This window comes from Musca vetustissima, unplaced genomic scaffold, assembly GCF_032173495.1.
Source record: "Musca vetustissima isolate MV318-11 ecotype Yass unplaced genomic scaffold, APGP_CSIRO_Mvet_v1 utg31357, whole genome shotgun sequence".
NCBI lineage: Eukaryota > Metazoa > Arthropoda > Insecta > Diptera > Muscidae > Musca > Musca vetustissima.
In genome coordinates, this window is record NW_026888830.1 from 279 (window position 1) to 72367 (window position 72089).

Sequence of the window (72089 nt, forward strand, 5' to 3'; positions counted from 1 at the left end):
GGGAAGCCTCCAAGACTCCAGCCTTCATAAAATTCGCTTGTTAATCGTCGTTCTGCCAGGACTCAAGCGACGTCGTACGCAAACCTTCGCCAACAAATGGTCTGTTCCAGTACTTTTTATACCCTCCACCATTATATGGAGGGTATATTAATTTTGTCATTCCGTTTGTAACTCATCGAAATATTCATTTCCGACCCTATAAAGTACATATATTATTGATCAGGGTAAAATTCTAAGACGATCTAGCCATGTCCGTCCGTCTGTTGTAATCACGCTATCTTCTGAAGGAATTGAGATAGGGTGCTGAAATTTTGCATAGGGTTGTATTTTGTCTGCAGGCAGGTCAAGTTCGAAGATGGGATATATCGGTCCACGTTTAGGCATAGCTCCCATATAAGGGTACCCCCCAATTTTCGGTATTTTGGGGTTCTTGAGCGCGTTTTTCAAGCGAATTTGTAGTAAATGTATCCACAAAAAATTATAAATATAGGTCCACTGTTTCTTGTAGCCCCCATATAACGGTACCTCCTAATTTTCAGTATTTTTTGGGTTTTTATCGTATTTTTCACCGAATTGGCTGTAATTTAGTATTTTGAGTTCTTAGCAGGTACCAAATCTCTCCACAAAAAAATTTAAATATAGGTCAATTTTTTCGGATATCCCCCATATAAGGGTACCCCCCAATTTCGGTATTTTGGGGTTCTTGAGCGCGCTTTTCAACCGAATTCGCTGTAATTTTGTACATTGGGTTCATATTACGTATCTCTACTAAAAATTATAAATATCGGCCCACTTTTTCTGGTAGCCCCCATATAAGGGCACCCCAAATTTTCGGTATTTTGAGGTTCTTAAGCGCGATTTTCAACCGAATTCGCTGAAATTTGGTACAGTGGGTTCATATTGGGTACCAAATATCTCTATTTAAAATTATAAATATCGGTCCACTTTTTCATTTCAAATACCTGTCAGTATACCTGTGGTGGAGGGTATCCAAAGTTCGGCCCGGCCGAACTTAACGCTTTTTCACTTGTTTAATAGTAAAGCTAGTAAAAGGGAAACATTTCAAGTCTCAGAGTACAAAATAATTTGAAAAGTTCAAAATCAACATAACAAAAAGTTTACAAAGAGAAAGCCATTTTGTTTTGTGCTCTCTTAAATTTGATTCAATGCTTTACCAGTTTTATGGGTTCAGGAACGGTTTTCGAGTAAAAAGTTATTCGTGGTTCGACTCTTAATTATGAAGTAATTACATAGTTCAAAGGAACTACATTAAGGAACTAGTTCCTTTTTAAAAAAGAAACGAGAATGATCGATCCGCTACGTGAACTAGATTGCCCAACTCTACCAAAGACAGGAATTTGTTTGCTGTCGTCTCTAAAGTAGTGTTGTGAAGTTCCCCGAGTTCAATTGAGCGATTCACTGAGAAGAACTACTGTAAAATACGAATAAACACAATCAAACCAACACGCCTAGACATGTTTTGATATGTAAATAACGTAACGTGAACGCATGGTGTACGTAATGACAACACTAACTAATCAAATTCTCTACACATTGCATAACGGTCACACAGATACGTTAATTAAGGACTACTACTTTACTCTATTACAATGATGAGTAACTGAAAGTTCGCTCTTTGAGAGTTTGATGGGGCATGCAACAGCCAGACATCTTTTGTCAGTCAGACGCCATCAAATTGGCGCGTTAACAGCATTAAATTATTCATCAGTTCTTTTTGTTATTAATTTGTGAATAAAATAAATCTAAAATGGAAAAAAATATAGCAAACCGTGGCAGAGTAATTGGAAAGATCCTGATATCCAATCAAGTTCATCAGGGCAAGGTTTTTTCCGGTAATAAATTCATTGTTAAAAAAGTGAGTTTGTGTGGCAGCAACAGCAGACCAACAATTGTGGTTTCATGAAATGGTGTTTGCCTGAGCTATAACATATTGGAATACAGCGGTGTAGGAAAAATTGAATCAATCTTCGGTGGAACGTATTTATTTTCTATACTGTTATGGGCGCAAAGTGACTCCTCTAAAATGTGGGGCAAATATCGGGGATAGACAACACAAACTATGTAAGTAACAGTTTTTGGAACAAATGCACTTTACGGACACCTCTCAGATCATTTTGAAATTTTTAACTTCTGATGCTAATTTAGGTTTTAGTTTTTAGGGGGAATCTGTATTTTCCGAGGTATGGGAATTCAAAGTTTCCAAAATACCCCTACTTTTTGTTAAATATCTTTAACGTTTGAAATTTTTACTGTAGATACTCCTGTAACAATTGTGTTGTTGATATCAACTACAGGAGACTTCCGGAAATATGAGGTATTAAAATTGATACCCAGGGGTTTAAAGCTTTCACCTGTGGACAGATGGAAAATTGGGCTACGCGAGCAGAATTTTTTTTAATTTGAAATTTGTTTTCTGGGTAGCCTGCCTTTGATCTGGGATTTAAGACTTTTGTCCTATGGAAGGTGGAAAATTGGGCTACGCGAGCAGGAAATTTGGAACCCCATATTTCAGAAAGTACGAAGTTCTCCCCAAAGAGGTTGTTATCAGTATTAAAGAGACAATATGCAGTAAAAATATCAAAAGTTTCGGAGTCATATTCTTAAATATATTTAGATAAAATAAATATCTTTAAGCAGTTATGAACTTTGAAATTCCATATATCGGGAAGTACCGATTTCCTCCAGATGGACAACCAAAGGTAAACATTTTAAAATGATCTGAGAGGTGTCCCTAAAGTGCATTTTTTAAAAATGTGTATATTATTCACAGTTATTTACATTTTAGGTTCAAAAACATAATTTCAAAATAATATCCTAAAGTCAATAACATAGGATTGACTGTCTACGGGGAGAACTTCTCGATGTGAGTTATCTTTAAAACAGTGTAAGACATCCATCACAAATCATTTGCCAAATGATAAACTCTGGTGTTATTAGTGCGTGTATCTGTTATGGATGAAATGATATGGGCCCTAGAACCCTACAATTACACGGAAATTCTTTCGTACTGTTCTTGTAGCATCCCTATTGCTTTAACACAATGGACTGAGATGGCAGACGTTGGTCGAGTAAGATTTGGGTCGTTTGGGATCGTACACCCCTCTGTCGTGGAAACGAAATTGTTTCGTGTATCCAATGTTGGTATTGTCTATAGGAGAAAGTCTCAAATAATTAACAGAAAGCCGTCGACCCAAAAAGTATTATCTTTAAAAGGAGATTCTGTCGCGTAGTCCGAGTTGCCATCTGTCCATAGGAGAAAGTCTAAAATATACGGCCGAAGACCGACTACCCACAAATAGGAGTTGCTATTTGTCCATAAGAAAAATTATTAAATCCCTGGACGAGGATCCACCATCCACATGTACTATAAAAAGATATTATGTCGCTTAGGCGGAGTTGCCATATATCCAAAGGAGAAAGTTTAAAGAAGTATGAACTCTTTTGTTAAGATATTGTCTGTTACAGATCGGACCCTTAACTAGGCTTGTTCCTCAACGTAGAACATAGACCAAGTAAGTAACAGATTTATATATATTTTTATAATATTCATAGATATTTACATTTTAGGTTAAATCAAATTGAGATCCAACGATGAATGTATTAGAACCGGAAAATATTTTTCTTAAATTGAACAGCGCCCAAGAAATGTATACGTAATTATGTCAAAAAGCCGGGAGGCTGTAAATTTACCACTTGTTCGAAATACTACAAACACTTTCAAAATGTACATCGAAGTGCGTACGGACATAAATTTCGATCATTTCTCCGAACTGAAAAAAAAATATTAAAAATATGGAATAACGTCCAAAATTCTTTGGAAATTTCAAAACAAATTTTACAAAAATGGTTCTCGTCCTTGTGTAATATTTCGAGTGTTTTACTTCGGTATTTGATAATACACGAATCTTGAATGTTGAAGGGATCCCAGTTTGCGATATCATAGAATCAAATACATAAGTAAGTCGCACAATGAGTAATTTCTATTAATTCAAAAAATATGTAATTGATTTTTATTTATAGATAATGGTGAACAACTTGGAGTTTTAATGTGCCAGAAAATACTACAGATACATGATAATATTTTATTCAAGAAATTTTTGACCGGTTAATCGTATTGGTAAGTGCATAATATATTTCATTTTAGAAGTATAACGTACGTCTCTGATCAGAAAAAATCTACATTTGTAAAATTGAGAAGAACACGGTTTCAAATTTAACGACATTCAGACATCAATACTATGTGGTGGTTGAGATAGTGGTTTATTCGTTCCAAACTCCTTCTATATTTAAACTCCTTCCATTCCTCAACTAACAAATCAATATAAATAAAAACTTTTCCGGACAATGTGAGGAACTCACAGATAAATTTCAATAACTCGGCACAATTTGGAATAAATCCATACAAAGTTTCCGCCTCAGGCCAATTTTCACAGGTTAAAGGACAATTTTCAATATATGTCAATACTTTTTCATTTCCCTCATATATGGATCATAACGATTTTTGTATTTTGAAGGACCGTCACATTACGGAGATGAATGGTGGTGGATAAAATGATCCACTATACTTACATAGCTGGCTTGTGACAGAACATTTGTTTCATAAGCCGAGCATAAAAAAGATTTTCAAGCCCGTCGGTTTTTTGCGCAGTTTTTCGGGACGTTGTTGTGGTTTTAACGTTGTTAAAGGCTCCCTCTATATCTAGGAAGACGGCCAGCGCAAACATTGAATTTTCCATATTCCTATCAATGTAACTTACCACCTCGTGCAGTGCAGATTCTACAGACTTGTCCTTTATGTATGCGTGTGTGAATTGCAAAGAGAGGTGGTGTCTATACGACTCCTAATCTCCAGGTCGATCAGTCCTTCGAGAGTCTTGAGGAGAAAGGATGATAGGCTAATGGGTCTTTAGTCCTTTGGTGCAGAGTGGCTTGGTTTCCCCACTTTAGGAATGTAAGTAATCTTTACATTTTTCCATAGACCCGGAACGCACGAGAGTCAAAGACGGGGGGTAAATTTATCCGCTATGGATGATCAAATTATCCACCCAGAGTATAAATTTATCCCTTATGGCGCGTATACAATTATCTGTTATGGTGGATGCAATTATCCATATTTAGTGGTTATCCTCTCTCTCTACTCACTAGTTCTTTTAATTTCATTGTTCAGTTTGAGAGGTTTCAGTGCGGACCTCACTAAGCTGGTTGTTGCGATGTTGGAATAAATTCCCTTTTCTCTAGAAAATAAAACACAATTTTCAATTTTTTCTTGTTAAATTTTATTTTGTTTTTTTCGGATTTTGTTTTCGAAGTTTTATTTTGAATTATAACTTAAATATTAAATTTGTCTTAAAATTTAATTAGTGTAAAAAAATATCATTATTAATTGTATTTGTGAGAAAAAAAGAAGAAGACGACAAAAATATTAATATAAATATTCTCAAAGATCTATCACTACAACAACGTATGGTCTTTTGTCTTTTTAAATGAAATGAACAGCGGATGTAAATGGAAATTTGTAATTTCCAAATAGATTAATACTTAAGAACAAAAAAATTATATATTCAGATAAAATAATATTTCTATTTTGTTTCCTAAAGACCATCTTGATCCTCATGTTGAGACGTTGACTCTGTGTGTGTGTTTTAGAATATAAAAGAAAATTACTAAGTATATATTTTCTATATAGTAAGGCTATATATTTGTTTTTTGAAGTGAGCATATTTTGAAAAAATATTAATCAATTTTGTCTTTTTTTCTTATAGAGGCTTTAAGCTAAGTTTTTGTTAATTATTTTTTTTTTCAATTTTTATGAAAATTTGAATTTGATTTGCTGTCTGTCTTTTTATGTTTTGATATCTTTGTTATCGAGACTATAAGCTGTAATTTTAGGCATTTATAAATAATTGTTTATATACAAAAAATAACACTAACATACCCGTACATGTTTTTTTCATTAAGTACGTATTAATACATACGTAACCATTATCAAGTTTATGAATTGAAATAATTTACAATACATGGAACTGCAAGCAATAATAAAAATAATGCTAGGAAGGTGACCCAGTGAATGGGTCAGATATGGGATACGAAATATTGAAAGGCAGTTTTAATACCGAAAAAACAGATTTTATACCTAACATGGGATTTATAGATTACGAAATTTTATACATCTTGAATTCTTAAAAAAATCGGAATTATAGATCTCAACCTTATTTATAAAAAGGGTCACATATGCAAATTTAATTAATTTGTAAACAATTTCATTGTAGCACAAAAAAAAAAAAAACATCACTTGTATCACACGGCATGCAAGCAGCAATTTTCAACCATTTTCATTCACTCTCTCCACATCCACACCCTGTCCTCCTATCCTCATCTCCTCCTTAAACAAACGTATGTCATTCATTATTGTCATCGTTATTTTTCGTCGTTGAATTTGTCACCGGCTCCGATATTGATAGCAAATCCATAATTGAGCTAGCCGGTGGCAATGTATTTACCGGTGTAACATCTGAACTATTATTTGTTGTTGGCTGCGAGGACGATGTGGCTGTGTTGGCAGTTGTTGCCGCTGTCGCAGCTGGTATTATGGCTGCTGCCACCACGGGCACTATCTCAGCACCCGGTGCTGTACTCATTGATCGAGCAAATTTTTGCTTTTGTCTTTCCAGCCGTTCCTTTTCACGTTCAGCTTTGAGCTTTTCAAAATCATCCGCTTCACCATCAGCATCGGCGGCAGCGAGTAGATCGGCAGTGGATTTCATTTCCATATCTTCAACTGAGGTGTTGTGGTAGGGGAGAAGACAAAAAAAAAATGATGTTATTAAGGGTATTTATTAGGTTTCAAAATGTTCGCTAAAGGAGATTTAGTACAAAAGAAATTTGAACGACTTACAACAATGGTTATATTTAATAGGAGCAACAACTAGAGATTTTCCAAAAAGGTTTAACTAATATAAGTTGTTTTGTGTGCAGTTAAAATGTAGATTGATATTTATACTTCTCATGTTTAGCTAGCAGAAAGGGAGTTTGTGTTTTAAGAGATTTTCCCAGGAATCGTATGATTTTATTTTTTATGTTGAGCTAAACTATCTATTTACTATTTATCATTGTTAATGTTGGACCCAGTTCTGATCTAGAATGTCATAACTAGTGACGAATGAAGTCTTATGCGCTAACGAATTTATGAAGTGAAAGCCCAATGATCAGTCATCTCAATAGACCCTGTTGTATGAACCAATACCAAAAAACGACTACAAGTTTGATCGAATGGGAAGGTTTTACTCACAGTTTTCATTGATTGCGGCGAAAAAGAAATAGTTTGGCTCATGTGGCGTAATTTTTCAAAAAATAAAATTCCTTAAAATTTTCTGAAACTTACAATGAACAATTTTTCGGATGAAGTTACAAATTCGTGATTGAGATAATAAATGCTGTAATACTAAAAATATTATTTCTGCAATGCACGTCAAAGTTCGGTACCAATATATATGTAGGTATTTGTAAATTTTATTACCTCTACCAAGAAATATTCGACCAAGACTCCATAAAGTAAATATTCATTCATTAGTGGTATTAAATTGTAAGTCGATTAGGTAGTTCAATATTTAAGATATTTATTGTTATTAATTCAAAATAGAGTATAACGTTCCACGTTTTAATATAGCACCTATATAACCTTTACACCTAATTTTTTGTCCTTCGAACTTAGCATTTGGAGATCATGGAAGATAAAAACATCTTTGCAGAACATTTCAATCTTTATTGCATAACTTCAATATATAGGCCCAACCTCTTTTAATGTAGCCGCATTTAAACCGACTGTTGTCATTCCAGGTTCTTGGTCGAAGAAAAAATTATCGCTATATAAAAAGGTCCCGCCCAGTTTAGGTATCTTGATGATTGGTTTTTTCAAACGAAGTGGCAGTGATTTGGAATTCCGTGTTTTTGGAGGGTGAAATAGTTCTTCGCAGAACATTTTAAGGATAGATACTTGTTTTGACATAGTTGGTAGTCCTATTAGTCCGAATTTCAACCAAACGATGTGGCTTTATTGGTAGGTAAAAAATGTCTTCACAGAAATTCCCATTCATAATTTACAATATATGTAAGTCCTTGTTTTCATATACCCCACATACAGAGGTCCCAACCCACATTAAACTATCGGAGGACGAACGGAGGAGCTATGTAACGAGAGGTGGCAATACAGATCAATTGATAATAATTCAGATTGTAGTATTAATGCTTAGTTTTAGTTCGGACACAAACATTACAGAATCAAGGCTTGGTAAAAATAATAGCAAATTTGGACCAAATGTGATAAATATTGATCATTAAGAAAGAGAGGACCAATAGAACCCTTCTCTGGTCTTGGTAAAATATTTGAATCTACTAATTCGGACCAAAATTGACACTTTTTTATATTCTCAGCCTTATGGCTAATGCGGGTATATACACGTTGATACGGCAAAACTGTGTCTCATCGAAATATTTCTTTGAACCAAATCCGTTTCAGACAATTTGATTTACAAATGTCCATCCATCACAATAACTCTCGAGCAACCAATTTCATCCAAACTTTGCACATCCTAATATTTCTTCCAAACTTAGTTCAAGATGGGGAATATCGGTCCACTCCTACTGGCAACCCCCGAAAAGTGCATGGTCTGGTTAACGGCCGGACCAAACGTCTGAAGCTGGAGATGAAAAGTACTACGTTTAGAAATCTGAGAAGTGAATCTATGAAATTTGAATTATGTTTGAATTTAAATAAAAGTAGAATAAAAAAATGCCCGATAATTCAATCAAATGGCCTCAATTAGCGACGACCACCTGAACGGACCATTGTAGCAGCCTTAGATCTATCCCCGACGTTCGACACGGTCGATCATTCTGGGCTGATATCCGTCAGTACATATTCCGCGCTTCAACACGGTCAATTATTTCAGACTGATATCCGTCATCACAAATTCCACGCTTCCGAGTGATATAAAGCGGTGGCTTGCTAATTAACTTAATGGTCGGCAAGCCTTCGTTGAGTTCCGTGGTCAATAATTCAAATATCCGTCGATGAAACAGTTTTTCGATCTTGCTACCCAATAACATAGTTTCTGCGACTACGGTTTGCAAGAAATTACTTCCAAGATTGCGAATTACCTCAATCAGCGACGACTACCTGAACGGTCCATTGTGACAGATGATATCCGTCATCACAAAGTCACCACTTCGAGACGGTCGATCATTTCGGGCTGATATCCGTCATCACAAATTCCACGTTTCCGTATGATATAAAGCGGTGGCTTGCTAATTACCTTAGTGGCCAGCAAGCCTTCATTGAGTTCGGTGGTCAGTAATTCAAATATCCGCACATGAAACAGTTTTTGACTTGAGTGCAAACATTTTCCAAATATTTTACCACCAGAACTAACCTCTTCCGGGAATGCAATATTAGATTATCCACTGCAAAGTCTACTGTGTCACTATTCACTTCCTGAACGCGAGAAATCAATGTAGAACTTGAAATTTCCATTGGCCATAATTCGACAATCCTTGAAGTGGTTCTCGACAACCCCTTTCATTTCTCATCGCATTTCAACTACGTCAACCAGAAGGCGAAAGCTAGGAATAAAGTTCTGATAGCTTTGGCTGGCGTCTCCTGGGTCAAGGATAAAGAAACGTTGGTAACGACATACAAGGCCATCGGTCGTTTCATCCTGAACTATGCTGTCCCGGTCTGGACCTCCTTCCTTAGTGACACACAGTGGATATCCTTGCAAACTACTCAAAATAATGGACTCCGAATTGCAATCGAATGTGTCCAGATGGCGAGCGTCGATCACATCAGTCAATTAACATAATGTGTTGTTGACTAGACCGTGATGGCTGATCCACCTCCGAGGCACAACCGTCAGAGAAAGATATGTGTGATATATGTAAGGACTCTACAAGCCTCACCGATATTTCCGATTATTGAAAGTACCAAAGCCAATGTAGTAATGGCAAAAAGCCTTATAGGAGAGCAATGGCTTATTCCAATTAAGCGGACTGACAACAATCCAAAGGTATTTCCAGTAAGGATATAGGAAAACTTACAATTTGCAAGGACATTTTAAAGAAACTTTTTTTCTAAGGTGAAGGAGAATACGTATTATTCCCACAATACGTATTATTCCTGTTGAAAAGTCAATGTGAACTCACTAAGGTGCAATTGAATTAAATACCAGTAAAAAGTTTACTTCAATTGAAACCTTCTCAACGGAAACGACAATGGAATCCATTGTACAATTGGAAAATCGTGCCACTTTGGCTGCGTGTGTGTGAATAATTATAAGCCAAGCCAAGTGAAGCTTTTTTTAGCAATTGTACATTAGTAGCTTTTTGGTGAGTCTTCAAATTTGGCATACATAATAATTAAACATATTTTACAGTAATTTTGTGTAAGGTTTACAATAACATATGTTTGTATGTACTTAGGTGTACGTGATAGCTGGACTAAGTGAAAATTTCAATACAAAAGTAAGGTTAGGTTAGAAAAATAGTTTTTTACATCTAAATTTGTAAGATTATAGAATTTTCCAAGTGTACATCAAATGGAACAACATGCCAAAAAACGATAACAGAAAAACAACAACATAACAAATACACTTCAGACTTCAAAACGATAGAGAGAACGCAACAAAATTTAATATAATGGATATAAGAAACAAAATTGGCTTATATAGAAAATAGGAACATAGGAGATAATTGCAATTTTTATTTTGGTCCCATCAAAAAATTTTGTTTTTTATATCCATTATCTACATTTCTAATTAAAAAATACATTACAACGAAACTTTGTTAAATTTTTCTTGAGAGTGTTGTTAGAAAACTCAACGTTACCGGTTGATAAAAACCACCTGAACTGGGGCGTTGTGATTTCATGACGTCCTAATAATTGTGCTTTAAGAAAATTTTCAAATGTGAGGTGAGCGTCATTATTGAAAACAAAATGAAAAATGATTTTTATATGAAATTTAAAAAATATGATAAAAAACATTGCCACCAATTTTTACATTTCAAAATTGAAAATAGTGGCAATATTTTTAGTATCTTTTTAATATCTATTTTATATTCACCTGTTTCACGACTACCCCTCTCCCGTTGATCCCGGTTAATTTGATCGAACAGCGATTTGGTACTCTCACCTACCGGTGAACTTGGCACTGTCCTCGCCATACTGGGACTCTCTGCAGCCGGTGCTGAGGTACTTAATAATGCCTCCACACCACCTGGCGGAAACAGATGTGGATCTCCTGATGATTGTGTGCGCATATAAATTTTATTATTACTTGGTATATCCATAGGTTCTGTTGGATTTGATGTCGGTTGTTGTCCTTGATAGAAAATATCTCGTACATTTGGACGATTATGATCGATGCCGCGATGTGATGTTATTGTTGTCTGTTCATCGACTTCTTCTATAACTTGATCTGTGATACGCATGCTGCCCACAGGTTTCGTGTTAGCTGTTGCTGCCAAACTAGCTGCACTGGCACTGCCAGGGAATTTATATTTTTGTGTTTCATCATTTGGTGTAATCGAGCCGGGGCGGCTATCATCACGACTGAGGAAACGTTTAAGGGCCGATGCGACAGTGTTGACACGTGACAGTGTGCCGCTCAGACTAACCAAACTGGGTGAGGAACCGGGGCGTGTTTTACCATTACCAGCGGTAAAGTGTATGCCACTGGCATCGTCAGCCTGAATTTTTGCAAGGAGGGGAAGAGAGAGGGATAAAATGGGGATTTAATAATATTAAGAAATAATGCATTTTAAGTAAAACTTGTTAGGTTCTGTTTTAATTTTTTAATAGAGGCAGAAGAAAGTTTTTTTTTGCGAAAATAAAATTATGTGAAATTAGTGTATAAATTATTATGTGAAGATGATCGGCATGAAATAATTATAAAAAAATATTGGGTGAAAGTGGTAACTAAATTTCTAAAATATTTACAGAATTTACTTGAATAAAATAAATCTTCAATATAATGAATACTTGAAGACTATAATGAATCTTGATAACAATAGTCAATTGAGTTCTTGAAATTAAATAGTTTGAATGGTGCAGGTCCATAAATGTCTAGTATCAAATAAAGCAATACAATTTCATTAAAGCGTATCCAAATACATTTCGAAACTAATTTACAATGTTACTAAAATTCCAATATTTTTAAAAAATCTGGTAATTTAGAATTTTATACTATAGATTCAAATCCATTTATATAAATTGAGAATAAAATAGTACCTAATAAGGTAACATAAGGTGTAATGCTTATTGAATTTTTCATTTATTCTTTAGAAGAAATTCTAAACTCCTAGAATGTTTGGTCCACCGTTTGGTATAATCGTTATGGACATTTTGAAGGATTTTTGCCGCATATCCCAAGCCATGTCGTCATTTGGTTTTTTAGGCTATATTCAATAGTCTTTTACCTTCCTATAGCATAATATGCCAAATGACTACAACTTGGCCATGATGGTCCTGACCCGTTTTGCGAATTTTTATGGCATTTTACAATTGATGTTGGTATAATTATTTATTTATCGGACTCTCAGAGATTTCTCTTTCTTTCTGATATTTTTTTCCCATTAAAATGTCCAGCCCGTTTTTAAGTATTTTATCTTCCTAGTCGCATTTTCCAACCTAAGTTTGTGAAATTTTCTAGTTTTCTTTCTCAAAGGTTAACAAGACTCATGCAGAACATTTTTTAATGGTCTCGACCGATAAAAAATGGAGACCCTTGTTAAAGGATGCTATCGCATATGAATCCCAATTGGGGTTAGATTTTTCAAAGGGCCTATCTTTATGTTCCAATCGAAAAGGCTATCATTTGGAATTTTGTGATCTAAGAAAATAAGGCGATTGTTTTTACAACCTTTAATACAACGTCCTCGTCCCATTTTCGGCATTTTTATGGTCTTATGGGAAAATAAGATTCTGTAATTTGACATTTTTATTTCATGATGGATAAAAAATATAGTTTTTGCTTAACCTCTATGTAAAGGTCCCGACAGACTTTACGTTTTTTAGCGTCATAGTTTCATTTCCCAACTGAAGTGGCTGGAATTTAAACGGTTATCACAAGTTGGTACCTAAAGGGTTTGTGCATAAGGAACATATATCAAAACGACATAATCGATCGCAAATCTATCGATCGTATTATGGAGGTTTCATTTTCTCCACCCAATTAAAAAAACTAATTAACTAGAAATCTAGCTATTGATCGAAGATCAAATGCTAACTTATGGACGGAATTGTTCGACGGTCGATCAGTCTGAGTCATTTTCATCTTCTAATCCACTAACGGTAAAAGTGAATTTTTCTGCACTATCTACCATTGCTGGTATCCTAAAAAGATTTTAAAAGAAGAACATTAATTGACATAAAGTTGTTGTTGTTTTTCTAGTTAAAGAAAAATCCTTCTTTTCAAAGGCAGGAATGATTTTCGACCACTGGAACGTCCGAATTCAAAAATTCCTCCGGCATTTTTTTATGACTAGTAAAATCCAGCATATAAATTAATGAAGTGTTATCTAGTTTAATGGGGTTTATGATATGATTTTTGATTGCTTTTAAACGTAGTATGAAATGTATGAATAAAAAGAATTTAGTTAGTTACAAAATGTTTAAAACTTTCTTCTGCCCTGAAAAAGTAATAATATTAACCAAAACCGAAATATAAAAAAATAAACCAATTTTCACCATGTTCATTTTTAATTGAGATTTATCGTAATATACTCCTTAATAATATATCCTTCAAATAAATATTTTTAAAAGTTCGCATCTCTATTTATTTCTAAAATATTTTAAGAAAAATAGTAAATCCTTTCTAAAAAAATCATCGTCATGGCTTTTATAAAAAAGTTCTTCCAAAATATTATTAAAACTTTATCGACAAGGGCTACAGCAGTTCTTGAAATGTATTATCCACCTCCCAAGGGTCTAATAGCACTTGAAAAAATATTCTTAGAAAATCAAACACTCTTTGAAAAAAAAAATGACTTAAAAACCTTAAAAGCCCTCCCCAAAGCCTATCTAAAAAATATCCGCTAAAACCAGAACAGTCCTACTAATCAATATTCATAAAATTTTTCCCCATGCGCTTTAGTTCAAAATATTATTCTTTTAAATCTTGGCCAACGGTTCTTGAAATATATTAACTCGAAAATATTAAAAAAAATATATCATCGTCATTTACTTTAGGAGGGCTTCCAGTACATTCCCAAAAAATTCCAGTCAAAGGTTCTATTTGTTAATTCAAAAAATAGTCTTAATAAAAACCCCAATCATGGTTTCTAATATTCTTTAATTCACTGACCAGGGCTCTAGATGACCTTGAAAAAAATTGTTCACTATGGCATTTAATAGTTCCTAAAATATATTCCTAAAACCACCCCCCACACAAAAAGGCTCTGAAAGATATTCCTAAAAAATTCTAGTCAATAATTCATCAAAAATTATTCGCCCTCTCTAAGAGCTTTGGATATAATATTTTCTCTTAAAAAAATCAACTTCCAAATCTTTATTAGTTCTTTAAACATATATTTGTAAATATTTCAGCCAAGTTATTTTAAAAATAGGCAATGATATAGTCCTCCAAAAATATTAACAAAAATCTTTGCCAAGGCTTTAAAGTAGTTCCAAAAATATATTCTTTAACAAAAAGGCTCTTAGAATATTCTTAACAATTCCTGTCAATAGTCCAACCAAAATTATTCGCCCTCTCTTAATGTTAATATATATATTCTCATAAAAAGTCAACTTCCAAGTCTTTATTAGTCCTTTGAAATATATTTGTGAATATTCCAGCCAAATCATTCCAAAAAAAGTAATGAAATAGTCCTCCAAAATTTTTCACAAAAATATTCGCCAAGGCTTTGAGTAGTGCTTTAAATTTATTCTAAAAAAAAAAAAAAAAATCCATGCCACCACCTACAGTAGTTCATGAAAATTTTAATTATTAAAATATCTAAATTAAAGATCTTTGATAAATATACTTAAAAATGTTCCCCAAGGCTCCTAGTAATTTTTGAAATATATTACCATAAATATATTATCATCAAAAAAATATATTGAAAATAAAAATCACCATCGAAATTTATTATTAAATACATTACCAAAAAAAACTCATCCTAAGGTTCTATTATGCATTAAAAAATATTGTTAAAAATTCCTGTCGATATTTATTTCGTAAATATTCGTTCTATTAAAATATATTGGTATTGTATGCCAGCTAATGGCTAGCTGAAGAAGTCCTTTAAAAAATTAATATTTAAAACATTAAACAAGTCATTGAGTAGTGCTTAAAGCTCCATTAGTCAATGTATAGCTTATTGAAATGTCTAGTCAAAAGTCCTGTAAAAATATCCTTAAATGTATTTATCGAGGCCGAAACTAGTCCCTAAAAAATATTTCGTCATATATTCTCTAAACAAATTACCGTCGAAGGCTATAAAAGTCCTTTAAAATAATTTTCAAAAACATAACTAAGAACTCTAAGTGTCCCTGAAAAACTTTGTAAAAAATCTCCGTGAGAGTATAAATAAGTCATTTTTTAAATACATTTTTTCATTTTTTAAATGAAAGATGTTTTTAGTTGTTACATTTAAAATGTGTTTCGTTTGGACCTTGTTTTAAGGTCTAACCGAATGATGAAAATTGGTTTACATACAAAAAATAAATACAGAAAATTTACAATCGTGCAGTAGTGTCTTGGATGTGTATAGAATTGTTTTTGGTGCAAGTGAGGTTAGATACAGCGTGTCTGTGAAAGGAATCTGAAAAAAGAGGTGGGGGGCTAGAGCAGGAAGGATATAAAAGCGTGCATAGCATTAAAGCATTCGGATTTTTGTTGTTGGTGCATATGTAAAGAGGTAATAATTAGAATCAAATGTTAGTTTTTTGTTTCAAAGTTTTCGGGGAGATTTTTTTTTAAAATACAACAATTTCACCAAAATAAACCCATTTTTTTAAAGCCCATTTTGTGTTAGTAACAAAAGGGGGGAAAATTAGAGATTTTTGTACCCACCAGCCAATTTTCCTAATTTTTTTTATAAAATTTCGAAAGCTTTAGGAAAGATTGTTATACTTAAACAAAATATATGTGTACAAATACCAGTTAGATGGCTTGTTTGTTTTTTGTTTGTATATGGTGGAAGGAGGGTACAAAAATAATTTGAGTTTGTTTTTTGGGAAAGCACATAAATATGTCTCTGTTATGTATAAAAAATTTGTTGGTCAATTCCAGTTTTATTTTGAAATTTCCAATGGACATTGCCAATTTGATTCTAACCTCCTCATCTTGATTTGGAAATTTATAGTGAACTGCCTGCACAGTTGTTGGGGAACCGGGATTTGATTCTTGATTTTGATTACCAACCATGTCATCAATGCGAACACTGGACATAACCGTGGGCATTGCTGCCGTTTTGGAGACTTCAATTTTGGCCGTTGATGGCTCGGGATGTTCTTCACGGAAACGTTCCGAGGCAATGGTATAGGGTAGCTCATTGGGAAAGACTTCATCCCAATATTGATCTTTCAACAGCTCAGGATGTTCATGATGCATTTCGTCAACAATTAAATAGGAGACTTGCAAATTGCGATCAACCATCCAGTTGACCTGCAACAGAGAAACACGTTAGTAATTTATTAGAGTTAGAGCAGTCAGGTCACTTACCTCAAAATCATCATCATCTTCGCCAAAGGGATTTATCAATGACTCAGCCACTTTCAACCATCCCATATAGAAGAAAAATTGCAGGGTGGTAAAGACCGGAAAATACAAATCAACCTTATTCAAATAATTACTATTGGCCACAACCTTATTCTCAGTCCACTGCTGGCCCATGACCGAGCACAAAAAGAACGAATACACTGCCAATGTTACCACCTGGGTATAGACCAATGGCACACTTATTGTATCGTACGATATCAACAGACCACACTGTCCCCGGAATTTATTCAGCTCATCGATTATCGTCTTTACCGCAAAATCATCACGTATGCGACCTTCTTTGCGGGCCCGTGTTACAATACTGGCGGCCCATACGATTGGTAACCAATGCTTTGAATGACGGGGAAAGCCTTTATTCATACTCTCAATAATGTTCTTTTCGTTCTCGATCAATAGACCAGCTTCGACAAAATTCGACAAATTGGGAAAACGTTTTTTGACGCGTGGCGATATGTTCGTCATAACCATTGTCAAACACAAGCAAACATAGCGCATAATGGTACGACGAACCATACGGCCACGTTCATCCTGTCCATGTATGTTTGCGCTAACAAACACCGCAATGGGATCAGGCCAGGGTATACTGGTGTATTGATTCCACCATCGGGTCATCACAATTGATACATAGAAGCCCAATACAAAGGACAGGGGTATGAGATCACTGTAGTTGTAGCAATACTGTGCTATCGCTTCGAACATTCTGCAAATGGGAGAGGGAGAGAGGGATGGGAAAAGAGAGCAATTATTAAGAGATCACAGATGTTTACATCTCACACACACACTTACACTTTTTGTTCGGCATTTAGGACGAATCGATATATTATATTTAATAAATAATAGAGAAATAGAAAGGCCACCAAGTCCAGCCATACTAGTTTGTAAATACTGCCTCGCCACCTGGAATTGAAAAAAATTAAACAAATCAATTCAATTAAAAAAAATCAAATATTAATGAAATATTTTTCAGTTCAGAAAAAAATAAATAAATAAATAATAATTTTTTTATAAATATTTCTTCAACGTGGATTTTTAAAACTAATTTTTCAACGACTAATACAAGGCGAATATCGATTCGGACCACTCCGATGTGGCGGCCAAGGTTCGCACCCGTGTTAATGCAGCAGCAAAGGTGCGATCTAATGTAACACGGAAACTCAACGTCGAAAAGCTGCAAACACAACAGATACCAGAAGCATACTCCGCTTAACTTACACACCTGCTTGACGAAAGCACTTCTTATCCCGATAATAATATAGAAACACAATGGCAGAGAATTGCCCTCTCCCTACAAACTGCAGCAAAAGCAACACTTGGGTACCAAAAGCCACCATCAAGAAATCCATGGTACGATCGTCGTAATGCTACTGATCTGAAAAACGGAGCGTATAGGGCAACCCTGCAGACAGTAGCAACACGTAATGTGATGGAGAATTATCGGGAGACAAGGAGAGAGGAGAAACGTGTTTTCAGAAAAAAGAGAAAGGACAAGAAAAACGTGGTCGTGAGCAAATCGATATGAATAAGAGACAGAATGAAGTCCGAAAATGTTACCAACGCGTTAAACACCAGACCGAAGGTTATAATGCAGGCACATCCTCCTGTAGAGATGAAGAAGGAAACCAGGTGACAGATACAGACAGGGTGTTGAGGATCTGGAAGGAGCATTTTGAAAAGCTTCCGGTATCAAATAGTGGCGGTGAAGAGGATACCCCAGAACCAATAATAGATGACGGTATAGAGTGTATACCACCTAGCCAAGATGAGGTCAGAATAGCAATCAATCGGCTGAAGAATAATAAAGCAGCAGGTGCCGATGGTTTACAAGCCGAACTATTCAATGCTGGGGGTCAGATCCTGTGTCCCGTGCACAAAAAATGAGACAAAACGATATGTGCCAACTATAGAGGAATAAGTCCCATCGCATATAAAGTGCTATCCAGCGTTCTGTCAATGGCCAATGGTCAATGACATTATTGAACCATACCAATGCGTCTTCAGACCTGGCAAGTCCACCATTGACCAGATTTTCACTCTGCGCCAAATCCTGGAAAAACCCACGAAAAACACATCGACAGATTCCACTTTTTCGTCGACTATAAAGTCGCATTCGACAGCCCTATCCATTCAGATAGGCTATGTAGGATAACTTTAACTGGTACAAGATCAGCAGTTAAAGTCGAAAAGGACCTCTCGGAGCCCTTGAATACCGAATGAGGATTCAGACAAGGTGAGAGTTTGTCGTGTGACCTTTTTTACATATTGCTGGAAAAGGTCATACGAGAGGCAAAGGTGAACAGAAATGGCACTCTGTACACCAAACAACACCAGTTACTCGCCTACGCCGATTAAATCGATATATGGGTCGAACATTGCGAGCGGTAACAGCCACCTTTGAACAAATTGAGAAGGAGTCTGTCAAAGTGGGTCTGGCGGTAAATGGCGAGAAAACCAAGCTGAACTACAGCTTTGAGGTAGTTAAAGATTATATATACCTTGGTACCGCCATAAATAAAACGAATGACACCAGTTTTGAAATTCGTAGAAGGATAGTGTTGGCCAACAGATGCTACTATGGTCTTAGTATGCAACTCATAAGCACGGCCACCTCACGCCAGACCAAACTCACACTCTACAAGACGCTGATACACAAGCAGATGAAGTAGCTCTTGGAGTGTTTGAGAGAAAAAATTCGATTTGCGTTGACGGCGAATATCGCCGTCGAATGAACCATGAGCTGCACCAGGTATTCTCGGACATCGGCGTTGTTAGATGTATTGAGCTGCAGCTACCACGTTGGCTAGGTCATGTTGTGAGAATGGATAGAGATGCCCCAGCTTCAAAGGCATATAAAAGCGGATCGGCTGATGGTTCACGCAGAAGGGGAAGGATTTCTTAAAAATAATTAGCTTAGGTCTAATTTAAGGCGTGGAATCTCTGCCCTTCAACTTGCCTATAGAGACTCCCAGTTCATCAACTTGCCAGACTCCTTGGCCTTCAGCTCGTCTATATAGACTCCTTGGCATTCAGCTCGTCTATATAGACACCCTGGCCTTCAGCTCGTCTATATAGACTCCTTGGCCTTCAGCTTGTCTATATAGATACCCTGGCCTTCAGCTCCTCTATATAGACTCCCTGGCCTTCAGCTTGTCTATATAGACTCCCTGACCTTCAGCTCGTCTTTATAGACTCCTTGGCTTTCAGCTCGTCCATGTAGACTCCCAGCCCTTCAGCTCGTCTATATAGACTCCCAGTCCTTCAGCTCGTCTATAAAGACTCTCTGCCCTTCAGCTCGTCTATTTAGATTCTCTTTTCTTCAGCTCGCCTATGGAGATACCCTGACCTTAAGCTCGTCTATTTAGACTCCCTGGCCTTCAGCTCGTCTATATAGACTCACTAGCCTTCAGCTCGTCTATTTAGACTTTCTGCCCTTCATCTCGTATATATAGACATTCTGACCTTCAGCTCGTCTATATAGACTCCCTGGCCTTCAGCTCGTCTATATAGACTCCCTGGCCTTCAGCTCGTCTATATAGACTCCCTGGCCTTCAGCTCGTCTATATAGACTCCCTGGCCTTCAGCTCGTCTATATAGACTCCCTGCCCTTCAGCTCGTCTATATAGACTCCCTGCCCTTCAGCTCGTCTATATAGACTCCCTGGCCTTCAGCTCGTCTATATAGACTCCCTGGCCTTCAGCTCGTCTATATAGACTCCCTGGCCTTCAGCTCGTCTATATAGACTCCCTGGCCTTCAGCTCGTCTATATAGACTCCCTGGCCTTCAGCTCGTTTATATAGACTCCCTGGCCTTCAGCTCGTCTATATAGACTCCCTGGCCTTCAGCTCGTCTATATAGACTCCCTGGCCTTCAGCTCGTCTATATAGACTCCCTGGCCTTCAGCTCGTCTATATAGACTCCCTGGCCTTCAGCTCGTCTATAAAGACTCCCTGGCCTTCAGCTCGTCTATATAGACTCCCTGGCCTTCAGCTCGTCTATATAGACTCCCTGGCCTTCAGCTCGTCTATATAGACTCCCTGGCCTTCAGCTCGTCTATATAGACTCCCTGGCCTTCAGCTCGTCTATATAGACTCCCTGGCCTTCAGCTCGTCTCTTTAGACTCCCTGGCCTTCAGCTCGTCTATATAGACTCCCTGGCCTTCAGCTCGTCTATATAGACTCCCTGGCCTTCAGCTCGTCTATATAGACTCCCTGGCCTTCAGCTCGTCTATATAGACTCCCTGGCCTTCAGCTCGTCTATATAGACTCCCTGGCCTTCAGCTCGTCTATATAGACTCCCTGGCCTTCAGCTCGTCTATATAGACTCCCTGGCCTTCAGCTCGTCTATATAGACTCCCTGGCCTTCAGCTCGTCTATATAGACTCCCTGGCCTTCAGCTCGTCTATATAGACTCCCTGGCCTTCAGCTCGTCTATATAGACTCCCTGGCCTTCAGCTCGTCTATAAAGACTCCCTGGCCTTCAGCTCGTCTATATAGACTCCCTGGCCTTCAGCTCGTCTATATAGACTCCCTGCCCTTTACCTCGTCTATATAGACTCCCTGCCCTTTACCTCGTCTATATAGACTCCCTGGCCTTCAGCTCGTCTATATAGACTCCCTGGCCTTCAGCTCGTCTATATAGACTCCCTGGCCTTCAGCTCGTCTATATAGACTCCCTGCCCTTCAGCTCGTCTATAAAGACTCCCTGGCCTTCAGCTCGTCTATAAAGACTCCCTGGCCTTCACCTCGTCTATAAAGACTCCCTGGCCTTCAGCTCGTCTATATAGACTCCCTGCCCTTCGGCTCGTCTATATAGACTCCCTGCCCTTCAGCTCGCATATAGAGATTCCTTGCCCTTCATCTCGTCTTGTGGCCGTTAGTCGGATTGCGCTTCAATTTTCTTGATTTATATTTTCATGTAATGATGTTATTGTTCTCGCATGCTAATTATTCTGATCCGCCATATAATGTTTACTTTTTGAATTATTACATACATTGTTACAGAGATATTAATGTATGTGTGTACTTCGAAAGTTTGTAATTTTACAGCTTGCAATTTTGTTTGTTGTAAAGTGTGTCATTAATGACAGCAACTTTGGAGATGACAAATGAATGTCTCGACATGATGTAAATGACGATGATGATGATATCAACAACCATATCTATGGACAAAAAATGCTATTATTAAATTAAATTACCCTATGTATGTAAGTGTGTGTGTGTGTGCTGTGAGAGATGTTTTCGTCTCAAGGGCAATTTTTGTTTTTTTTGCAAAACTTTGTAGTCCCTTTGGCACTGAAAGTTTTCCTTATTTTTTATTACTATTATCACCTACAATGTAGGAGAACTTGACATTGTAGTTGGATGTGGGTAAGGATTTGTTAGTGGATGGAAATTTGTATATTATTTGGTATAATATGGACGACATTTATGGAAACAATACATAGTTTATTTTTGAAATGAGGTTAGGTTAATCTCCTTCACGTCACACATCTCCCCTAAAACCTCTCTTAAATTGAAAAGTTAACTCCACTAAAAATTGATGATTAACCCCAATTGTATTTTCGCACAATTGAAAAATTAGTGCCATCAGGTGATGTCATTAACACTTGTTTTTTGTTTTTGTAAAAAACTTGTAGTTATTTTTTTGAATTTATGTTTTTTGCGGCGATGATCTGATCACTTTATCAAAGGTTCTAATTGCGTTAAATATTTGACATATTCATACAATATGTATATGTATGTAGATGCGGATGTGTTAATTGCAAAATCATACACGTATAAATGAAATGCATATATAATTACACATATATATATATATATATATAGGTACATTAATGTTTGAAAGTAATGACCGCCCCAACAAACACGAGGCGATTTCAATTAGATATTGTATTGGGGTTATTTATTACACTTATGTTGTCATTAATATCATGCTGAGAATAAAGACTTAAATGCCGATGAGCTTAAGGGAGTTCTTACGAGATGAAAAGAGCCTTTATGGTGTAACAGAATAGGAAAATTCTGTTACATCATAAAGTGAAAATTTTCACTATAGACGAGCTGAAGCAAATTGTTTTCTATAGACGAATTGAAGCGAGGAGTACTCTGTAGAAGACTTAACTCCAAAAGTCTTTCAACGAACAGAAGCAGGAACTGGAGCAGGATTCTCTAAGACGAGCTGAATGCAGGGAGTCTTCTATAGACGAGATGAAGCCGGGAGTCTGCTATAGACGATCTGAAGCCGGTCGTTGTCTGTAGTCAATATGAAGGGAGTCTTCTATAGACGAACTGAAGCAGGAAATCCTTTATAGGCGAGCTGAAAGGCAGGGATCCTTTATAAATATACTGGAGGGGATTTCCATAGACGAGCTGTAGTGAGTCTCTATAGACGAACTGAAGTGAGTCTCTATAGACGAACTGAAGTGAGTCTCTATAGACGAACTGAAGTGAGTCTCTATAGACGAGCTGAAGTGAGTCTCTATAGACGAGCTGAAGTGAGTCTCTATAGACGAACTGAAGTGAGTCTCTATAGACGAACTGAAGTGAGTCTCTATAGACGAACTGAAGTGAGTCTCTATAGACGAACTGAAGTGAGTCTCTATAGACGAACTGAAGTGAGTCTCTATAGACGAACTGAAGTGAGTCTCTATAGACGAACTGAAGTGAGTCTCTATAGACGAACTGAAGTGAGTCTCTATAGACGAACTGAAGCAGGGAGTCTCTATAGACGAACTGAAGCAGGGAGTCTTTATAGACAAATTGATGTGAGGTTCAATAGAATTGGGAGACTATACACTATAGATGAGGTGATGCATGGAGTATTTATATATAACTTCAAGCCGGGCGTCTTGAACTATAGTCATGTTGAAGCAGGGAATATTCTATAGATGTGCCGAAACTGGGAGTCTTTCTTTGATGAACGGAAGCAGGGAGCCCTTTTGACGAACCGTAAGTCTTAACATACGAACTGAGGGGATTTTTTATAGAATAGAGGAATTAAAAAAATCTGGTAAAACAAAATATTATTGAAGAAGCAAAAAAGTGTCAGTCGGTGTTGTCGACAGATGCATACCCTCAACCTATTATTCGTTTTATACAAAGTATATGTTTTTCTCAAAGAGTTCACCATCTTTGGAGAAGTTCCAGATGAGGTTGCCCTGTAGACCCCATCTTAGAATTTAAAGTGGCTTTGGAAAAATAATAGGATTTGCAAAGTTTGGATAAACCCAGAAATTCCATTATCTTGTAGCACCTCTTGTATATATGTACCCAAAGTGGTGAAGGGTATAGTCGGCCCCGTCTGACTTTTGAACTTTCCTTACTTTTATACCCTCAGCCCTTAGGCTAATGTGGGTATATACACTTTGATACGGTGAAAATGTGCCTCATCGAAATATTGGTTGTAGACCCCATGTTTCTTTGGACCAAATCCGTTTCAGAAAATTTGGAGTATTTTTACAGATGGGGAATATCGGTCCACTCCTTCTGGTACCTCCCCCACAAAGTGGTTAAAATTGTGCTAAAATAACGGTTTTAACGAAACTTTGTACAACCTATTATCTTTACTAAGCCTAGATACAGCAGGAAGATGGGACCCATTGGTCCTATCCCTCTGGTACCTCTAACACAAATGGTCAAAATTTGACATATTTATGAATCCAATATCAAGCGAATGGAATGTTTGATTTGAATCAAGCTTGTACAACCTATTATCTTAACCATAAATAGATAACGTTTGAAGATGGGACCCATTGGTCCACTCCTTCTGGTACCTCCCCCACAAAGGGTCATCATTTTCAATATTTATAAATCCAATATCAGGCGAATGGAATGTCCGATTTGAACCAAGCTTTGCAAAACCTGTTATCTTTACCAATCATTGATCAAGTCCGAAGGTGGACCTGTCTGCCCTCTCCCCTAGTACATCCTACAAAAAGCTTCAATATTATATATTTTATCAACATAAAATACAAAACATTTTTAATTAAACATAAACCTTATATAAAACGAATAATAAAAGCTGTTTATAACTCCGAAGACCTCGAAGATATATATGTCGGCAATACCGATGGACAATTTTTTACTTGTTTTTTGACAATTCCCTTTATCTGTAGAAACCTCGAATTTAAAATCACGTTGGGCCTAATATGGAACGGGATCTATGAGACTATGCCAAAACATGTACTAGAAGGTTTTTTACGCTTGTCTATAGGGAGATGGCTTTATATGGGGGCCTTTTTCAGTACCAAAGAGTCGAAGAGTAGTCGAAGTACAGGTACAAATTTACAAATCCCTTTTTTTAAATAAGTCGAGCACTGAAGTGATTTCAGAAGACAGACAGGCAGACAGGCGGAAATTGCTAATTCGAGAATATATACTATATTTGGGGTCTTCGGCGAATCTAACGGGGGTTTGAAACATCCCGATTTAAATATTAATATACAGTAAAACCTTTTTATACCCTTCACCACACTGTGTTACAGGGTATTATGTCTTTGTGCATATTTTGAGAATATGCATAGAATCAGTTCCTGAGTCGATTTACGCATGTCCGTCTGTCCGTCCATGTGTTTTTGTGAACAAAGTACAGGTCGCATTTATAATCCGATTTGGATTTAGATATAGCTCCCATATATATTTTCCTCCGATTTAATGTAAATGGTGCACCAAAGTCCCTTAATATCTTTCGATTTGCACGAAATTTGGCATAGCGTAATGAATTAGGTATAGAATGATGAGTGTTAAGTTTCGCGAAAATCGATTCAGATTTATATATATATATATATATATATATCTGACCAAATGAAAAATTTAGTATCGGTTGCAGAATGACCTTTAAAAAAGCGACGTCTGTTAGGATTCATCTGTTGAAAATACCGAAAGTGGTGAAGGGTATCATATAGTCGGCCCAGTCCGACTTTACTACTTTCGTTAATGTTTTTTTTATTAATTTAGTGATCATATAAATAGTTTTTTGTTAGCAAAGAACACACAATGAGTTGAGAAAAGCAATCCGGATTAGCGAGGTCCGGATTATCAAGATTTTACTGTACCCTACACGTTTCAACCGTCATTAAGTTCATCTACATGTTTTGGAGATATTGGAAAATGTGGCCAGGGTCTTCGAAATACAAAACAGGGAACGATATAAATATATATGAGAACTATATCGGAACATATATTTCTGTCAAAATTTTGACAATGGTTTGATATGTACAAACATTCCCTGAAAGAATTAAAAAAATGTTTCGATCCACCCTGATGTGTCAGTTAATTATAATTACAGAAGAAAATCGAAAGTATTTAATTTTCAAAATAAATCACTCTTATCTTCTTCCTTCCTCAACATTTGAACGGAACCACGATCAAGCTTATCAATATAATTATTTTGTATTATTTCATCATAAAATATCAATAAAAAAATATGATACGTTTCTCTTATATAAATAAAATAAAAAACAGCAACAACAACGTGAACTAAAATACAATAAATTACACAAAGAAAATTAACCCACATAATGAGTGTGGCCCCGGGATATGAGTGTGTGGCCCAAATCAATATCATTTTTTTGACATATTCAAGTGGCAATTTATTTTTAATTGGGTATCATTATCAGCGAAAAAATACTCCCAACTCCCCTCTCAATCAGACAGTCAGATAGTCAGTCGATGACCAAAAATTCAACGAAAAAAAAAATTGCACTCGATATGTCAGAGCCATCAGATGGTGGTTACAGTCAATTGACATCAAGTTGAGTGTGGTGTGGGGTGACACTATCGAAAACAACATATGTATAAATAGTGATAGAACCATATCGCCCCTACTTCCTTTCTCCCTTCCCTGCAATTTGTAGCAATCAGACCACCAACTTTTTTTTGTCAGTATATCTCTCTCGTATGATAATAAACCGCATTTTTTGCCATGTCGAACAAATCTCAATAATTATATTTGGATTTGTGATACACGCAGGGAAATGGAGAGGAAGGGGGGAGCAGGACTTAGAGGATAGACAAAGAGGTGGAATTCTTTTTTGGGTTATTCATACATATGTTTTGAAGCATGGAGATGGGTGCCATTGCTTACTTTGGGGGTGTTAATTTGGTTTTTTGTCATTCCCAGACTGTCCCAGCCCGTCAGTCTGTCGAATTGTCTGATTATTAACTCAAATATTAGATTTATTATTTGTCAACTCTCAACAATGTCAACAATTAGATTTTAATTTCATATCATAATCATATTGTCATAAAGTTTGTATGAGTGTGTGTGCGGTTGAGTGCCAATAAATGTCACGAGTTCTCCTTTATGTAGCAGAATTGGGACGCTATTCCGTTGGACCCAATAAAAATCCATATCATAATAAAAACCAGTAAGGAAAGTAGTAAAGTCGGACGGGGCCGACTATATGATACCCTTCACCACTACGGCTGTATTAAAAAGATGAATCCTAACTGAAGGGCCATTAACATGAAATTGGATGAACTAAAATATGTGACCTTTATCTAAATGTGTATCGACTTAGATCATAAACTAATTTAGACTAATTTATGCACGTTTGGTTCTTAATGGACATATTTTGGTTCTTAGTGGACATCGGACGAAACTATATGGAACTATATCTAAATTTAGACGAATTTCAACAAAACCTGACACACCCTTGGCTAAACTATTTTAAGTACGTTGTGCAAAATAAATCCGAACTGGATGTGTGGCAAGCTGCCTAACTTTAGGACTTAAAATAGGGCAATTTTCAGGAAACTTTAAACACATCATTCTAGACTCAATGCAGTATACTATGTCAAATTTCGTGCAAAATTAAAATTAAATCTGGCAAATATATATGGGAGCTATATTTAAATCTGAACCGATTTTCACGAAACTTAATACACACATCGTTCTACGGTTTATTCAGTACGCTATGCCACATTTCGTGAAAATCGAAATATATACAGGGACTTTGGTACACCATTTACATTAAATCGGTCGAACATATATATGGGAGCTATATCTAAATCTTAACCGATTTTCAAGAAATTTTATACACATCATTCTAGACTCAATTCAGTACGCTCTGCCAATTTTCGTGCAAATCGAAGGATATATAGGGACTTTGGTACACCATTAACATTAAATCGGCCGAACATATATATGGGAGCTATATCTAAATCTGAACCGATTTTCAAGAAATTTTATACACATGATTCTAGACTCAATTCAGTACGCTATGCCAAATTTAGTGCAAATCAAAATATATACAGGGACTTTTGTACACCATTAACATTAAATCGGCCGAACATATATATGGGAGCTATATCTAAATCGGAACTGATTTTCACGAAATTTTGTACACATCATTCTGGACTTAAGTCAGTACGCTATGACAAATTTCGTGCAAATCGGAATAATGTAGGGACTTTGGTACACCTTTAACATTAAATCGGCCGAACATATATATGGGAGCTATATCTTAATCGGAACTGATTTTCACGAAATTTTGCACACATCATTCTGGACTCAAGTCAGTACGTTATGCCAATTTTCGTGCAAATCGGAAGTTATATAGGGACTTTTGTACACCATTTACATGAAATCGAACGAATATATATATGGGAGCTATATCTACATCTTATTTCAATAGGGTTCGTCCTTGGGCCAAATAGACTAGCTGTGCCAAATTTCATCCAATTCGGATCTGCGACCTGTACTTTGTTTACAATTTAACATGGACAGACATACAGACAGACAGACGGACGGACATGCATAAATAGACTTAGAACGTGATTCTATGCATATTCTTAAAAGGAACCATGTGTCTATCTCGTTTCCTTTTGGCTGTTACAAACATATGCACAAAGGCATAATACCCTGTACCACAGTGTGGTGAAGGGTATAAAAATCCAACAACAGTAATTGTTCAAGCAAATCTCACGCTAATTTGTTTCTTTTTCAAAATTATTTAACACATATCCATAGCTTTGTACACAATTGAACTACACTGTAGTAGTTTTGTTTACAGCCCTTGTGACGACATGACGACGACAACGATGGCGATTGTGATGATGATGACAACATTCATTGATACCCACAACTCTAGCCATATCATGCGGGTGGTGGGGAAACTTCTACGCGTTCTGTGTAGTTAAAAAAAGCAACAGCGTTCGTTCAATGTTGTTATCGCTGATAAGTGTGTCTGACTGAGATTATGTGAGGGCATGGATGGAGAGGAGGAGGGTAGAAGTATGCAGGGTCATGATTTAAACTAACCTAACAATAAATATAGTGGATAGTTTGTCTGAATTTTGACAACTGCTGTTAAATGGTCGATTATTTTCTTTTTCTATAATTGTTTACATAACAATGGACCTATTGTTGTAAATCTTCAAAGTTCCAGATTCTAAATATCACAGTGAACATAATTGTAAACAATTGAAGACTTGTAGCTTTGCATATATGTATTTCACCAAATTTGTGCATATTTTGAGAATATGCATAGAATCAGTTCCTGAGTCGATTTACGCATGTCCGTCTGTCCGTCCATGTGTTTTTGTGAACAAAGTACAGGTCGCATTTATAATCCGATTTGGATTTAGATATAGCTCCCATATATATTTTCCTCCGATTTAATGTAAATGGTGCACCAAAGTCCCTTAATATCTTTCGATTTGCACGAAATTTGGCATAGCGTAATGAATTAGGTATAGAATGATGAGTGTTAAGTTTCGCGAAAATCGATTCAGATTTATATATATATATATATATATCTGATCAAATGAAAAATTTAGTATCGGTTGCAGAATGACCTTTAAAAAAGCGACGTCTGTTAGGATTCATCTGTTGAAAATACCGAAAGTGGTGAAGGGTATCATATAGTCGGCCCAGTCCGACTTTACTACTTTCGTTAATGTTTTTTTTTTATTAATTTAGTGATCATATAAATAGTTTTTTGTTAGTAAAGAACACACAATTAGTTGAGAAAAACAATCCGGATTAGCGAGGTCCGGATTATCAAGATTTTACTGTACCCTATACGTTTCAACCGTCATTAAGTACATCTACGTGTTTTGGAGATATTGGAAAATGTGGCCAGGGTCTTGGAAATACAAAACAGCGAACGATATAAATATATGTGGGAACTATGTCGAAACATATATTTCTGTCAAAATTTTGAAAATGGTTTGATATGTATAAACATTCTCTGGTAGAATTAAAAAAGGGTTCGATCCACCCTGATGTTTCTTCTATAGTATAATTACAGTAGAAAATCGAAAGTATTTAATTTTCAAAATAAATCACTCTTATCTTCTTCTTCCTTCCTCAACATTTGAACGGAACACGATCAAGGTTATCAATATAATTATTTTGTATTATTACATCATAAAACATCAATAAAAATGTGATACGCTTCTCTTATATAAATAAAATAAAAAAACGCAACAACAACATGAAATAAAATACAATAAATTACACAAAGAAGATTAACCCACATAATGAGTGTGGCCCGGGATATGAGTGTGTGGCCCAAATCAATATCATTTTTTTGACATATTCAAGTGGCAATTTATTTTTAATTGGGTATCATTATCAGCGAAAAAAAAAATTCTCCCAACTCCCTCCCCTCTCAATCAGGCAGTCAGATAGTCAGTCGATGACCAAAAATTCAACGAAAAAAAAAAAATTGCACTCGATATGTCAGAGCCATCAGATGGTGGTTACAGTCAATTGACATCAAGTTGAGTGTGGGGTGGGGTGACACTATCAAAAATCGTCCGTCCCTCCTCTTTCCCACCCTTCCTTGCAATTTGTAGACAATCAGACCACCAACAGTTTGTTTGTCAGTATATCTCTCTAGTATGATAATAAACCGCTTTTTTGCCATGACGAACAAATCTCAATAATTATATTTGGATTTGTGATACAAATCCACGCAGGGAAATGGAGAGGAAGAGGGAGGAGGACTTAGAGGTCTTAGACAAAGAGATGGAATTTTTTGTTGGCCATTCATACATATGTTTTGAAGCATGGAGATGGGTGCCATTGCTTACTTTGGGGGTGTTAATTTGGTTTTTTGCCATTCCGAGACTGTCCCAGTCCGTCAGTCTGTCTGTCGAACTGTCTGATTATTAACTCAAATATTAGATTTATTATTTGTCAACTCTCAACAATGTCAACAATTAGAATTTAATTTCATATCATAATCATATTGTCATAAAGTTTTTGTGAGTGTATTGGTGAGTGTCAATAAATGTCACGAGTTCTCTTTTATGTATCAGAATTGGGACGCTATTCCGTTGGACCCAATAAAAAAAAAAAAACAGTAAGGAAAGTAGTAAAGTCGGACGGGGCCGACTATATGATACCCTTCACCACTACGGCTGTATTAAAAAGATGAATCCTAACTGAAGGGCCATTAACATGAAATTGGATGAACTAAAATATGTGACCTTTATCTAAATGTGTATCGACTTAGATCATAAACTAATTTAGACTAATTTATGCACGTTTGGTTCTTAATGGACATATTTTGGGTCCTACTTAAAATCGGACGAAACTATATGGGAGCTATATCTAAATTTAGACGAATTTCAACAAAACTTGACACACCCTTGGCTAAACTATTTTAAGTACGTTGTGCAAAATCAATCCGAACTGGATGTGTGGCAATCTGCCTAACTTTGGGTCTTAAAATAGGACAGTTTTCAGGAAACTTTAAACACATCATTCTAGACTCAATTCAGTATGTCAAATTTCGTGCAAAATTAAAATTAAATCTGGCAAATATATATGGGAGCTATATTTAAATCTGAACCGATTTTCACGAAACTTAATACACACATCGGTCTAGGGTTTATTCAGTACGCTATGCCACATTTCGTGCAAATCGAAGGATATATAGGGACTTTGGTACACCATTTACATTAAATCGGTCGAACATATATATGGGAGCTATATCTAAATCTTAACCGATTTTCAAGAAATTTTATACACATCATTCTAGACTCAATTCAGTACGCTATGCCAAATTTCGTGAAAATCGAAATATATATAGGGACTTTGGTACACCATTAACATTAAATCGGCCGAACATATATATGGGAGCTATATCTAAATCGGAACTGATTTTCACGAAATTTTGTACACATCATTCTGGACTCAAGTCAGTACGTTATGCCAATTTTCGTGCAAATCGGAAGTTATATAGGGACTTTTGTACACCATTTACATGAAATCGGACGAAAATATATATGGGAGCTATATATAAATCTGATCCGATTTCATACAATTGGGATCATAAATGCGACCTGTACTTTGTTTACAATTTAACATGGACAGACAGACGGACGGACATGCATAAATCGACTTAGAAAGTGATTCTATGCATATTCTCAAAAGGAACCATGTGTCTATCTCGTTTCCTTTTGCCTGTTACAAACATATGCACAAAGCCATAATACCCTGTACCACAGTGTGGTGAAGGGTATAAAAATCCGACAACAATAATTGTTCAAGCAAATCTCACGCTAATTTGTTTCTTTTTCAAAATTATTTAACACATACCCATAGCTTTGTACACAATTGAACTACACTGTGGTAGTTTTGTTTACAGCCCTTGTGACGACATGACGACGACAACGATGGCGATTGTGATGATGATGACAACATTCATTGATACCCACAACTCTAGCCATATCATGCGGGTGGTGGGGAAACTTCTACGCGTTCTGTGTAGTTAAAAAAAGCAACAGCGTTCGTTCAATGTTGTTATCGCTGATAAGGGTGTTCGACTGAGATTATGTGAGGGCATGGATGCGATGGAAAGGAGGAGGGGAGGGAGTACGCAGGGTCATGATTTAAACTAACCTAACAATAAATATAGTGGATAGTTTGTCTGAATTTTGACAACTGCTGTTAAATGGTCGATTATTTTCTTTTTCTATTATTGTTTACATAACAATGGACCCATTGTAGTAAAACTTCAAGGTTCCAGATTCAGAATATCACAGTGAACATAATTGTAAACAATTGAAATGTCCGTGAAGATAAATTTAAAATGTAACTAGCAAAGACACAAATCGCCAAACTTTTTCGCTGGTGCACATAGGGTTAAGACAGAGAGAGTGAGAGAATGCGAAATTTGCAGAACTAAATCGAGAGAGAGAGAGAGTGTGAGCGAACTGAGAATTTGCCACAATTTGCAGGACAGAATTGTGCGCAGTATGTGAGCGTATGCGTATTTGACAGTGCGTCACCTAAGGTCTAAGAGTGTACTTTCAGAATATGTGGACCATATAGGCAAAAAGAGTTTAGGAGGTGGGAATTTTTCCGATTTTCTGACAATTTTTAGGGTGACTTTAGGAAAATTTTCGATAAAATGGGCCACTGTAAAAAAATTAAGAAGGGTTCGGGATTAAGGGGGGTCTCAAACGAAAGGTCTAAAAGTGTACTTGGATGCAAAAAAATTTCAAATTTGTACAATGGGGTATTTTTTTTTTTTTTTGGCCGGCTGCAATTTAGTTCTGCAAATTGGTGACGCATTGTCAAATACGCATACGCTCACATACTGCGCACAATTCTGTTCTGCAAACAGGGCTGCCATATTTGCCGATTTATCGGCATTTTGACGATTTTTCACTCTAAAAATGGAAAATGCCGATTTTCCGATTTTTGCCTCAGAATTGCCGATATTTCAACAATCGACACAAATTGTCTAACTTTTTAATTTAATACGGCGTTACCATACAAACATATAAAATTGGCAGCTTTAAATCATAACTATCGGCGACTCGCCGCAGCCGTTTTCAATGGCTTAGATATCTGCATTTTTTTGTCAGCATTGTACTCTGTCTAGTTTACATTTTACATCGAATAAGGCAAATCTTTAGACTCCGAGTTTAGGGAGTTAGTTAGAAGTTTTGAAGAAATTTTTGAAAATGCAGAATATAATTTAAAAATTTTTCGGAAAAAAATTTCCGAAATTAAACGTGGGGCTCCAATTTAGCTTTTCCAGTTTTGTCTAAATTTGTACAAAGAATTATGGTTCTTCCACATTCCACAGCAAATGTGGAACGAATTTTAACAAAACTAAAATTAGAAGCTCACTTGAGAATGATTCATTGGAAGGGATTCTTTATTCTTAATATTACCTCAAACTAAATAATTCAAATTGTTTTAACACTAGAACGCCGAAGGCGGTCATTTTGACCGCTTTCCAATTTCAAGTACAAAAGCAACTGTGCATTTAATGACACTTTTATTTTAAATTTGGTGATTTTTTTATAATAAACGTAATGCTGTGAGATACAAAAAGTCACCAAATTTAAAAAAAAAGTGTCATTAAATGCACAGTTGCTTTTTTACTTGAAATTGGAAAGCGGTCAAAATGACTGCCTTCGGCGTTCTAGTGTTAATATCAAAATTGATAATGAAATACTAAAAATTTGTAATAAAAATATGTACTAGTTTCTAATTTTTTTATGACCTTAATACCACACTGTGTTATACGTAAATCTGAAAGATCTCACTAGTGTACATAATAATTACTATATTTTAGAAAAATCTACATTTTTTGTAGAAAAATTAATCTTTTATGTTATTTTTTTATACAGAATTGAATTTGTTATCTTTTTTTAATGTAATAAACAATATTGAATGTAATAAAAATATGAATTTATTTATAAATTATATGCTGCCGATTTTTTGCCGATTTTTAAAAATACAAATGCCGATTATGCCGATTTTTTTCTGAAAAATTGACGATTTTTCATGAAATTTAACTGGCAGCACTGTCTGCAAATTGTGGCACATTCTCAGTTACGCTCACACACTCTCTCTCTCTCGATTTAGTTCTGCAATTTCGCATTCTCTCACTCTCTCTGTCTTAACCCTATGTGAACCAGCGAAAAAGTTTGGTGGTTTGTGTCTTTGCTAGTAAAATTTTAAATGTATCTTCACGGACATATACAATACCATTCTGAAGTTTGTTAAAAATTGAATGTCAATCATTTGTATGACATGGAGCAAAATATGTATCCATTTGATACGTTGTGCACTAATCCGTCCTATTCGGATAAAACTTAGTTATTGATACACCAATTAGATGAAATATATATGGAACTATATCTCAACCTGAAACGACTTCAAACCAATACGCTATGAAATATTTCGTGTAAATTGATCCGATAAAGACTCTTTCATTTGCACCACTTGCATAAAATCGGATAAAAATATATGTGGGAGCTATATTAAAATCTGAACCTGAACTTCAATATGCAATGCAAAATATTTTCTCAATATTGGCATTCTGGTCCTCCATTTACATAAAATCGGACGCAACTATATATGGGAGCTATATCTAAATCTGAAACATTTTTTTCCAATTTCAATAGGGTTCGTTCTTGGGCCAAATAAGACCTGTGCAAAATTTCATCCAAGTCGGATCATAAATGCGACCTGTACATGAATGGATGGGCAGACGGACATGCAAAAACTAACTCAGAAAGTGATTCTATGCATATTCTCAAAAGGAACCATGGGTCTATCTTGATTCCTTTTGCCTGTTACAAACATCTGCACAATACCCTTTACCACAGTGTGGAAGTGTGAAGGGTATAAAAACGTGTTTAAAGTTTCAGAAGCACCCTTGACGTCGCTTGATGCTGATACTAGAGATGGGCAGTGGGTAAATACCCGGTAAATTTGGTAAATACCGATTTGTGGGTATTTATTTGGGTATTTCCTATATTGAATCGGTAATACAAAATCTCACACCCTATTTCCAGGTTTTTGTTATCAAATCGATTTGATAGTTTTACGATACTTTAAAGACGGGGGTAAATACTTGGGTAAATACCCGAACCACTTGACATATGCGGCCAAAATTTTGCTTACATGTTTTTAATGTCAAAGCAAATATAGAAATTCAAAATGGGGTCCCTAAGTCCATGTTTTGATATAGCCCCCATATAACCGTATCTTTCGAATAAAGGCATTCTTTGTCTCTTAGACACATTTTACAACCAAATTGGCTGTAATTTGGCACAGAGAGTTCTCTTTGGCTATCAAATGTCCATGCATAAATTCATGTATGTAGGAGCACTTTTACTGGTAGCCCCCAAACAAAGGCGACCTATTTTGAGTATTTACCCAAAAATTGGGTATAAACTCATTAACTGCCGAACCAATTGACATAGGCGGTAAAAATTTTACTTACATATTTTTAATGTCAAAGCAAATATTGAAATGAAATATGCAGTCCCTGGGTCCATGTTTTGATATAGCCCCCATATAGGCGTATCTCTCGATTTAAGGGAACCCCCCACCATTCTCGATTTTAATTTTTCAAGATTTTCAATGGGCTGGTAAATCAATACCAATGCTTGTTAAGGTTTGTAACTTTGCACATATATATTTGAAGATTTAAAATAGAAGAAAAATAATTTACAAAAAATTTTTGTTGTTGTTTTTTGTAATTAAAGAAAAGTCCTTATTTTTGATGGCGGGCATGATAACTCCTCACTGGAACATCAGAATCCGAAAATTCAAACGGTCTGGCTCTCGTATGAACTAGGATTATTGACTTCGCTCTAATATTAACAAAATGGCGGACCTTTGAAAAAATATTTTTGGAAAATCGCAAATTTTTTTACCAAAATTAAAGTTAAAAAGTTCAAAGTTCATACGATAGCTATACATTCCCAGAGAAACGTTGCAAAATTTGGAACCGATTGGATTATTAGTTTTTGAGTTATCGTGCCCGCCATTCGCAAAAAAATGTTTAGAGAAAAACGCGTTTAAAGTTTGAGAAGCCCTTCAGCCGTCACTTGATGCTGACACAATAAATCGGCTATATCTTCAAGAGTTCTTGAGATTTTCATTTGAAAATTTGTAGGGACTTTCTTTAATTAGTGTAGATTCGAATTATATCAACAAAATTTTTGACCCCGAGAATGGGGGGGTTCCCTTAAGGTATGTTTGGAAAGAATACTGGATAAAATGTGTTACACGCCTGAAATATTACTCAAATATGTTATGTAAATATAAATAAGTTCTAGATTTGTCTGGGTGTCTGGAGATATTTATGATATACTATTTTTTTGTATCGACTTTTTAAAAGAAATACTCAAACCATAAACCTTTTCACAAATTTCCAAGCTTAAACTAACCATGACCAACGTATACACGTTTGTACATATAAGGAATCTAATGATTCATCACAAACAAGAAATAGTCCCACAAAACAAACAATGGACAAAGACATACATATATATACATATATATTACAAGTATATATGGCTACAATCAAAAACAAAGAAATACTTTTTCAGAAGAAAAATATAGAATAATCAACCATTTAGTCACAACAACAAAAGCAACGTTTCTTCCCTACACTCTTTGAGATGTCAATGACGTCATATTGGTTTCTTAAGATAAATTGGGATGTATACAAGAGAAGGAGATAATATTTCATTAAGAGATTAACAAGGAAATTCAATTTCAACGATTTTTAAAATATTCTGATTCTTATTTCACAAAATAATTAAATTTTGTAAGCCTTCACATAATAGTACTAAATGATTTCTAAAACCCTTTCCTATTTCCCTTTCCCTTATTATTTTCCTATAAAAATAATTTAATTTATTTTCCCACTGTCATTCGATCCTTTACATTTGCTCATAATTTTTAAAAATATGGGTGTTGTCTGATGTGCGAAAAACTTCATAAATTCCCTGTAAAACCATGTCAATAAATCAATAATTCCGAACGCAGCTACAAACACACAAACATACAAACAATAAATACAATGCCAATAGTTAAACACGAAGAGGGGTTTTTTAAAAAATGACACGAACTTTAAATAAAAAAAAATAAAAATAAATGTAGTATTATTATGTAATTAATTATACTTGGCATTTTAGAACTTATCACGAATCATGTAATGTGTACATGTGTAAGTTTGGAATTTTAGTTATCAGAGCAAAAAAAAAAATTGTTTAAATTCTATCCAACCTTCCATTTCACTCAATGTGAGGAAAAACGACTTTTCTGAGAACCGCAGTAGCATATGGTTCATATCAAAACATTTCAAAAATTCAACTACAACAAAATTAAAATGTTGTTTACTCTTCAAATACGTCAGTCAAATAAAGGGTGTGTGTCTATAACTATTGCAAGCAACAAGTGTTCGAAAGGTAATTTCAGGAAAAAGGTGGGTAACAAAATTCTACAATCAATCACTTCTACAGTTATATTGCAGGTCTTTCAAAAAAAAAAATATTTCTTGAAAAAATTTGGGCTTTGAAAAAAATATTCCTTTAAAAATCTACGCCTCTTGGGCTTTGAAAAAAATATTCCTTTAAAAATCTACGCCTCTTGGGCTTTGGAAAAAAATATTCCTTTAAAACCCCACGCCTCTTGGGCTTTGGAAAAAAATATTCCTTTAAAAATCCACGCCTCTTGGGCTTTGGAAAAAAATATTCCTTTAAAAATCCACGCCTCTTGGGCTTTGGAAAAAAATATTCCTTTAAAAATCTACGCCTCTTGGGCTTTGGAAAAAAATATTCCTTTAAAAATCTACGCCTCTTGGGCTTTGGAAAAAATATTCCTTTAAAAATCTACGCCTCTTGGGCTTTGGAAAAAAATATTCCTTTAAAAATCTACGCCTCTTGGGCTTTGGAAAAAATTATACCTTTAAAAAACCACGCCTCTTGGGATTTGGAAAAAATATTCCTTTAAAAAACCACGCCTCTTGGGATTTGGAAAAAATATTCCTTTAAAAATCCACGCCTCTTGGGCTTTGAAAAAAAATATTTCTTTAATAATCTGCGCCTCTTGGGCTTTGGAAAATATATTCCATTAAAAATCTACGCCTCTTGGGGTTTGGAAAAAATATTCCTTTAAAAATCTACGCCTCTTGGGGTTTGGAAAAAATATTCCTTTAAAAATCTACGCCTCTTGGGCTTTGGAAAAAATATTCCTTTAAAAATCTACGCCTCTTGGGCTTTGAAAAAAAATATTTCTTTAATAATCTACGCCTCTTGGGGTTTGGAAAAAATATTCCATTAAAAATCTACGCCTCTTGGGGTTTGGAAAAAATATTCCTTTAAAAATCTACGCCTCTTGGGGTTTGGAAAAAATATTCCTTTAAAAATCTACGCCTCTTGGGCTTTGGAAAAAATATTCCTTTAAAAATCTACGCCTCTTGGGCTTTGGAAAAAAATATTCCTTTAAAAATCTACGCCTCTTGGGCTTTGGAAAAAATTATTCCTTTAAAAATCTACGCCTCTTGGGCTTTGGAAAAAAATATTCCTTTAAAAATCTACGCCTCTTGGGCTTTGGAAAAAATTATTCCTTTAAAAATCTACGCCTCTTGGGCTTTGGAAAAAATTATACCTTTAAAAAACCACGCCTCTTGGGATTTGGAAAAAATATTCCTTTAAAAATCCACGCCTCTTGAGCTTTGAAAAAAATATTTCTTTAATAATCTGCGCCTCTTGGGCTTTGGAAAATATATTCCATTAAAAATCTACGCCTCTTGGGGTTTGGAAAAAATATTCCTTTAAAAATCTACGCCTCTTGGGGTTTGGAAAAAATATTCCTTTAAAAATCTACGCCTCTTGGGCTTTGGAAAAAATATTCCTTTAAAAATCTACGCCTCTTGGGCTTTGAAAAAAAATATTTCTTTAATAATCTACGCCTCTTGGGGTTTGGAAAAAATATTCCATTAAAAATCTACGCCTCTTGGGGTTTGGAAAAAATATTCCTTTAAAAATCTACGCCTCTTGGGGTTTGGAAAAAATATTCCTTTAAAAATCTACGCCTCTTGGGCTTTGGAAAAAATATTCCTTTAAAAATCTACGCCTCTTGGGCTTTGGAAAAAAATATTCCTTTAAAAATCTACGCCTCTTGGGCTTTGGAAAAAATTATTCCTTTAAAAATCTACGCCTCTTGGGCTTTGGAAAAAATTATACCTTTAAAAAACCACGCCTCTTGGGATTTGGAAAAAATATTCCTTTAAAAATCCACGCCTCTTGGGCTTTGAAAAAAAATATTTCTTTAATAATCTGCGCCTCTTGGGCTTTGGAAAATATATTCCTTTAAAAATCTACGCCTCTTGGGGTTTGGAAAAAATATTCCTTTAAAAATCTACGCCTCTTGGGCTTTGGAAAAAATGATTCCTTTGAACAACCACGCCTCTTGGGCTTTGGAAAAAATGATTCCTTAGAACAACCACGCCTATTGATGTCCACAAAATTTTTTTCTTTAAAAATCCACGCCTATTGATGTTCGAAAAATGTATTCCTTTAAAAATCCACGCCTATTGATGTTCGAAAAATGTATTCCTTTAAAAATCCACGCCTATTGATGTTCGAAAAATGTATTCCTTTAAAAATCCACGCCTATTGATGTTCGAAAAATGTATTCCTTTAAAAATCCACGCCTATTGATGTTCGAAAAATGTATTCCTTTAAAAATCCACGCCTATTGATGTTCGAAAAATGTATTCCTTCAAAAATCCACGCCTATTGATGTTCGAAAAATGTATTCCTTTAAAAATCCACGCCTATTGATGTTCGAAAAATGTATTCCTTTAAAAATCCACGCCTATTGATGTTCAAAAAATGTATTCCTTTAAAAATCCACGCCTATTGATGTTCGAAAAATGTATTCCTTCAAAAATCCACGCCTATTGATGTTCGAAAAATGTATTCCCTTAAAAAACCACGCCTATTGATGTTCGAAAAATGTATTCCTTTAAAAATCCACGCCTATTGATGTTCGAAAAATGTATTCCTTTAAAAATCCACGCCTACTGATGTTCGAAAAAATGAATCCTTTAAAAATCTACGCCTACTGATGTTCGAAAAAATGAATCCTTTAAAAATCTACGCCTATTGATATTCGAAAAAGGCATTTCTTTAAAAATCCACGCCTATTGATGTTCGAAAAATGTATTCTTTTAAAAATCCACGCCCATTGATGTTCGAAAAATGTATTCCTTTAAAAATCCACGCCTATTGATGTTCGAAAAAAATATTCCTTTAAATATCTACGGGTATTTGGCTTGGTCATCTATCATATCAAGTTCGTACTGTATTTTATCTGATTTCTAACAAAAACTCATTGCAATAATAATTATTTGGAATAAAATGTTTACGTCAGCATTGATCGTGTTTCACGCTATATTTTCCATATCACACCCTGCTCCCCACCCACTATAGCATAACCATAAAAGTTGTACAAAAGTTATTGGCGGGCAATTTGACATTAACAATTTCGATTGCATTGCCATTTTGATTTGAATAAAAATAACAAAAAACAGCGATAACATGACCACGGGTTTCACATTTTCAATTGTTTTGATGCCCGATATGATTTCATATTTTTGAGTATCATATTTTTAGAGTCCGCAATCACTGTCATTTATTTGTCCAAAAATTGGTATTTGTATTCATTGGCAAGATAAGTTAACACCTGAAATATTTCGGTTAATTGTTTTAGTTTCAAAAATAAAACTTTATTGGTCAAATTTTCGATCGAAAAACTAACTGCTTATCAATCCGTCGAATTGAAAAATAATCGTAAAAAGACTTTCAGACGCCTAAAAACAAAACTCAGGAGCGCGAAGGAAAAAGAAAACGCAGTTATGACCTGGTTAGGTGATTGACGTCTCAAACTATTGAAATAAATAAATATGACTAAGATTGACAGGGCCAGAATTTTGGAAATAAAACGAATTAAGATTACCTCATTCTTTATTAGTCCATATTTTTGAAGGTTAAGATACCTTATCTTTACTATTCTTCCAAAATACTACTCATCTGTTTTTTACATTTTTTTCCAGAAATGTCAGACAAATAAGGAATTTTTATCAGAATGGAATGTTTATTATTGGCAGGAAAAATTGATTCGTCATTTTATTTTTACATGGAATTTCAATGGGTATTTTTAAATGACCAATAAGTAAAAAAATATTTTTTCGTGGATTTCTAAAGGAACCATTTTTTCGAACATCAATAGGCGTGGATTTTTAAAGGAATAATTTTTTCGAACATCAATAGGCGTGGTTTTTTAAAGGAATCATTTTTTCGAAATTCCAAGAGGCGTGGTTTTTTTAAAGGAATAATTTTTTTGAAATTCCAAAAGGCGTGGTTTTTTAAAGGAATCGTTTTTCGAAATTCCAAGAGGCGTGGTTTTTTAAAGCAATAATTTTTTTGAAATTCCAAGAGGCGTGGTTTTTTAAAGCAATAATTTTTTTGAAATTCCAAGAGGCGTGGTTTTTTAAAGCAATAATTTTTTTGAAATTCCAAGTGGCGTGGTTTTTTAAAGCAATAATTTTTTCCAAAGCCCAAGAGGCGTGGTTTTTTAAAGCAATAATTTTTTCCAAAGCCCAAGAGTCGTGGTTTTTTAAAGCAATAATTTTTTCCAAAGCCCAAGAGTCGTGGTTTTTTAAAGGAATATTTTTTCCAAAGCCAAAGACGCGTAGATTTTAAAGGAATATTTTTTCCAAAGCCAAAGAGGCTTGCTTTTTTAAAGGAATACGTTTTCCCACCCCCAAGAGGCGTGGTTTTTTAAAGGAATAAGTTTTCCAAACCCCCAGAGGCGTGGTTTTATAAAGGAATATTTTTTTCCAAAGCCCAAGAGGCGTGATTTTTTTAAGGAATAATTTTTTCCAAACTCCAAGAGGCGTGGTTCTTTAAACGAATCATTTTTTTCCAAACCCCAAGAGGCGTGGTTTTTTAAAGGAATAAGTTTTTCCAAACCCCAAGAGGCGTGGATTTTAAAGGAATAAGTTTTTTCAAACCCCAAGAGGCGTGGTTTTTTAAAGCAATAATTTTTTCCAAACCCCAGAGGCGTGGTTTTTTAAAGGAATAAGTTTTTTCAAACCCCAAGAGGCGTGGTTTTTAAAAGCAATAATTTTTTTCAAAGCCCAAGAGGCGTGGTTTTTTAAAGCAATAATTTTTTCCAAAGCCCAAGAGGCGTGGTTTTTTAAAGCAATAATTTTTTTCAAAGCCCAAGAGGCGTGGTTTTTTAAAGCAATAATTTTTTCCAAAGCCCAAGAGGCGTGGTTTTTTAAAGGAATCAGGAAACCCCAAGAGGCGTGGTTTTTTAAAGGAATCAGGAAACCCCAAGAGGCGTGGTTTTTAAAGGAATCAGGAAACCCCAAGAGGCGTGGTTTTTTAAAGGAATCAGGAAACCCCAAGAGGCGTGGGTTTTTAAAGGAATCAGGAAACCCCAAGAGGCGTGGGTTTTTAAAGGAATCAGGAAACCCCAAGAGGCGTGGTTTTTTAAAGGAATCAGGAAACCCCAAGAGGCGTGGTTTTTTAAAGGAATCAGGAAACCCCAAGAGGCGTGGTTTTTTAAAGGAATCAGGAAACCCCAAGAGGCGTGGTTTTTTAAAGGAATCAGGAAACCCCAAGAGGCGTGGTTTTTTAAAGGAATCAGGAAACCCCAAGAGGCGTGGTTTTTTAAAGGAATCAGGAAACCCCAAGAGGCGTGGTTTTTTAAAGGAATCAGGAAACCCCAAGAGGCGTGGTTTTTTAAAGGAATCAGGAAACCCCAAGAGGCGTGGTTTTTTAAAGGAATCAGGAAACCCCAAGAGGCGTGGTTTTTTAAAGGAATCAGGAAACCCCAAGAGGCGTGGTTTTTTAAAGGAATCAGGAAACCCCAAGAGGCGTGGTTTTTTAAAGGAATCAGGAAACCCCAAGAGGCGTGGTTTTTTAAAGGAATCATTTTTTCCAAAGCCCAAAAGGTGTGGGTTTTTAAAGGAATATTTTTTTTTTTTTCAAAACCAAATAAAATATGCACACTTTTTTATACAAAAAGAGTACTGGTCTCTCACCTCGACCTGTGTCTTCCGTAGAAAGAATATAGGACCTTTTTAGAAAGAAGATTGGGTTTTTATATAGATAGGGTACCGGGATCTTATAATTTGAAGACCCAGTCTTAAAAAATTATCGGGAGTATTTATCAAAAAATTTTACTCACCTGAGTAGCAATTTGAGAAAACAGCCAAATCCGCGGCATGTGGCAACCTCACCGGTATAGGTAACTGTCATTGTTGTTGCGGATGTTTGTAATAATTTAAATTAATAGCTTCTATATTGTATAAAAATTGTTTAGATATTCTATATAAATTATTTATTATATATCTATGTATGTACATATAACAACTATGTATGTATGTATTTAGGTAACACTATTTGTAGCTTTTAATTATTGTAAATTTTGTTTGTATCACATAGCCGAACAGCAGATACTACATCGACAGGTATCTGAACTTTTTAATATGTTTTTGTTTGTTTCACTTTTTGGGTTATTCACTTTGTTGTTGTAACTGTATTTTTTTGTTAAATAGAGGTACTAATTATAATGCCTGGAAATAATTGCGAGTATTTCTGTAGCAGCGGAGTAATTTTTTAATATTTTTGTTAAATCATTTTGTTGTTCTCATGTATCACGTCGTCGTTGTCAAGTCACTGTCATAGCTAGCTGTTGATCGTTGTTCCTCTTATCTAGCTGGAGATAATTTCATCAGTTAGTTGGCATTTGGACGTAGAATGTGAAGATTTTTATTTATTTTAGAGGCTGTAAAGAGAAGAAGAGAAGGCATAGAGAAATATAAACGTGGAATCAATAGCAATTTATGTGGATTTTTGTTTTTTTTTTTTGTAAAATAGGAATAAATTAGTAATCATCATAAATCTTTTTTAAAAATACAAAAAGAAAAACAGAAACAATAATAATAGTAATAACAATGAGAGCGTTTGCCTGACCTTGGTTTGCCAAATAGCTGAGTGTTGTGGAATGTTGAAACCATACGGAAGGGAGGGAGTTCTATTGTTGTTATATATTTTAAAGTTCATTGTAAAAGTTTAACTTTTGTAGATTTTACTACTCTATGACAAATAGTTTTCGATTTTTTTATTTTTATGTAAGGCAGTATCTTCAGTCAAATTAAATGAGTTTTTTTGTAATCTCGAGTTGTGGTGGGTACTAAATACCACAAGACGACCCCCAAATATACTACAAAAACCAGTGAGCGGAGCAGTATAGTCGGAGGGGGGCGACCATACGATACCCTACACAACTACCACGGAACTCAAATTTTCTGCGGATGTATATTCCGATTAGTGGTAAACAGCAACTCTTCCTCAAACTGACATATTTTCCGAATATTACGAGTATTCAGTACAGCTATTGTCCAGATTCCCTTCACCGTGGGTTGTGTTGTGATGTTCGGCTTTCATTTGTGGTATATATATCGACTCGAAAATAACACAAAAAATTAAGTTTTCGGTCCACATCGTTCCAAAATTATTATCTGATCATCACCGAAAATTATATGCGTTGTCCTTGACCATAACTGGAACCTCATGGAACATTTCAAAGCGATCAGCACTATAGTTCCGCTCTATAGAGTTATAATGGGTTACTAAATAATATACGAATACGGAGATACCTGTAAATATTTAGGTGTAACTCCCACATCCGAGCACATACAACAATATAATTGGTTTTAATTTAAAGGTCAACCACTCCTCTTGGATATACTATCAACTTCTCGGGTCTATGTCCTTCAGGGGTAAATATATACGCTATAGAATACAAATTTTGTCATTTTTCACACAAAAGTCAGGGTCCATTTGACCCAATAAATATTGACCGAGCTTTATGAAAACAGGCATGCTTATTCTTTGGCCTGATCCCCTTCTCCATGGAAGGGGATCACGATGTTTGGGCCATAATTGCGGCCTCTGGAGCGATCAGAAAAAGGACCACGATCTGCACTTGGAATGTGCGCACGTTCTACAGAACAGGCGCAGTGTTCGCTTTGGCGGATGTACTAAAGAAATACAAAGCCGATATTATTGCCTTACAGGAAATGTGATGGAAAGGGACAGGCGTAAGTAAATCAGACGATTGCGCCCTGTATTTTAGATGCCATGAAACGAGACATGAATTTGGCTGCGGATTTATGGTTAACAGGAGAATAAAAGACCTTGTCTCTCGGAAAATCCAACCTACTATGAAAAAGCTAAGAAAAAGAAAACGAAAACGCCCCCCCCCCCCCCCCTAATGTTGACGACCCCCCCAAACGTATAAAGGACCACGATCTGCTTTTGGAATGTGCGCACGTTGTACAGAACAGGTGCAGTGTTCGCTTTGGCGGATGTACTCAAGAAATACAAGGCCGATATTATTGCCTTACAGGAAATGCGATGGAAAGGGACATACGTAATTAAATCAGACGATCGCGCCCTGTATTTTAGATGCCATGAAACGAGACATGAATTCGGCTGCGGATTTATGGTTAACAGGAGAATAAACGACCTTGTCTCCAGATTCACTCCAGTAGATGAGCGAATTGCTATAATCCGTATAAAAGCGAAGTTCTTCAACATCAGTCTCATTTGCGCCCATGCTCCGACCGAAGATAAAGATGAACAAACCAAAGACAAATTTTACGAGCGCCTAGAAACAGCATATGACCGTTGCCCTGGCCATGACATTAAAATTCTGCTAGGAGATTTTAATGCAAAAATCGGAAGGGAGAATATTTTTGGTCCCACCGTCGGAAAATTCAGCCTTCATGAAGAAACATCCGACAACGACATGAGATTGATTGACTTCGCGGCAGCAAAAAACATGGTAGTTAGCAGCACCAGATCAAGCATCTCGATATACACAAGGCCACCTGGATCTCTCCTGATCAGGCAAACATCCGACAACGGCATGAGGTTAATTGACTTCGCGGCAGCAAAAAACATGGTAGTTAGCAGCACCAGATCAAGCATCTCGATATATACAAGGCCACCTGGATCTCTCCTGATCAAGCAACGAGAAATCAAATTGATCATGTTGTAATAGACGGAAGGCATTCATCCAGTGTTTTAGACGTCCGATCGATCCGAGGAGCGAATATCGATTCGGACCATTACCTTGTGGCAGCCAAGGTACGCACCCGTCTTAATGTAACAGCAAAGGTGCGGTCTAACACAAAACGGAAACTCGACGTCGAAAAGCTGCAAACACAACAGGTAGCTGGGGCCTACTCGGCTCAACTTACCCATCTGCTTGAAGAAAGCACTTCATGTCCCGATAATAGTATAGAAGCACAATGGCAAAAAATTGCCCACTCCCTACAAACTTCAGCAAAAGCAACACTTGGGTACCAAAAACCACCACCAAGAAAGTCATGGTACGATCAGGAGTGTCGTAATGCTACTGATGTGAAAAACGCAGCGTATAGGGCAACCCTGCAGACAGTAGCAACACGTAACGTGATGGAGAATTATCGAGAGAAAAGGAGAGAGGAGAAACGTGTTTTCAGAAAAAAGAAGAAAGAACAAGAAAAAACGTGAGCGTGAGCAAATCGTAATGTCAGAGTGAAGTCCGAAAATTCTACCAACGAGTAAAACACCAAACCTAATGCTTTGGTGCAGGCACATCCTCCTGTAGAGATGAAGATGAAAACCTGGTGACAGATACATACAGCGAGTTGAGAATCTGGAAGGAACATTCTGCAAAGCTTCTGCTATCAAATAGTGGCGGTGAAGAGGATATCCCACAATCAATAAGAGATGACGGTATAGAGTGTACATCACCTAGCCAAGATGAGGCCAGAGTAGCAACCAATCGACTGAAGAGTAATAAAGCAGCAGGAGCCGATGGGTTAACAGCCGAACTATTCAAGACTGATGATCAGATGCTGATCAGGAGCATGCTGATTAGTACAATTTTGCTAGAGGAATGCATGCCCAATGATTGGATCCTCAGCATCCTGTGTTCCGTGCTCACAAAAGGAGACAAGACGATATATGCCAACTATAGAGGAATTTGTCTTCTTCCCATCACATATAAAGGGCTATCCAGTGTGCTGTGTGAACGACTGAAGTCAATGGTCAATGACATTATTGGACCATACCAATGCGTCTTCGACCTGGCAAATCCACCATTGATCAGATTTTCACCCACGGAAAACACATCGACATTTTCCACCTGTTCGTCGACTATAAAGACGCATTCGACAGCCCTATCCGTTCAGAGGTGTTTAAAGCCATGTCTGCGTTCGGCATTCCTGCTAAATTAATACGGCTATGCAGGATAACTTTAAGTGGCACAAGCTGTTCAGCTGTTGAAGTCGGAAAGGATTCAGAGAAGGTGACACTTTGTCGTGTGATCTTTTGAAAATCAAAGGTGAACAGAAATGGTACTCTGTAAACAAAACGACACATGCTACTCGCCTATGCCGATGACATCGATATAATAGGTCAAACATTGCAAGCGGTAACAGCCACCTTTGATCAAATTGAGAAGGAGTCTGCCAAAGTGGGTCTGACAGTAAACGACGAGAAGACCAAGCTGATGGTATGAACGCTCAAGACGTCCAGTAGACTCGGACCAATTGTGGAACTTAAGAACTATAGCTTCGAGGTAGTTAAAGATTTTATATACCTTGGTACCGTCATAAATAAAACTAATGACATCAGTTTGGAAATTCGGCGAAGGTCGAAGGAGGTATGAGTAAGCATTTTAGAAAGAAGGTCACCTTCCGCCAGACCAAACTCAAACTCTACAAGACGCTGCTACTACCCGTGATGTGGTATGGATCTGAAGCATGGGTGCTTACGCAAACAGATGAGGTAGCTCTTGGGGTATTTGAGAGAAAAATTCTCCAGATGATCTATGAGCTGATCTGCGTTGACGGTGATGAGTTGCCCCGTATAGTCTCGGCATTGTCAGACGTATCGAGCTGTAGCGACTACGTTGGCTAGGTCATGTTGTGAGAATGGATGGTGATGCCCCAGCACAAAAGGCCTATAAAAGCGAGTCAACTGATGGCTCGCTCAGCAGCGAAATGCCACAAATAAGATTTAAAGATCAAGCGGAAGAGAAGATTTCGGAACACCCCCAGACCATGACCCCGATTTTGTCACAAAGTTTAATCATTGATATAATTTTGTGCTACAATTTTTTTTTAGAAAATTGGTTTTCAATGTAAGCTTTTATGCAGACTTTTCCTACTGACTGTATATGCGATCAACGGGCTTAGGGTATACACCTTCTGACCAAATTGACTAACTGACCCTTTTATACATGTTATTTTCCATTTCAGATATTTGTTGTCCATAAATTGTTTTGATTGGTAACATGTTGACTTGATAATAAGTGTGGGAATTAGGTCAATAAACAAATATAGCAATGCCATTTGGAAAACTGAGTTTCTTTCGTTCCGACAATGAAGTTGCACACTTTGCTATTTTCTAGAACGATTTCTCGTTAGCTTAGGGTTTGTTGTAGTTATGAATAGTGTCTTATTTTTATATTCAAAAGATATTTTTAGGTGTAAATTTTTTATAAAGGGTTTTATTATATACATAGTTTTGAATTTGCAGTGTAAACGTCTATATACATAGGGTCTATAAAGAAAATATTATTAGATTCTCGTAGAACCTTTTGAAAGGCTTCAAGAATATAACGTCAACTATGTTCCCACTGTATTTTATTTGCATTGTAATTAACATTCATTCTTATCAGAATGTAATATCTCATATGAAAATATTAACTCCCAATGTATGTCAATTCGATATGCCTTCCCCCGAAAAAAAACCGTGTTCTTACATCTCAACACATATTTCGCCCCAACTTCAGAAACAAAAAAATCACAACATATCGATAATGACGTGATAAATTGACCGCGTGAACTTATTCTTGATTCGCCGGTTATACATGAATATACAAATAAATGTGTGTGTGTGTTATATTTTGTATCACGATGTCTACCGGCAGTATTAGCAATTCTATAATTAAAGCATTTTTGGCTATGGTCAGTTGGTCGTACGTCCGTCCGTTCGCTCGCATATAAATGCGTAGAGAAAAAAGGTCATTGGCTTCCCGAAAAACTAGCCACTACATTATCAAAACAAAGCAATCAGCTCACTAGCCAGTCCGACTGATGTTAGTACACCAGGTAAAGTAAACTTTGTTTTTCGGTCATAAAAATTACGTCACTATTTTGGGTATTTGAAGGGAAATAAAAATCGAGTGACGATGGTCATTTAATATTTGAACACACACACAAAGAAATCCATACATAGCTGGCAATTGACTGACTAACTGTTGAATGAAGCCAATTTTTATTTGAGAGTTTAAAGGTGAGAATCGAGCGAAGGAAAGGGAAACAAATCGTCATGGCAAATTGGCGGGGATTGTTTTTGTTTTGGAAGATTACTAAACCGCGTGTCAATAAACCTTGGTATATGAACAATTTACATGGTCAAGAACTGAACGAAAACAAAGGGAAACCTGATAAACAAAAACGAAGTTAAATTAGGTAGGTTACATTTTTTGACCAAGAAACCGTAGAAGTCATCACGTGTCACATCAAGTGCTACCATTACATGGCGGTTAAAATAGGATGACCTTTCACAAAGAAATATTTTGGTACACAAATTAAAGTAGAACCTTCCATATTTTCAAAATCTTCGGCTATTAAGAAAAATTATGACCTATAGACATTTTCAGGGAGGACGTTAGACCTTAGGAAGTTTGTTATTCACAAGGAATCCTATATGTCAACGTATAGCCAATTCGATGAGGAAATTAAAAAAAGTCGGCACGACTCCTCATACCTGGAAATTTATATGGAGGCTGCAACACAGTTTTAATGCATATGTTCATAATTTCATTCATAGTTATATTATATTCCATAGTTATATTATATTCCATAGCTTTGAATACAAATAAACATTTTTATGATAATGAGAAAGCTCCTACTTTCTCCAAAAAATGTAAACATTTCATTAATATCATAACTGGTTTCCTCATTTTTCCTTATTCTCTCATCGGCTGTGTGTTTTGTTTTGGTATCGTTCTCCGTCTCTTCCCTAACTTGGCGTTGAATATTTTTGCAATCGTTTATTTGATTACTGTTTCTGTCGCTAACAATAGGCGACTTTCTACTCACTCGATTGTGACTCTTACCGTCCTCTGAATTGGCGTTACAAAATTCGCATATGTTTTTTCCAAATTATTTCGATGTAAATGCTAAATGACACAGAGAGTGATTTGAGTCCGATAGCAATAGGAGCGTAGTTCCTTCGACAGAAAAACCAACAAGTCAACACTAATTAGCAAGTGAAGTCGCGGTGAGCAATGTAGCGAAAACAAAATTGATATCCAAAACGACGACCGTAGCACTGCAAAATCCACTCTGCATCCGAACTTAGCAAACGTGACTTCTAGGAGTAGGAAAGGGAGGATACTCTATCCTACAATCCAAGCCAGGCGAATGTGACTCGTAGAAGAAGTGCAGAGAAGATTCTCCATTAATTGGCCCCCATTGAGAATAATTATTGGTATGCTGTGGAAGGGGTGAACAACATATCGAACATATACATTGTTTGAAACGAACATAAACATATTTCTTGTACTCTTTGCAACCTTGAGCAGCTAATTTAATGTGAGTTGTATTGAAAATCGTCGCTTAAAGGTCCAAACGAGAGGAGTTCGGCCGGAACGGAATGATGAAAATCATATACAATACATATACAAATTTATTACACAGGTATTTAATATATTCGAATATTTCATACGATTCATATAAGATATACAAATTTGTTGCGAACCTTTTATAGGGTAGTGGCCAAAAGGAGTGGCTATATTTTCATGTGTGAAATTAGGATTGGTTTGGATACTCCGTTCACTTTATATACAAAATTAAACGTTTCCAAGAAACACTTTTTGTGGTAGAGGTGCCAGAAGAAATAAACCGATTGACTCTTTCTTCAAGCGTTATTTAGGTTTTTTGAGGAGAAATACCAAATTTTTTAAGGAGAAATACCAAAAACACACACACACACACACTCCAGACAGATAGACGGGCATTATTAAATGTATTTGGTGCAAAGATACTCGGGGTCAGAAACCGATGAGGCACATACATTAGTCATAACCTGATGTTAGAGTTTAAATTAATTTTATGTAACCAAGAATAAGGATGCCCTTCATATTACGACCTCTACAGACGTCGTAAAAAGGCCGGTTCCGGTATTCGGTTTTGGTATAACTCCATTATAAAGATCATTCCAGCTTTGCCTTTTTGAACCAAGTCACTCTCTTCATACTCTGAATCTTATGTGAATACAACATAATTCTTTATCTTCAAACTTGAACACATGAACATGAGTACATGATTAAATCGACTCCAGATATACGAAAAGAAATGTAGTTTATAACATCATCAATGGGAAACAAAATGAAAAAATCCCTTCGGATGGATCCAGATCCGTTTTTACACTCCGAACAAATTACATCCTAATATGTCTGTTAAACGCTCCAGCAAAATTTGGTGGCGATTAAAAACGGTGGTCAACGATTTTGTTCTTGATGTTCGGAAATAAAAATAAGTTATTGGGTGCGGAATCAGGGCTATATTTTATAACGTTATTTTTCATTATCGTGTTTCGAATTTCTCCGTCTTTTCCTTCGAAGTGTTAATTGTTTCAGGCTCATACGCATATATCCCTGATTTGTCACCTATGACGATCTATTTTTTTCAAAATCTTTTTTTACGAACATTTTTGTGAACTATTGTTAAATTGTGCGGAATCCTTATTTTATGGCAACACATCGAAATATTAACCCGAGAGTACATTTTAGATCGGAATAAAATTCTTTGTTGATTTAGCCATTTCCTACACCTTCTATGATGTTAATTAGTCAAAGTGCCGTATATTGGTCCACATTTTACAATAGGCCACATTATATTAATATCGGGGTAGCACCCATATAACAGTACATGTAACAGATTTGGGCACATTTTTCAGTCGAATTGGCCTTAATTTGATATTTTGAGTTCTCATCTGTTTACCATTGCCCCATATAAAGGTGCGCTCCTTTTTACTTATTTTCTTGGTGCTACCCGCAAGTTCAAAAGTTCAAAGTATTGGTCATAGTCACAACATTAAGTATACCGATTGACATATATCGACTAGCTGAGTAGACTATAAGGTGTGGATTTTTAAAGAAAAGTTTCAGAATAATTGAAAAATTTCTTGCGAACATAAATGATAGGCAATATGTTTTTATATGTTTACTAAATGAAAGCGTCGTTAATATCACATGCAAAATAAAACTCGATCGGTTCCGCTTCCAATTAGTGAAAAATTGAACTCGATCAGTAAAACGCTCACATTTGAACTAAAAGGAACGATTATTCCAGTTCGTTCTTTTAACGAACTAAAATGAACGACTTTGAAAGACCTAGTTCAATCGGTCTTTTAAGTGAATCGTTTATTTGAACTAGTTCGTTCGTGAACTGTACAACTCTATATTAGACATATGTGTTCGTCCGTCTGTCCATTATAATTTGTAAACACGCTACAAGGGACAATTATGAACCCATCTTCACGAAACTTTGCATGTAGGATGGGTTCTGGTAATGTTCCGTTAATATTAATCTTTTCTGTTTTTCTGGTCGCTCTGGAGGCCACAGTTATGAAAATTATGGGCCAAATGATCGGTCAATATTCCGAGGATCAAATCAAATTTGTATTCTATGACGTAAATATTTACCTCGAGAAAAGAAGATTTGAAAAATATGTCAGTGTCAGCCCGTCCGACTATACTGCTCCGCTCACTGGTTTAACATTACGAAGTTATTGTAATTTGATATTCCGGAACGTTGGTGGCAAGCCACATCTTCACAGAAAATTTTCAAAATATTCTACATAGCCTGGTCATGTGTCGGTATGTTCAAGTTCCTTGGCCAAATTTCCAAACTTACCATGACAAATCCCCCATATAAAAGTCGTGATCGATTTTGAATGTCCACCTCATCTAGTGGGGGAAAACATTTTTTTTTGTTTTTCGTTAAAATACAAAATTCTCATAAATGCGCTAAACAACGGATTGCTGTTTTCATTTTTTCGATTTTCTACGAATGTAGGTCATCCGAAATAAATGCTAATTTTTTATGAGAACACCAAAAAGAAACCGACGCTGTCACAATACAGTAACAAACAAAGAACAAAATACATACGACGTATGATGCTGGAAATGATGATGTATTGCTTATAGACCGAAAAATTAGTCATCTATTTATTTATAAGATATTAGTCAGATGCTAAGTGGTAACGCCATAAAACTAAGGTTCGAAATATAGTCAGGTTTTTTGGGGGAAAAACATTTGAAATGTGATAATAAGGCAGGGAGGCTGGATGAGGGCCATACACCTTTGCTCAAACTTTTAAAAATATGCCTTGTTAATTGCAAAGCCTTTTCAAAAATTATGGGGATTTTTATTTATTTCTCTTTCGAGATGAGTGACATGATCGAAGTTGAAAGGAAAAGAAATCCAGAGACCTACTACATTCTCACCATTATGCGACGCGTTTCGTCGTTGTTTAGGCTGCTCATCGGACATATTGGGCAATGTAGTTACAAAGGTCGTTACTTGATATATTATATTTATATCGAATTTGTTGCGAAATTGCATCTACGAATTAAATTCAGAACATCCCTTTTCGGACTTTTTTTCCACACCACTTAAAATATTTTTTCTTCCATGGTATGCAACTACATATTGTGCAACCTTAAGAAATTAAGGCGGTGTCTTTAAACGCTTATTTAGCCGACGGACAACAATGGAGAGATGCCATAGGAACCATGGTTCAAATCTCAGCCGGGCTCAAGCTGATTTTTTAAGTGTGCTAGGGTGGAATATCATTCATGTAAATGTTTTTATTTAATTCTCTTTTGAGGTGAGCCACATGAAAGTTCGTAATTATTTTTTTTTATAGAATCGCGAAAATACAATCTTCTACCCCGTCGAGCTGTCATAATTTTCACTTATTTTTATTGCAATAAAAAACCTTCCCATTGTCACACTCGAATATTGAAAACTTTAATGAATTCACAACACGATTCAATTGCACAATTTAAAAGATAACAAAATCTAACAGACAATTGTATACTACTCAAGTCTTCCAAACATCACAGGAAAACCTCTGATGATGCCGAACCACCATTCAATCAAACGAAGATAACGTTAAAAACACATGAATTCAAATGAATGAAAATAAAAAATGTCCCAAAAGATTCCCCACCAGTACTCAACTGACTACTTGCTCTTGAAAATGGAATTACATTGTTTATAAACAAATACAGTCCACCTACCCTGCCACCAGACCCTCCACTTGGCACCATTTACCCAGCCGTCAAGTGGGGGAAATCACTCATCAATGAACCGTTTCACTGACATAACCTAGTACACGTTTTTCAAACTATTGGCGGCAGACAACATTTAACTTGAGTGTTTGCTTTTCTTTTTCATTACTCTGTCATTTTATTAGGTGTTGACTGCAACGGGGGTTCCCATCAGTACAGGGTTAAAGGGCGTACAACAAATACCCTGGTTCTTTTGCTATGAATAATCATTTCCTATGTAGCTTGTTCTGTCCCGACATGACATTCCACTGTATTTTTTTCTGAGCAAAATAATTGTCATCATCGATGTCGTGCAGTAATAACACAACACAATTTTAGCGACTGTGTTCCGACCACAATAGCAACGAAATTAACCCGCGTCGTCCAAGTGACCAGACTGCCGGGTAGGCGGCTTGGCTCGCAAAAAATAAAAAAAAAACATTCAAACGTAATAATAAAAATTACACACACAAATCGAAATAAAAAAAAAAAAGAGGATGATGATACACTGACACTGTTATTAGAGGATGGTCGCAATCAAGCACATTCTGCCAAGTGAAAGAGAACTTATGTCGTCACACGATTAAATCATAGGTACCATTGGGTACAGTGGGTCACAGAATGGATTTAATTAAAAAAAAACAGTTTAAAACGGCAATAACTTCAAGATCCCTATATGATGGACATATAATGGAAATTGTCTATACAGCACTGGTCATACATTCCAATATAATGTCGGAACCCTTACTTATGTCGTCACACAATAAAATTATGGGTACGGGGTTCAGAAAAAATGAAAACTACTTTAAGTAAATTTCGAGAATCTCAGCCCCGAAGCATTTCGATGTGTATCAGTTGGTTCCACAAAAGGAATTAATTCATTATTTATTTAGTTCACAGTATCATTAAGTTCAATTGTTCATTGACACACGTCTGTTACTTCGGCCATGAACCGAATATGGGAACAACAAAAATAATCCAAGAATACAGCTTTAGTTACAAACAAATCGGTTGGAAATGACCCTATAAAAATACCTAAAATTGAACGGGACCTTTATATGGGGACTTATGTCAAAATCTGTGCTTGACAATATTCTGCAAATATGTTTCATATTCACGAAGATCCCGGATAACCTAATCACAACCACTTTCCTTCGAAAGTTGTGTTTAAACCTTCAAAATATCGACCTAATATAACTAATATTTGCAGGCTATATACGATGGAAAGGGGATAAAAAGCAAAAGTGATCAGCAACATCTTACGATTTTTGTAGCCACCGATCATTCCACCCCTCCCAACAATTGTTCCAAAAGTAGTAACCTTAGTTGAAAAATGCATTTGGGACCTTTAAAATATCTAAAATTAAGCGGGATCTGTATATGGGGGCTATGTCAATTACAGTTACCTTGGTTTAAAATGCTGCTGAAGCCTTTAAAAAAATCGAAAATGGGAATGTACTGTTATATTTGGGGGGCTTATTATCAGGTGTTCCTATATTTTCCTTTTTTGTGAGTAAATTTTTGAACTCTAACGTTAAATTATAGCCACTTCGATAAGAAGACTAAAACTTTCAAAGTACCAAAAATGGAGCTGTGCGTTATATCTAGTCTATACAAAATGTGTAGCCCATATGTCACATTTCGAATGTCAATCTTCTGACAAAGCTTACGTTCAATATTCGTATACAGTTCATCAATAGTTCCTGGCTTTTCCTTGACATAGACCATAGACTTGACGTACCCTCACATGATGAATGAACAGATTCAAATTGCATGACCGAGAAGGCCAATCTATTGGCCTATTTCGTGAGATATGATGAATGATGTTCACCAAAACATGGAAGAATTTCGGCTCGCCGGCTCATAAACTCACACCAATTCTGACTGATGGAGTAAATGTTGATTGCTGTCTGAACATTCTGCCAGAAATTAGCGTCATCACTGAATATGATGATGAAAATTCGAATTATTTTCTAATTGATGCTCAGCAACATTTGTTTGATATATTCTATTTAGCATTTACATATATCGAAATAATTTGGAATATACATATGCGAATTTTGTAACGTTAGGTAAGACTGTCTGAAATGAAGAAACAATGGAATGCAAAACTAGTCACAATCGAGTGAGTGGAAATCGGCGGCTGTTAGAAACAGAAACAGTAGTCAAAAAAACGGGCGCAACAATGAATGGTGATTGTGGTGGTGTTCTTGTGAGGAATACATTTGTTTTTGTCAAAGCAGAGAGAGAGAGAGAGACAGAGAGATAGAGAAACAAACAGTAGATGTTGAAATAATGGACACCTACAGAGTAGATTTCAATCGTTTCCGTAACCTTCTTCATCCTCGCATAGAAAACCAAACCTTTTTATTTCCCACTTGGAAGTGAGAGTTCTAAATCTGCAGTGACCTTACAGTCATGATTATGTCCTTCTTACCGAGAGATATCAATGATTTTAATCTGTGTCTAGAAGGGAGTTATTAACAAACACTCCATTACATCCTGAACCTCCTCCATTTTCAATAGAGTTGGGTAATTCCGGAATGAACTAGTTTATTGGAACTATTCCGAGAAAAGAACGATCGGAACTAGTTTCAGCTCTTTAATTAATATAGTTCCTTTTTTCTCGTTCTTTTTTCTTTTCCTTTTTTCTCGTTCTTTTTTTCTGAACTATGTGAGCAAAAAAAAAAAAAAAAAAACAAAAAGAACGATGAAAAAGAGAGATTCAAAGGAACTATGTAGGAGTCGGAACTATACGGAGCAAAGGAACTATAAAGAGCAAAGGAACTGTATGGAGTAAAGGAACTATATGGAGCAAAGGAACTACATGGATCAAAGGAACTATATATGGAAAAAACGAAAAAAAGATAGATGAAAGAGATAGATGCAAAGGAACTATGTAGAAGTCGGAAGTATATGAAGCAAAGGAACTATTTGGAGCAAAGGAACTATATGGAGCACTATATGAACTATACGAAAAAAACATAAAGAACTATGAATGAGAGAGATTCAGATATGTAGGAGTCGGAACTATATGGAGGAAAGGAAATATTTGGAGCAAAGAAACTGTATGGAGTGAAGGAACTATATGGAGCAAAGGAACTACATTAAGGAACTAGTTCTTTTTAAAAAAGGAACGAGAAAGACCGATCCGCTAAGTGAACTAGACTGCCCAACTCTAATTTTCAAAGTCGCTTATAAATTGTCGATACGACGATATAATTTCTCAAGACTTCGGCCGAGATGGTATGTCCCCATTTTGGGATATAAGATATAGAGCTTTGAAGTGTTGCACATACATTGATACTACTCGTAGGATGTTCGGTTCAGGTTTCGATATTGATCCCAGATAATGGGAACCTTGAGATTTAGGCAATGTTTTCAAAAGATTTGGCTTTTATATGGTAGTTGGGGTTATCATTGGGCAGCAAATCTTCCTAATAAAAATAATCAGAGGATCAATATCCTTTTAAGGGCATTGACTATATAACGGTACCAACAACAAGTCAGTAGTTCGGGGATTTAGGCCTCGATATCCGAATTGGCTGTAATTTTTTTTTTTTGGGTCCTCATTGGGTACGAAATCTTCCTGTCAAAATATACAGGTTCAATTTTATATGGTTGCTCCCATAACAGTACTTTCAACAGTTCGGTATTTTGGGGAGTTTGAGCATATTTTTTAAACAAAATTTGCTGTAATTTAGGAGTGTGTATTCCCATTGGGAGGAGAATCTCCCTACCAAAAACTTTTGTTATTGACTTTAGTTTCGGATTAGGTCTCATATAAGGGTACTTCCTATATTCGGTATTTTTCGAGCACATTTTCACATGAATTGGCTGTAATTTGATATTTTACAAAAGTTGGTAAGGTAGCCCACTGCCAACGTGGAGACTGCGTGGACACATAATGATAACGTGACAATTTCCGTATGTTCAAGGTTGTAGTCAAGTCGAACTTTACGACGTTTTAAATTTTTTAATTCTTTTTTTTTCAAAAAATATATTTATATTTCCATGAATCCACTGTATATTTTTTTATCAACTTGTACTAGATATGAGTGTTGTGTAAATAGAATTTAATTTAAACCCTAACCCCCCTTCAACACCCCGCCGCACAAGAACAACAACAACACTTGGCACCCAAGAGAATTTTCAATGAAAACCAAAAAAATGGGGACAACATGGAAAGTGTTGCGCGTTGTTATCCACTCATCAAGCAACGAAAAAATCTGTCTGCCAGTCTGCCCGGGTTCGATGTGTGGTCTTCTTCATTTTGCGATAAATCTAAACGCAATGCAAGGCAGATAATTCCTCCATAAACATTTTGCTGCCAATAAAAAGTCAAAAGTGCATTGAACAGTTTGTCATTTGATTTTTGTTTCTTGTTTTGCACTTTTTTGCAAAACAAAGGAAAATAAACAAAAATTACGAAAAACGCAGCAGAAACAAGGAAGGAAGAAATCGCAAAATCAAAACAAAACAAACAAATACTCAACACGCCGCTCTCGAGGAATTCTCAGCAGTGACAGACAAGCGAGACTGATAACTTCATGCGGGGTATTTTTTGCACATTGTTGTTGTTCTTTATTTCTTGATGGTTAATGTCAACAAAACGTTTTTGTTGTTGCTGCTGTGAGAGACGTGTTGTACGAAAGAGCACTCAAACGTGTTGAAGGGGTTAATGGTTGCCGTCTTTTGATTGGCCTCGCACAAAAATGGTCGGAAATTAAAAACAAAAAACGAATGTTTGGAGAGGGTACCCCGAGCTTGAACATTCATTATGTATTACGATTAAGAGTTGTTCCACTACATTTTGTAACTTTGGTGGTCCAGAAGATTTAAAGGTTCTTATTTCACTATATCTGAAATTTTCCCGTTGTCCATCTGCCTCTCTGTCCGGCTGATACGCACGATAACATTCGAAGGGAATAATCGATTTTATCCATACTTTGCATATCTTAATATTTCTTCCATACTTAGTTTAAGTTCGAAGGTGGGGAAAATCGGTCCACTTCTCGTACATCCCCAACAAAATGGTCAAAATTTTGCTAAAAATTAATTTTATAATAACATGCAAACGGACTATCCGATTTTAACGAAACTTTGTACCACCTATTATGTTTACCAAATCTAGACCAAGTAAGAAGATGGGACCCATTGGTCCACTCCATCTACTACCTCCCCCACAATGGGTAAAAAATTTCCATATTTACAAATCCAATATCAGGCTAATAGAATGTCCGATTTGAACCAAACTTTGCACAACTTATTACTTTTACCAAGCTAGATCAAGTCCGAAGATGGGATCCATTGGTCCACTCCTTCTGGTACCTCAGCATTTTCAATATTTATAAATCCAATATCATACTTATGGAATATCCGATTTGAACCAAACTTTGTACAACCTCTTGTCTTAAACAAGCCTAGATCGAGTAGGAACATGGGACCCAATGATCCACTCCTTCTGGTACCTCCCCCACAAAGGGTCAACATGTCCAATATTTATACATAAATCCAGTATCAGGCGAATGACATGTCGGATTTTAGCCATAATTTGCTAGATCAGGTCTGAAGATGGGACCAATGGGTCCACTCCTTCTGGCACCTTCCACACAAATGGTCAACACGAATGGAATGCCCGATTTAATCCAAATTTGGCACAACCTATTATCTTTACCAAGCCTAGATCAAGCCCGAACGTGGGACCTGTCTGCCATCTCCTTTGGCACCTTATACAAAAAGGGTATATTTTATATATTTTATCAACATTAAATCCTAAACATCTTTAATTAAACCTATAACTTATATAAAACGAATAATAAAACCTGTGTATAACTCCGAATACCTCCTCCGCATACAATAGGGTGAGGGCATATATCAACGCCTCCGAACCATAGTATGCTTAGTCTGAAAAGTGAGTTTTTCAGTAGAAGCTTTAGAAGAAGAAGCTGTCGATTTATGTGGATCCGTCTGTCTATTGGAATCTCGATATAGATCGCAATGTCTGACATGTTTCGGAGTAGCCCCAATAAAACGATACCTTCTAATATTCATTGTGGTATAGTAGTAGTAAAAAAAAGTCGCACTAAAAAATATTGGACCACATTTTAGGAAAGCCCCCATATAACAAGAATCGGTATTTTGGAGAGCTTGAGTACGTATTTCAAGAGATTTGGAAGCAATCGAATATTGAATTCTCATTGAGTAGAACATTGACCCATGGCCCCCATATACTGATAACTTACCTTTGCATAATCAATATTGGTTCACTGTTTAGGGAACTCCCATATAACACTACATCCCAAACTTCACAATTAGATGTCATTTTATATTTCAGATTCTCGAAAAATGATCAATATTGGCTCGAGTTTCTAGGTAGCCCCCATAAAATGCTACAAAAATTATTCGGGGGATTTGAGGATGTTTTTCAACCAAATTCACTCTAATTTGATATATGAAATTTCTTTGGAGTGTCAAATCTTCCTACCAAAAATTAGCAATGTCAGTTTTTAGAACGGTACCATTCCATTTTCGGAATTTTGAAGACTTTAGCCGCATTTTACCATGGGTGGGGCTGTAATTCGGTATAAAGGGTTCTAGAATACTGACTTATATATTAGGTTGTCCCATAAGTTTCTTCCCGTTTCATACCGATTTGCATATACCATCTTGATCATATGCCTATGTACCGTTGTCTTCGGAATGTTAGTGTCATCCACTATCTCGGGCACACTATATAGCGGATTTTCAGCTAGCTCAGTCTTGATAAGTTCTGCATCGGTCGTTACTTGGCGACCGCTAAAGCCTTTATCTTTTTCTGTATTAATAAATTTGTAACCTAATTTTCTAATGAATGTTGCTACTATTGCATATATCGATTTCCTGGTGAATAAAAAAAATAAATCAAACCAGTGAGCGGAACAGTATAGTCGGACGATGTTCGGGCCATTGATGCGGCCTCTGGAGTGACCAGAAAAATCGACAAAAGTATTTGGTACATTTCATTCCCGAAATATTAACCGATCTTTCCCAAAAACAATAGGGGTCTTCATTGGCCAGAACCCATCCTACACGCAAAATTTCGTGAAGATTGTTCCATAACTGTGGCCTGTATCGTGTTTACAAATTATAATGGACAGACGGACGGACGGACACACATGTCTAGATCGACTCAGCTAGTCGAGATATGACGATTGGTATACTTAAAGGTGGGTCTAGGACCAATATTTCGCGGCGTTACAAACTTTTGGGCCTGACAATATAGTTGTGTAGGGTATAAAAAGTCCCCCTGCCTGTAATTTGGATCAACATAACATAAACCCCAAATAAGAATTCCGATCGACATATGCAATTTTGAAATGCACTCCACTTGCTGGAGGTTATAAGAAGTTCAGCCAGGCCGAACAAGGGTCCAGATCGATTTTAGGTGTTTTTTTTGTGGGGGGCATAAAAAGTTTGGCCGATACTTTATTACAGAAAATTGGCAACACTGTTTACAACTCAAACTTCACGGGAGAAGCGGGAGAATTTATATTCTGTTTCACTCAAAAACTTTAGAATTTTTGCACAGAACAACAATGGCAGCAGCAACAACAAAAACATTGGCAGTAGCAACAACAACACAACTTAAAACTTACTATTCAATAACAACAACACAACAAAAACGCCAACAACAAATTAAACAATCATCGATCTGTGGTGGCGTTTTGAAGATATGAATTGCAAAACTGCGGATATAATCACATAGCTGGGGCGATGGATATACTATGGAGAACTGACTGAAACGAATTAATCATTCTTTTTCAATTGCAACGAATTGTGGAGGGCGATTACGGGGGTTTTCAGACGAACCAGTTTTAAAATTGCTTTTTGTGCTTTAATTAAAAATAATGGATTTTCCCACTGAAAAATTAAACACTCACACCACACAACACCCACAGGCAGTAATTGGTTAGTTGTGCTCTCATAATTATTTTTATAAAAATCAGTAGATTTTTTTGTTTAATACTCTAGAAAAATAATTATTTTCTATTACCGTTTATATTAGTTGTAGTTGAACTTCACACGGCTATAGCTTATGATGATTTATTTTTTATATTATAAGGCTTTGGTTACGTTTATTATTTTTTTATTTATTCTTTTTCTTTTGTTATTATTGTTGTTGTCGTTTTAGCACAAAACACTGGTAAACACAACAGACACATTACACATCGCCGCGTCCAAAAAATCGCAGAACATAACAAAACCAACAACTACACCACCGACTTCAAAGGGGTACAACAGCAACAACAACGCCAGTGCGCCAAACAATCAAACCACCATCAACAACTACACAACGTAACGAACGCAGCAACACGAAACGACGTTAACGACGATACGAAATCACAGCGGGCACACAACCACTCACGACCGTTGACTTGATGTGACTGACGACTGCCAACTCTGGCTGAGTGTTTGAGAGGTTTTCGTTTGTTTGTGGTACGGTTGGATGGATGGTTGGTTGCATGAGGGGGCCCAGTCGGACTGAGCACGATGTGCTGATGTTCGCAATATATGTTTTACGACAAACGAAGTGTGTGTGTGAATTACAGTGGGGCATTTTTATCGCAAGCGATTGGATATAAGGAACTGCGAAAAATTGGCGACAATATGGATTCGAGCAATTGAAGGTAAGATTTTGAGAATTAAAATCCGTAAAGTTTAAAATGTATCTCCTTCAGAAGGTCCCCTATCGAAACAAGTATAAACGAAGTTAAGTTCGGCCGGAACGAACTTTTTATACCCTTCAAATCAATACCTAAAATCAATTAAAAATATAAATAGCTAGCCTAAAATTCCGAACAATGAAGGGTACCGTTATATGGGGGCTAACCCGAAACCTGGTCCAGCATTAATATGTTTTGGTAGGCATATGTTCTACCCAATGACAATTCTAAACACAAAATTGCAGCCGAAATTTAGAAGGTACCGTCATATGGGGGCGACCCAACATAGTGGACCAACATGGTAAGAACAGTATCAATGGATGTGCAAATTTTCAAAGCTCCGGTCATTCCACCTTCTGAAGGTTATCTATCGAAAAAGGTACTAAAGCTTCTGTCGATTGGTGTTCTATTAACAGAAGACCTTCCTGAATGTATGTAATGGGCAAAGATCTTCTAAGGTCGAAAGTTAGATATAGAAAATGTCATTTGTAAGGTCTTCTATAGACATAAGACCTGTTTGAAAACATTCTAAAATTTACTATCTCTACAGACGCTCTAAAGGTCAGATAAATACAGACGATCTTTTAAAATCTTCTAGACGCAGAATCTTTTGAATTAACTTTGGAGGTATAAGACATTCTGATGGTCCTCTATATATAGAATAAGGGGCTCTATATATAAAATACTTTTCAGAAGTTCGCTTTTTCTGGAGACCTATGACCTGACGAAGAAGTAAGACCCTCTTTTGGTGTTCTTTGGATAGACCTGTCTAAAGATCTTTCATAGCCGAAGGTCTTCTACAAACGGAGGATCTTCTGAAGGACCTTTTGAAATGTATTTATAGGCTGGTCTTTTCCGGGTATAGCTAGAAGACATCCTGAAGTTCCTATTAAGATTGAACGCATTCCGCAGACCTCATATGTCGAGAAGACGGCCTGGAGTTCTCATATAGCCAGAAGACCTTTTGTAGATTTTGTATGCAATTCGGAGACACAAGACCAAATAACAGATATTCTATAGCCAAAATCTTCTGTAGCTAGAAGTTCTTTTCATAGTATAGCTAGATGCTCTTTTTCTGGGCTTCAATAGTCATTAGACATTTGGAAGGCTTCTTATTACTGTATATGTAGAAGACCTGTCGCCAATAGAAGATATTCAATCCATAGAAAAAAGTATTGAAGATATCCTATTGACTACTGAAGATGGAAGACCTACAGAAGGTTTAATATAACTCGAAGACAATCTCAAGGTCTTTTATAGTCCGGAAGAAGATATTCAATCAATTCAAATACTACTGAAGATCTCCTTTTAACTACTGCAGATGGAAGACCTTCCGAAGGTCACACTGTAGAGATATCTAATATATCTCGATGATAACCTCCAGGAATTCTATAATCCGGAGACATTCAGCAGGTCTTCTATAACCCGACGACCTTCTGCAGGTCGTATACAACGAGAAGGAGGTTTTCAGTACATAGAATATCTCTAACAGGTCTTCTATATATAGTAGAGATTCTGTCTATGGTCAAAATTCCTTCCGAGGGTATTTTATAGCCAGAAGTATGGTTTCATGGTCAGAAGATATCTTGAAGGTCTCCTTAAGAAAAAGTATTCTGAAGGTCTTATAAAATCAGAAAACTTTCTACATGTCGTATATACCCACAGAAAAATCTTCAGCCCATATAAGACCTCCTACAGGTTTTATAAAGCCCGAAGACAATCTGCAGATCTACTGAACTACTACTGAAGATGGGAGATTATATATCTGTAGATATTCTACAAGTTTTATATAGCTTGAAGACAATATTCAGGTCATCTATAGCGCGGAGACATTCAGTAGGTATTCTATAGTCCGAAGGTAGCAAAAATAACTTGTTCAGGTCTCCTTTAGCAAAAAAATCGTAAAGGTCTTATAACATAGCCATAATGCCTTCTGCAGCTCCTGTAGACCCAGGCGAAGATTTTCAATCCATAGAAGATCTCCAACAAATCTTCTATAGCCAGTAGAAATTTTGCAGATCTATGGCCCGACGACACTCAGCAGGTCGTCTATAGCCAAAAATCCTTATGAAGATATTTTAGAGTCAGATGCTCTTTCCAGGGCTTCTATTGCCAGAACACATCTTGAAGATCTCCTTAAAAGTTCTGAAGATCTTACAATACCAGAAGACTTTCTACATGTCGTTTCTACCCATAAGAAAATCTTCAGTTTATATAAGACCTTTTCAGGTTTTATAAAAACCGGAGACAATCTGCAGATTTTCTATAGGCGGGAAATCACAGAGAATAAATTTAGTCCATAGAAGATTTTCTGAAGATCTCCTACGTGGAGTAGACATTTTGATCATTTTTGTCTACAGACGAGCCTTCTATATAAAGCAGGCATTCAGAAGGTTGTATGTAGCCGAAATATCATTCTGGACGTCTTCTTTGGACAGTAATCTTTCAGGTGGTATGAGTATACAGGTCTTCCGCTATATTAGGCCTCTAAAATGTCTACTGGGTCTAGACATTCAAGAGGAAGACTTTTTGCAGGTATTCTTTACCTAGATGATTGATATCCTGAATGAACATCCCCCGTAGGCCATCTATACACGCAATTGATTTTTAAGGTCTTCTTAGGACTTTAGAGAATCTCAAGAAATGTTCTTTTTCCATTGATGAATTATAGACGTCCTCGGATGGAATTTTATCTCTAGACAACATTTTTAGAAAAGCTTCTGTCTATAAAATACCTTTTTCTTATATAGTCGTATACCTTTTCTGCTGTAGAGGACCTTAAGATAAGTTCAGAAGTTAAGAAACTCCAAATCGCAAATAAAAGACGAGCTAAAATAGCTCCCTCTGAAAACAATCTGATGTCAGAAAAAATCGTCTGAAAGTCTTCTTTGAGCCCCCGGAAGATCTTCAATAGATAGAGGGCTTTCCATGGACAGAATAACTTTGAAAATCTTCTATGATTGATACAGAATATCCTCTAAAGTTAGAAGACTCTCCGATGGCATTTTAAATACAGATGATCTCTAAAGATTATCTATGACAATTAGAAATCCCTATCGACTGAAGATGTTCGAAACGTCTTGAAAGACTTATTTGGACCCCCTGAATGTCTTCAATATATAAAAGGTCTGAAGTTTTTTATAGGCATACAGCCAGAAAACCTTCTGAAGGTCTTCTATGGATGCAGAACTTTGAATGTATTTTATAAAAGAAGGTGTTATGAAGACGGAAAGTCCTTTAAAATTAGAATAGTTTCCGAAGGTAATATATTCTTCTTTTATATCTCTATAATATATTCTTCTTTTATATCGAGTCCTTATCAGAAAGAGATTTTTTGGTCTTCAAATATTTTTCAGAAAATGTGCTCATAAGATTTTAGATAGGGCCTCGAAGACATGAAATCGCTATTTGAATGTTTCTATCGTTGTTTTCTACTTTTGTCCGACCCTTGCTCAGGGTTACCAGCATAAAATTCATCACGTAAACTTGACCTTTCTCGAATTTTACCTTTCCAAGGCCAGATCATGAGTTCCAAACTGTCTACACAAAAAATCGTCTGTCTGTAGAACTTCTTTAGCCAAAGGTCTTCCATAGTCAGTTGACCTCGGTAAGTTCTCCGTTTTAAAAAATTCTTTAATCCATGAAAATGCGAATTTTTTTTATTCTTAGTGATATTTTTATTTTATTTTTTAGTTTTTAGTTGTTGTTGTTTGTTTTAATTTATACTTAATGAATACAATCGGAATGGGGGCTTAATACTTAATGGCTATTTAGTAATGTATAAAAAATGTATATATGTATATTAAATGTTAACAATTTATAATTAATATATAAAAATTTTACAAAATGTTCGGTAGATTTTTTTTCATTTTTCACACTAAATACTAAATTTACATAAAAAATACAGATTCGTAAAAATCGCCTTAAGAACTAAGAATTTTGTTTTGTTTTCTTCAATTAAAAAAATATATAAAAAAAATAATTATTTTTTGTATAAGAAATATTATAATACAGAAAAAAAAGAAAGAAGAAACTTTTGTTTACAATTTTTTGTTGTTGTTGTATTTGTTCAAAAGTTTTATGGACGGAAAAATTATTTGTCAAGTTTTTGCGAACAACAGCAACAACAGGCGGACAGATAAATATCCGTTTCTATCTTTTCCTTTTATCAAAAAAATACAAATCAAATAAAACTGTGGAAGAGGGTATGGCGCCCAATTGTTTGCCTTCTCATGAAACTTCAAAACAGTTCGTTTTTTTTCTAGTTTTTAATTAGCTATGAATGACGAATGACACACATACATATAAATATACTCTCTCAACTCAACTATGTAGCTATTAAAGTAATTAATATAAAAATGTTCTTTGTTGTTATTGTTATTTACAAAAATGTATAATATAAACGTTAATAGGTTTTGGAGATAGCGCATTTGAACTTGTTACACGAAACGACTCGACTTCCCTCTGTTTCGTTTCTCTAGCTGTGCATGGGTCCACGTGTTCGTGTCACTGGACCACTACCAGGTGGCAATCGATTACCCGGACGTTGATGTACAATGGCATAATGATCACTTTCCATAGGCACTGACCTTTAAGTAGGAGAAAATAAAAAAAAATAATTATGGAATTAATAAAATGATTTAAGACTTTAAAAAAGTGTTCCAGTTTTTTTTCAGTGTATTGCAGATAAGAATTCAGATGTGTTGTATCTCTTAGTTTCAGATTATTTTGTAGTTTAACTGATTGAAATGATGTGAATAAAAGTCATATTAAATTTTAGACAAACAATTTGTGAGTGATGGCTGTGAATAACTGCGAATTTCTTTATTAGAAACTGTGACGATGTTTAGATAAAATTGGTAGAGGTGACGGACAGAAAACTCGCATTTTAGAGTCAGTCATATTTTTTTATACCCTCCACCATAGTATGGAGGATATATTAATTTTGTCATTCCGTTTGTAACACATCGAAATATTCATTTCCGACCCTATAAAGTATATATATTCTTGATCAGGGTAAAATTCTAAGCCGATCTAGCCATGTCCGTCCGTCTGTTGTAATCACGCTATCTTCTGAAGGAATTGAGATAGGGTGCTGAAAATTTGCATAGGGTTGGTTGTCTTTTGTCTGCAGGCAGGTCAAGTTCGAAGATGGGATATATCGGTCCACCTTTAGGCATAGCTCCCATATAAGGTACGCCCAAATTTTCGGTATTTTGGGGTTCTTGACCGTGTTTTTCAACCAAATTCGCTGAAATTTGGTACGTTGGGTTCTTATTGGGTACTAAATGTCTCCACAAAAAATTATGAGTAAAGGTCGACTTTTTCTGGTAGCCCCCATATAACGGCACCTCCTAATATTCAGTATTTTGGGGATTTTGATCGTATTTTTCCACCGAATTGGCTGTAATTTAGTATTTTGAGTTCTTAATATGTACCAAATTTCTCCACAAAAAATTATGAATATAGGTCCATTATTTCGGGTAGCCCCCATATAAGAGTATCCCCAATATTCGGTATTTTGGGGTTCTTGAGCGCGTTTTTCAACCGAATTCGCTGCAATTTGGTATTTTGTAGTCGTATATGGTAACAAATCTCCCTACCAAAAATTATTTATATTCGCCCCCTTTTTGGGGTAGTCCCCATATAACCACCTTTTTTATATTAAAGTAGTTATCTAATTTCTTCCGCGTTTTGGGTTTGGTTCTAAGAGTCTGTCGTAATAATTTAACCTGCGGAGGATATCGAGATAAAGCTAGAACGTAAGGTTCTATAATGAACTATAAATGAACTATAACCCGCATTTAGGCCTAGCCCCTGTGTGGGAGGTATCAGAAGGAGTGGACCGATAGTACACATTTTCGAACCTGAACTAAGTTTGGAAGAAATAATAAGATAGGCACAGGTTGGATGAAATCTAAATTTCTGGTACATGGTTCACATTATGGTTTACATAATCGCGTTGTAGAAATGTCGGTGTAGGTACACTTTTTCGTATTTTCCCCACATTTTCATTTCAAATACCTGTCAGTATATCCAATGGAACTAGATGAATGGAAGAACTGGACCTAATACCGATAGTTCCTTTTGCAGAACAGTTCCTTTCAACTACAGTTTAATTCGGTTATAACGTCGCCGTATATTTCTGTCAATTTCGCCAGTCCCATCGTTTCGGATCGGACCCAATTGGAAATATTCTCCGGAGACCCCATAAAACATATATATTCTTAATCAGTATAAAATTCCATGTCGATTTAAAAATATCCATCAGTATGTCTGTCGAAATCACGATGGTAGTATATAACATTTCCTAACAAATTTCGCCATTTTGCGTTTGGACACGTTTTTTTCAAACATATTGGTTATGTTTTTTTTTTGCGGAAAACCTATCAGTAAAGGCTCAAGTTTCGGCGTAGAGCTTATGAATATGTTTTTCAACCGAATTTGTCATAATTTTATATTTTACATTTTTAATGGGTGCCAAATCTTCGTACCAAATATTTTCTGTGGCCCTTTGAGATGGATGGACTAAAAATACCTAAATACCTTTTATATGGGGGTTAAAAGGTATTTAGGTATTTTTAGTGTCCACCTCAACGGGTTAAGGATATACAGAGTTAGACCCGACCGAATTTAATGACATTTTTATTTATTCCTTCTTAATATAATCTGCAATAAATTGTGGATCAGATAAATAAAATTTCAGAACCCTCACTAAAGTTGTTGTCTATATGGAGATCGGAACAAATTTGTATTTCATATTCATATTCAATGGAAAAAGGGAAGCCACATTAAATATTATAATCGATCACTTATTCTATAATTTGAATTTATTACGAACTACGACCTTTGTAACACAAGCAGTCCTATTTAAAGGTTTTTTTGTTTCCCATATTTTTAGCATTGGATATTATCGAAGTCCCAATTTATTAATCCTAAGTAGATTTATATTGTCACACATTTGGGGAACTGCGGGATATATGAATGTTTGCTTTCTTTTTTCTCTCCCCAGAGTTTGTTATGCGCATAGAGGCATTTTCTTTATAGAGGAGCTACAAAAGGTCATCAGCCTATAGGGGACTTTCAATAGCCCATATACGGAAGATCTAATGTCCGTAGAAACTTCTGTCTACAAAATAGCTTCAGAGGAGCTTCATGCTTTCTTAGTCAGTATAACACCTTCAGGCGGCTTTTTGCCTATAAATGATGTTCGGAAGGTCTTTTGTCTATCAACTACCTTCTGAGAGTCTAATATATATTGAGAATTTTCAGAATGTCTTCTGTCCGTAGGGATAAATTGCCTACAGAAGATCTTCCATCCTCAGTCATATAATGGATGTTTTCTATTCACACTTAATCCACAACGATAATATAATTTTTATTTTATCATAGATTTTTGAACGTCGATCTGTATTGAGACGATCAATCAATGACTTAGAGTGTCTGTTTTTAACCTGACGCCTAAAAGTGTGCTAGATTTGTTAAAAACTATTATTAAAGTAGTTCAACATTCCATTGTTTCTTATGTTCAAATGTAGAGCCTCGGTAGAGGATGTACTTACTAGAAGGTGTGGATCTATAGGCGTATCTTTAGACATTACCAAGGTGTGGTAAAATTAGTAAAATGCACAAGGTTTTGAGTTAAATAAGATAGAATTTCTGATTTGATGTAGGCGAATACTCCGTTCGCTTCATACGAGGATTACAAATGTTCAACTTTTCGACTTAGGCAATTTTATTTGCGAGGTACTAGAATGGGTGGTGCGATATTATCTAACTTACAATTTGATATATATTCGAAAAAAAAAACATTTTACGAAGTGCATTGTTTAGTTAAAATTGGTTACTTTGTTCATGATTTCGTCTAAAGACATTTGGACTTAAAGCCGATATTTCTATAAGACACACTTTTGATCGTATACGAAATTTAATACCCTGTGGGATATAAATTAATTCGAATGAAAAGTAGGACCATTATTTTTTATAAAAAAATTCTCAGAAGATTTTATAGATAACACTATTTTAGAAAAAAAGAGAACCCTCAGAGGCTGAAATCGATTTTTATACCCTTCATCACACTGTGGTACAGGGTATGATGTCTTTGTGCATATGTTTGTAACAGGGAAAAATAATCGGGATAGACCCATGGTTCCTTTTGAGAATATGCATAGAATCATTTTCTAAGTCGATTTATGCATGTCCGTCCGTCTGTCGCATTTATGATCCGTATTGGATGAAATTTGTCACAGCTCATTTGTTTGGCCCAAGGACGAACCCTATTGAAATTGGGAAAAATCGGTTCAGATTTAGATATAGCTCCCATATATATTTTCGTCCGATTTTTACCAAATGAAATCTTGCACAAGGTACCGAAATTAGTATAGACTAACGT

General features: G+C 35.9%; 2 protein-coding genes across 2 annotated transcripts in view; both read right to left on the reverse strand.

Moving 5' to 3' along the window:
* Positions 1-6419: 6419 nt before the first annotated feature.
* Positions 6420-43843, reverse strand: LOC133336623 (uncharacterized). The gene is made up of 7 exons (XM_061544904.1): positions 43770-43843; positions 17580-17690; positions 16737-17493; positions 16350-16679; positions 11136-11760; positions 10900-10959; positions 6420-6799 (listed from the first exon to the last, which is right to left on the reverse strand). The coding sequence occupies exons 1-7, from the start codon at positions 43838-43840 to the stop codon at positions 6420-6422; spliced, it is 2334 nt and encodes a 777-aa protein (XP_061400888.1). The 5' UTR covers positions 43841-43843.
* Positions 43844-68173: 24330 nt separating this feature from the next.
* The window catches only part of LOC133336622 (uncharacterized), a 50773-nt gene continuing 46857 nt past the window's right edge, over positions 68174-72089 (reverse strand). The window contains exon 10 of the mRNA XM_061544903.1: positions 68174-68286. Within this exon, the coding sequence (XP_061400887.1) occupies positions 68175-68286 (112 nt within the window). The 3' untranslated portion in view covers position 68174. The remainder of the gene's footprint in view (positions 68287-72089) is intronic.

Bases quoted from the DNA above. Each gene is read 5' to 3' on its own strand.
- LOC133336623 (XM_061544904.1), bottom strand. From the start codon at position 43,840: ATGACAGTTACCTATACCGGTGAGGTTGCCACATGCCGCGGATTTGGC. The intron at 17,494-17,579 runs GTAAGTGTGTGT...TCCCATTTGCAG, and splicing joins CTAAATGCCGAACAAAAAGT to AATGTTCGAAGCGATAGCAC. The intron at 16,680-16,736 runs GTAAGTGACCTG...TCTCTGTTGCAG, and splicing joins AAGATGATGATGATTTTGAG to GTCAACTGGATGGTTGATCG.